Source organism: Ipomoea nil, unplaced genomic scaffold (assembly GCF_001879475.1).
Source record: "Ipomoea nil cultivar Tokyo-kokei standard unplaced genomic scaffold, Asagao_1.1 scaffold3321, whole genome shotgun sequence".
NCBI classification, from domain to species: Eukaryota; Viridiplantae; Streptophyta; class Magnoliopsida; order Solanales; family Convolvulaceae; genus Ipomoea; species Ipomoea nil.
Window position 1 is genome coordinate 3,629,108 of NW_017619749.1, and position 64,895 is coordinate 3,694,002.

Sequence of the window (64,895 nt, forward strand, 5' to 3'; positions counted from 1 at the left end):
CTCATTTATGAATTTGTTTAAAAAAAAAACCCGTGTAATATTAGCATAATATTATGTCCATAATTAATTAGTCTATATTTTGGCATATTCTTCTGCAATATGTATTAGCAAAATTAATGATTCCATAGACTAAATATTTTTAAACCAATTGACTCATTAAGAATTATCCGGTACTACATACTTATAATTAGAATTTCATTACCATATTTTAATTTTTTTTATTCAATTGACTAATTAATAAATTGGTTCCAAAAATTTCATTTAATATTACCATAATAATATGTCCATAATTAAATAGTATATATTGTGCCTGATTCAATTCTTCTACATTTTGTATTACCATAATTAATTTTTTCCAGAGTGTAATTATTTTTTATTCAATTGACTCATTTAAAATTATTCGGTACTACATATACTTATAATTAGAATAGTTATTGCCATATTTAAAATATTTTTTTATTGAATTCACTCATTTATGAATTGGATGGAAACATTATGTGTAATATTAGCGTATATCAATTTCCAAAATTAATTAGTCTATATTATACCATATTCTTCTACAATGTCTATTAGCATAATTAAATATTGAATAATCTTAATATTTTTTGTATTCAATTGAGTAATTTTAAATTATCCGAAACTACATACTTATAATTAGAATATATATTACCTAATTTAAAATATTTTTTATTTAATTGACTCATTTATGAATTGGGTCAAAGCATTTGGTGTAATATTACTAAAACTAATTAATATTTCCAAAATTAATTACTGTATATTCTGGTACATTCTTTTATAATTTGTATTAGCATAATTAATTATTCCATAATCTAAATATTTTTAAATCAATTGACTCATTTAAAATTTTCTGGTACTACATACCTATAATTAGAATATATGTTACCTAATTTAAAATATATTTTATGCAAATTTATGATTTGGGTCAAAGCATTCCGTGTAATATTACTAAACTAATTAATATTTCCATAATTAATTACTATATACTCTGACATATTATTCTACATTTTGTATTACCATGATTAATTATTCCCTAGTCTAAATATTTTTTATTCAATTGACTCATTTAAAATTATCCGAAACTACATACTTATAATTAGAATATATATTACCTAATTTAAAATATGTAAAAAAAGTTGACGTATTTATGAAATGTGTAAAAAATTGCGTGCAATATTACTAAAGTAATAAATAGTTCCATAATTAATTAGTCTATATTTTGGCATATTCTTCTACAATTTGTATTTGCATAATTAATTATTCCATAATTAAAACATTTGTAAATCAATTTACTCATTTAAAATTATTTGGTACTACATACTTATAATTAGAATATTCATTATCATATTTAAAATATTTTTGTATTGACTTGACTCATTTATGAATTGGTTAAAAAATTCTGTGTAAATTATTTTAATATAAGCAGTGGAAAATTAGTGAATTAGTTATAAGGTATATAAAATTAGTGAAATAAATTAGTCAATTAGTTATAAGGTACATAAATTAAAATTGGTAAAATCGAAACTATATTCCTAAAATTGTATTCTTAAATTATTAAATAAACTATATAAATATAAATTAAATTTGATTAAATTGTTAAATCGTAAGAGGATGATCTTAATTCGCAAAATAAAAACATAGTGTGCAATAGGAGTAAATTAAGAATTAAGAATATATTAAAATAAGAAAATAAATTAAAATAAGAATAAATTAAGGATATATGAAGTATAGATTAAAAAGTGACAAATAACAATAACGAATAACATAACAAAAGCAAGATTTTAATAGGTTAAATTGTTGACATATTCCGCATTATTCATCTCTAAACAGACTCGTCATTATTTGATTCTTCTTCTTTGGTAAGGAAAACAATGTAAGTAAGCAATAGACCACCTCTTCACAGAAAGTCCCCTGAAATTGAAAAAAAATAAAATAAAATCATATGCATCAACTAAAATTTTAAAAATACAAAATATTAAGATTAAAATTATAGTAAAAAAAAATATCTCTATATCATGTACTACACACTCTATAGAGTTTATGATTTCAGAACTACCTCTTGTCTCTGGAAGACGAACGACACGGAGCACTCTAAACCTCTGATGGAATTCCAGTGGAGTCAAGGATGAAGTTGTGTACTAACAATCTCGGTGTAAAGTTCAGCCGCCATTGAGAATTGGGAATCGTTGTAAATAAGAGAGTACAAAGGCAGAAACACTGCACGTTGGAAGCTTACAACTTTGGGATTTGGGTTTAGCACAATGAAGGGTTTAAATAGCAAATTGTTATGTTATTACCATAATTAATTATTAGGTTTGATTGTAAGTTATTATTCTTACATGAGTATTCATACATTTAAGAATATTAAAATACTAATGCAAAATATTATTACCATAATTAATTTGTTTTGCATTGGTTTAAAATATCATTCTTACACGTGAGTATCCATCCAAACAATTCTTGTATATAATGCAAAATATTACTACCATAATTAATTTGTTTTGCATTGGTTTAAAATAGTATTCTTACGTGAGTATTCATCCCAAACAATTATTGTATATAATTTCTTTAATCAATTAAACTTAGATATTACACAAATATCCTTAAGTTTTGGGGGAAAATTTTGGAAGGATGATTTTACTTTTATATATATATATATATATATATATATATATATATATATATATATATATATATATATAGATTATTATTATTATTATTATTATTATTATTATTGTTGTTGTTGTTGTTGTTGTTGTTGTTGTTATTGTTATTATTTTAATTTTATTTTATACTTGAACAATAATATTTTTATTGAACAATAATATTATCAATTATATTATATTATAGAATATAATACCATATATAATATTACCAATTAATAGATTTTATTTAATTTCCATTTGACAATTACTTACCAAATAAGTTTTACTACAAAAGTTTTGGGGGGAAAATTTGTTAGGAGGATTTTACTTTTATATATATATAGATTATTATTTATATATATATTAAAAACTTCGGTTAACCGACCTTTCGAACCGAATTAACCGTTAACCGAAGTTTTAAAATTCCTTTAACCATTAACCGAATTGAAAAAGTTCGGTTCGAAAACGGTTAAGCGAACTTTGTCGGTTCGATCGGTTAACCGAAATTTGCACACCCCTAGATGCAACATGCATGTTAGACAACTTTAGTTGCCTACGGCCAAAGGTTATGCGTACCTAGTTGACAAACTATCTTTACTGCATGCTTAGATAAGTTAGTCAATTGACATTTTAACATGCTTGAATTGAGTTGCGCCTGCAGAAAGCTAATTTTAGATTTGAGTTATTGAACTTACTGTTTTAGTTATTAGGACGGTCAATATACTCTATAACTTCGTCAATATTAAAGAAAGTATAAGTGTACTAATCTCATGCTTTAGTTTATTACTCTTAAAAAAAAAAAAAAAAAAAAAAAAAAAAAGACTTGACCCTACTTTTCTCAAGTCAATTATCAATATATCAAAATATACCGCATCAAGATATATAAATAAAATTTAAAAAAAAATGAGTATAATCTTTAAGTCTATATTAAATCAATTTATACAACCAATTAACCCCAAAATTAACTTCAAATTTTAAACCTATTTTTCTTTTTCACTTTTAAATTTGATTTAGCCTTACCTTTTACTTTAGTGGTAGTTGAATATTGAGTTAGGTTAAACTTTTTTTTTAAAAAAAAAATCCAAAGAAACCAAAGCTAACAAGCAAGGAGGTTGACGGTGGACCTGCTCTCACCATAGACCATAGTGGTGATGGCCAATGCAAATTGCCACGTAATATTGTTGAAAAATTCATGTACGTCCAAGTTACAAGTGTCGATATTGTTGAAAATTTCATGTACCCATTTAATTTGGTAGGTCCAAAAAATAGATATTACTATAGCTTTTATTAGCAAGGCTAAGTTAAAATAAATTGTATGGTAGAAAAAAATTGAGCAATGGACAGAATTGACATAACATAAATGCCAAATTAACGTTTATGCCATTATTTCATTTCTACAAGTAATATTTTCGCATTCTATAATTTTTGTTTTTTCTTGTAATATACTTTTCCACTCTCTATTTTCAACGTTTGCCCAACATTTCTTTACTCTTCATTCAACAAATGAAAGCGAGAGTACTTTTGATGCCACATTAAAGAACTCCATAGTCAAATTGAAGCAAAAGCTTCATTCTTCCATCTCCAAGGTCCTTCAATGGAGATAAAGCACAGAAAGCTATTGCCGGATAACCAAACTTTAACTTGTCTCAGTGATGGATGCTACCCGCCCTACGGGGACGGGGACGGGGACTATTTACCCCCTCTGCCGCCGCCGCCGCCGCCGCCGGCACAGGTGAAATCAAGCGGAAACGGTAGCGGCAACTCCAGGGAAATCACCATCGCCGCCGCATTAGTGGGCGGCTTCGTCCTCCTCATCCTCGGCTACTACCTAGTTATTGTGAAGAACTGTTTCGGGTGGATCCGGCGAAGAAGGCCCGAAGAGGGGCGGCGGCCGGAAGGGGAAAACCAAGAGTTTCTCGACGAGAACCGCGGCCCGGTCATCGACCACCCCATCTGGTATATCCGTACAATCGGCCTTCAACCCTCCGTCATCAATACGATCACGATTTTCCAGTATAAACCGGGCGACGACCGGTTGATCGAAGGAACCGAGTGCTCTGTTTGCTTGAATGAGTTCCAAGAAGACGAGACTCTCCGGCTGTTACCCAAATGTAACCACGCTTTCCACATTCGCTGTATCGATACGTGGCTGAGATCTCACACCAATTGCCCGCTGTGTCGCGCCCCCATTGTCTCCAACGCCGCCGCCGCCGCCGCTCCGGTCCGGAATCCCAATCCCGCCGCACCGGTCCAAGCTGAGAATAGAGCCGAAAGCGACGGCGATCGGGACGATGGTGAAGCTGGGAATCGCGAAAACAGAGAGGGAGTTGACGAAGAAGAAGCCCAGGTTCAAGAACCCGACGGCGACGAGACTCAGAAAACGGAAAGAACAGGCAACGGGAATGACGGTGTTGTTTATTGGACCAGTACGAGGAGGTCGTTGTCGGTTGGTTCCTCAATCGCCGCCAACATCGTTGATTTGGTCGAGCACGAAGCGTCCCAAAGTAACACCGGAAGGAATTCAAGAACTCAGAGAACAATCGGCGGCGGTTCAATTACAGAGTGTCTGCACAAGAAGCCTGTTTTGATGAAGAGATCATTTTCATACGCAGGGAGGCCATTTTTCTCAAGAAATCAACCAAACACACCGCCGAACTAGCCGCAAATCTGGGCAGGATGAATATAATTACCCAGAAAACTCAATTGGTTACGTTCCTGGTATATCGTGGACAAAGATGAATGTAATTGTACAGTGAATTCATGGCATCCATGCCGCCATTGCATTTATGATTCATGGTAATTAACGATCAAGAGACGAGGCATACATAAATGTCCTGTTTTGATTAAGCCTGCATTGACATGAGGCAAAAGTTTTGTCATGTGTGATATAGTGCGAGTGATTGGTGACGAGACACTCGAAATATGATACATAGAATTTGGTCTTGTGTTCATTAAACGGATAAGGTGGTGCCCGTGATGTCTGCACTGTATATGTAATTATGTATGTTTGTTGAGCAGATGTCCTTCATCGTACTTCTTATCCAATGTCAATGTCTCCAATTTCTTGGATGATTTCTATTTTTCTCATGATCCACTGCAATATGTAAAAACTCAATTACTTCAATTCTCTAAGCAAATTATTTTGGACATAAAATCCGCTCACGCTTGGTTCAATCGTTATGCTGTGGAACCTTGTCCACCTTGAAATTATTCTAACTCATAAAGTACATTATCTTATTCCATAAGTTTCATTTTTCTAACATATAAAGTACATCATTCTAACTCATAATATAAATTATTCTCTTATAAAATTCAACATGGGCGTTTTGAATCGTGTTCCATACAATAATGTACTGGAATCAAAATTTAGGCCCAATCAAAATAGTTCCAAATGCTCATTATAGCCCAGGAGTTCGTTACATTCTTTTTAATTGGAAGAAACATTATGACCCCTAAAACGAAGCCCTATTCCACTAATTTAATTACCCAAAAACATCTTCAATCCAACGGTCCAATTAAGACAACTAACATGGCCCTATTCGATTATCCCATCAGAGTTCCACGTTTGTGTGATTATGTTCACATATATTCGCAATTGTCCGTTTTATGACCTTAACTAGTAAAAGACCATATGAAGATAAACTAATTTAGACTTGTTATAAATATATATACTTAGTGGACATTATTATGTAACGGACATATTTATGTCCTCATTATGTTTACCGTTACGATTATCTTATATATATTCCCATGTACAATGTAAGTGATGATGATGAATGAAATCATTCCCCCTTTTCACTTTTGTCTATCTCTTTCTTCCTGCAAAGTTCATCGTTTAGAGCTAATGGCCAACAGGCATCTCACTTTACAACACATTATCAGCAGCTCAAACTCCGGTGAACGGTAATTTTATGTGTTTTCTATGCACATAATATTTGTTGATATATTTCTCAGATTATATGTTCTAGGTCATCGTCTAGTATGATTATATGATAATTTTTTTATCCCAATCTGCATAGTTATAATCATACAAATCATACAGTAATATTCAAGATATTGTGTGTGTATATGTTTTTTATTTATACTGCTTTCGGAATATCAGATCAAAACTGAAATATTCAAGATATTTTTTATTTTGCATATCAATCAGATTGATTTCATAAATTCGTAGGTTTCGCTCATAAATTTTTTTTTGATTGCATATTGTGTATATGTCTTATACTACCTGCTATCAAAAAAATATCTGCAATCTCAAACCAAAATCAATCAAAACCAAACCTATATTTGTGATCTGCGGAAACCTACCATGATTTGCGATCCGTCGGACGGCGACGGCGATTCTGGACGAGCGGCAACGGTGACACCAGTTCAAACGCCGGCAAGAGTGGCCTTTGGCATTTGAGAGCTTTGTCTTCTAAAATGGAAGTGCGACCGGAGTCCTAGCTATGGCGACTCCGATTTGCCGGCTAGCTATGGCGACTCCGATTTGCCGGATTGGACGAGGCCTGTGCGTCCGGCGGCAATGGCGTCGGTAACTTGTGCGCCGGGCAGCGATGGAAACGGCGGCTTGTGCGTCGGATATCGATGGAGGTTGTGTTGAATGCTGCCGCTTTGTGCGTGACCATTCTTTCACTCCAACGGCGGATCGATCAGAGCCGATTGAGGTCGCCGGTTTCATCGGTCCAAACTGTTCTCGCTGCGCCATGGTTTTTGGATGCCGCAGTAGTTTTCTTAATCTCTTTGGGCCAAAAGTACTAGGCAGAAGGGTTTTCTTTCTTTATGTTGCTTCCATGCGTTATAATCTCTTTGGGCCAACACAAATATGGGCAACATCAATTAAACCATCTCTATTTAAGCCCATTTTGATAAATAACCCTTCTCAATATTTATTCACATCCGGCTTTCAATGTTGATAAATCCTCTGGTACAGAGGCCCAGAAGGCCAAATCTCTCATAAAAAGATAATTGTTGTTTTCTGACCAAATACTCATGAATTTTATTATCTATGGTCATATATGCATGAATTCTTGCAAATGAAATCAGGCAATGAAATAAAACTGTCTGAGGCATTGTCATTATATTAGCATAATATATAGTTTTATTATTATGCGAATGGCAAATTTTTAAGAGGTGGATCCTCGGTTTTAGTCAGCCTTAATAAGTATATATAGATTTTTTTAAAAAAATCTCGATTTTGGCTGATATCACCAAGTGTGAATTTGCTGAGCTTGGTTTCAACGGGAGCAATTACTCATAAGTCCACGAGTAATGAGGCCTTGAAAGCTAAAAGCCCTAATTTTTTTTCCCTCTTTCTCGTCATTCCTGAAAATGACTCCTATGCCTTAGAGAAATCCCCGAAGGATGAGTTTAACTAGCAAATATTCCTAGCCCTTCCTTAGACACAATTTGATTGACTTAACTTGAGATTTCAAGATTTTAAAGTCAGTGACTGATTATAATTTGGCTTTACACAAAATTGTGTCCCAATTTAACTTTGCACCAGTGCCCGAAGCACATAATGTTGCTCAGTCATGCAACGCCAAGAGGGGCCGAGGAAGAGGTAAGGCCAAGGTGACAACAACAATAACTCTCGAAACCAAAATAATCAGTGAAGTGATCCATCTCGACAACCACATTCATATGATCATCATTCTGGCCCAGCAGCAAATATGCTTCAATTGTTGGTGAAAAAAGCACTGATTACGTGCGTGCCACACCCCGAAGCATTTTGTTGAAACCTAAATGAACATCACAATGTTGAATCCAACCAAGTTGCCTTGCCTGAAGCAAACGCTCTTGTTGGTCATATTGATGACCTACTTTTTCATTCAACATCTTTTCAGTGAGCAATTATTGATAAGGTTTCCTTTGTGGGTTCCAGTAGAGCTTCACTTTTACTCCATCAATTTTTTTATAAATTGAAATGCCTTCATCCGATCAAATATCCTACTTTGATCAAATATCCTTCATCTGATGAGTAGACATATGTTACTCGTTCTTTATGATCTAAAAAGATGGATATGATCTTGTAACTTATGGATAATGCCTATTTTATGGATTATCCTATGAACTTCGTCCATTTTTCGACGATTATTATGACATTAAGCATTAAGGCGGAGTACCAAGTACCTTATGCTCATACCCAAATGGTTTAGCTAATTAATAAAGTTATGGGCTATTACTAAACCATTATTTTTCAACATTTCAATGTGCCGGATACTTGGTGGGGAAATGCTATATTTATGCTAAAATTTTCGGCACACTGCATATCCTTATTCCCCCTTACATCTAATACATGGTTTTCAAACAAACATTTTCCAAATCTGCGTTTCTATTCTTATGAATGCAGTCCAATCTATTACATAACCACCATAGCGTATCCATCTAAACCTCCATCTATTGTCTCCAATATTTAAAGCCCCTGAGAGAGACGTGATTGATACGCTGACTGCATGAAGATCGGTTCACGGCATTAGGGGGAGATATGATCAAAATTGAAATGGAATGCCGAGAAATTTCATGAAATGATCTTCAAAAATTAAATCCACGTACCAATTAGACTGAACTGGAAGTTCAGAAAGAAATCAAACATATCTGCCAAATAATCTTTTTCATAAAAAGAGTGACTAGGTCCCATACATATTCCCCAAAATTGGACCATATATATCTATCAATACTCCTTGACGCCAGAAGCGCGGGAGATTCATTGGGATAGAAAAATAAAGAATCGACTAGATCTAGTAAAGAATTTATGTCACTCTTGAAAATCTTAGAGCTCTTGAAATATTAAAAAGTTATATCTTTAAGACGATCGTCCAGACGACGAGAAAAAGCCCAGTAAAATTATTCGTGCACCAAATATTCATAATACTGGGTTGCGGAACAACCAGATATAAATATCCTTGGGAAATGGCTATAATCTGGTTAACTTCGAAAACTACTTTTATATATATGGGAGAGATTCTTAAAAATATTGTAAGTTGTCGACAACACAGTTGCCTTCAAATTGCTCATATTATATGACAATCTGGATCCAGAACTAGGTGCCAGAAGCGCCTAGGTTGATTAATATATAAAGAGAGCAATTAAAGGCATATACAGCTCAACTCGCTAATATATTCCTTTTGTACACCATTGAAGTATTAACCCTGCAGGTTACAAATGGTGTTTGTATGAAGGAAAACAAGAATGATAAGGTGGTGAGATATAAAGCGAGTCTGTAGCCTAAGGGTTCACGCAGAAACCCAGAATCAAGTATACTCTCCCATGATAAATATTATTAAAAGTTCCGCTACATGATTGGCAGAATAATTCTAGATATGCAGCTTATTAAAGTCATGACCTAGAAACTATGGGTCATTAGACACCAATGTTTATCTGAAAATCCTTGATGGATTTATAATTCTCAAAAATGAAAGAGAGTAAATATCACAACACGTTTGTTGTTGAAGTACAATTGCTTTACTCAAACTTAAAATAGTGAAGCAATTGATTGAGTAATTTCCTCCTGAAATAAGGAAATTATAGAAATGAATATGTACCATTAGGTACTTATTAAGGGGCTTATTGTAAAATAAAGGAGATGGAAAATCAAGTATTATCTCGACCTGTAGATCGAGCATTTCCTTAAAAGGAATTTCACATACTATTTAGTCTATGTCCAAATAATCTCCCGCAGTAGATAAGGACCATTTTAACCTAAAAGGATGATTCAGGACCAGAAGTCCGATACTTCAAAACGTCATTTTGAATACCTTTTCTTTGAGACATAAAATTCCCAAATTCACATCTTATTTTTGTAATTTGTAAAGAGTGATTTGGTGATTCTCCTATAAAGAAAAGGAAATGATGTTAAATAATATCCTTAAGGTATAAAATACATCTTTCGAGAAGTCATTTGAATATTGGCATTATGTTAAACGCCATGACTTGGATTGATATATTATAAATCAATCTAAGCTTTAAGCATCTTAAAGCCTAAGGGATAATACTTGTTCTTAACTTCTTATAGATGTATTTTGTATATTATCATCTCGTTATTACTTTCTCGCTTTGTCATAGCGACTGTTAAGTTATGAGATGAAATAAGGAATAGCAAATCAAGGTACAAATATTCATATTGATGCTTTTGACATGAAGTCATCATACTTCGGACAAATAAAAACGTATATAGTTTTTTATGATATAAAATACCTTGATCCACATGAACTCCAGAAGAGTGATAAAATATTTGTCCAGAAGATTTGCTCCAATGACAAGTTAGCAAATCTATACCTACAAAATATCTATGAGAAATTCCTGATGGATTTATATTTTCCGAATGAGGATTTATTTAGTATTATTAAGTGCCATTATTTACTCTTTAAAGAGTTGCGAATGGGGTTATTATCCTCATGTAGAAGGAATAATATGTACCATTATGTGCTCAATAAAGAGTTGATAATGGACTTATTTATTATCTCAGTCAATATTGATGGTGTAAACATCAATGAAATATATAAAGAGCTTGATGATGTCAGTTCATGTTTAAAGACTGAGATCGATTTTTGAAATAAAAAACTTGTGAAAGCTATAAGTATTATCTCGACTTGAAGATCGAGTTTTTCCGTGAAAAATTTTTATACACCAGTCAGCCTACATCTAAAAATGTTTTTCACATGTCTATATGCATAAGTGTCATGTTTTTATCAAACTAAAGGTTGCCTAATAATCTCTTGAAGCAGATAAGGAACCATTTGGACTCAAAGTCCCTTACTTCATTATCGTTGGAGCACCATTTTAGAACCAGAAGTTCCATAATCGCAACATGCATGATATTTGCGATGAAGTTGCTAGCAAAATCTAGTGCTCCTCCTACAATGAAGTACTTGAATAATGATTAACATATCCTCCGGTATCTTCGAGATACAAAGACATGACATTTATGTAAGAAACCATGATACGGTTTTAATAGGCTACTTGGATACTGGCTGTTTTGTTTGATCCCCGCAATGCCAAGTCCAAACTGGTTATACAATGAATTTCCCTAAATGTTCAAAATGAGGACAATAACACTTGTGTTGCACAAATGTTATATGAGCTCTAGAAGAGCCATAAGATTATTGTACACTACTCTAGAGACAATCCAGAAGATTTGTCCAATCCATCTCTTCAAATTTTGAAATATATGTAGAACTTGAAGATTGTTATCTTCAGGGGGAGACGGGAAGTACATTTACTCGAATCAATTCGGAAGATTGGACGTAAAATCCTGAAGATTAAGTCATAAAAGACTAACAGTTGCGCACTATTTGCAACACAACGGGAAGTACATTTACTTGAATCAATCCAGAAGATTGAACGTAAAATCCTGAAGATTAAGTCATAAAAGACTAACAATTGCGCACTATTTGCAACGCATAAATACATAAATATCATGTACTCTTTTCCTCACTAGTTTTCTCCCATTGGGTTTTCTAGTGTGGTTTTTAACGAGGCATGAGTATGATATAGTAATGACAATGAGGAAAAGTTGCAAAATAATTGCTTAAATGGACAAACCCCAAAATCCTGAAGATTATGCGGTTTGCGCCCTGAAGGCTTATGGTTGTACGTACTCTTTTTCCCTTAACTAAGTTTTTCCCACAGGGTTTTCTTAAGTTAAGGTTTTTAATGAGGCGACCAAATAAAATATATGTTTTTACATATATCTTGTACTCTTTTCTTCAACTAGGTTTTTCCCACGTGGTTTTCCTAGTGAAGTTTTTAATGAGGCATGAATATATTTTCTATTGTACTCTTTTCTTGTCTAGGTTTTTCCCACCGGGTTTTCCTAACAAGTTTTTAACGAGGCAAGGTCATGGCCAAATAATGTCCAAGGGGGAGTGTTATAAATATATATACTTAGTGGACATTATTATGTAACGGACATATTTATGTCCTCATTATGTTTACCGTTACGATTATCTTATATATATTCCCATGTACAATGTAAGTGATGATGATGAATGAAATCATTCCCCTTTTTCACTTTTGTCTATCTCTTTCTTCCTGCAAAGTTCATCGTTTAGAGCTAATGGCCAACGGGCATCTCACTTTACAACAAGACTGTCTATATATTACTAACTTAAGTCAAGAAAGTCAATAACCAACTCCTATAGAATGTTGAATTTAGAAATTCATGGAGTCGTGGTTAACAAGCCAACTACCCAACTACTCGAGGATTACCTAAAAAATATTGCCCATGGATTATTAGAAATCTATTATTATTAAATTTGTACGGAAGTGAATGTTTTAAGGATTTTCCACACCCTTTTGGAAGGCAATAAATGTTTACATCAAGAGTTTGTTTCTTTTTAATTTTTTAACTACAAAACTCATTTTCGTTCATATATTCTAGGAGAAAAAGTCATCATAGACAATTTAGTCTTGAAAATGTTGAAAATAATCCAATCATTTATAAGACGTGTAACTCTAAATTCCACAACAAAGCTAGTTTAGCAGTATAATGATGATTTGGTAGCATTCCACCCACAAAACCCACCATAAATAAACAGCAAGTTGTACAGAAGAAGAGAGAGTCATTGATGGTGGCCTTTAAACTACCTCATCGTATCAGCCAGGAAATCGTAACAAATAATAATAATTAGTAACCTAACATATTAGTTTATAGACTTAATCATATGATCCAACCTTGTCAAGTAGCCATTAAACGACGCACTAATTTAACATGGAATCTCTTTGGTCGGTCGAGTCATGCATGTTTTACTATTGTTTTATGCTCCTTTTAATCACTTAATTAGTACACACAACTTTATTCCATGTCACCAGCCATGATGCTTTGGGTCTTCTGTTTGCTCCTACATAGTCTCCATCAACCAAATCTTTGTTAATTAGTTGTTTGGATCACATTATGATTCTGGTTTTGGCCACTTGGTTGGTCTGATTGCAACTTGTTCACTGAACTTTGACTGTGTAGAATGAAGGACTAATTATAATTTGCCGTCCTTGGATACATATGTCACCCTTTCACAAGCATTTGGTCATTTCTTAATGAACCCCAACCACTCTTAGCTTCATCCATGCGTTACACTAATTAAACTAGTGCTCATCAATATTATATGATACAAGAGATAAACACTATTGACACACTCTAATTTTTACATATTTTTATGTTATAAGAAATATATACCCATTTTTAGAAAAAAAAAAAAGTAAAAATTAAGGTGCAGATTGGCGAAACGTTATGCTGCGAACACGTGCCCACCTTGCACGGTGGGCACGGTTTTATATCCATAATTTTTATACTATAGCTTCATAATTTTTATACTGTAGATCCATAATTACAGATTTCTATACTGTAGATTCATAAAATTTATACTTTAGATTCATAATTTCTAAATCATAAATTCATAATTTAAATACAGTATATTCATAATTTCTATACAGTAAATTCATAATTTCTATACTGCAGATTCATAATATCTGTACTGTAGATTCATAATTTGAGCTTGCCCCGTAGACAACGAGAAAGACAAGTTAGACTCTAATAAAACTGTCAACAATATTTAACCTGTTAAACCATTGTGGTTGTATTAGGTATAAGTGTATAACACAACACTAATTCTAAAATAATTTATATTTTTTATATCTACAATTTTAATAAGAACCAATAATGTTAGGTCCTTAACTGGAACAAAAAAATGCCAGTCCTATTGTTTCTTAAAATGAATGGTTCATATTATACTATTGTTTCTTAAAATGAATGGTTCATATTATTTTTATTTTAATATTTTTTATTGATTTTTCTTATTTACCCTCTATTATATTATTTTCTTTCCTTAAATAACTTAAATTCCGTTAGCATAAACTTTAGTAACGGAATATTCCGTTAACTATTTATTATTTTAACTTACACATTAATTTCTATAAGAAAAGTCTTAGTTTCGAACCACATCCCAATTAGAGTTGACATAATTGTTAAACATATACTACGAATATGTTAAAATATATTTAAAATATATATAATATAAAATTTAACATAAACTTTGTTCAAATAATTAGTCTGACTAAATACATAACATTCAAAGTTAAGCATCAAAGATTATAAATCAAGAATTTTAAAAATCATTTGATTTTTATGCATTTAAAAGAAAAACATATTTAGGTTAAGTTTTTTTTTTATTATTATTTAATTAATCTTCTTTTGATTATTTAGATCAGAAAAAAACTTAATATTTCAATTATACTTTTGCATTATTGGTATGATTTAGGTCGTTATGGTATTCATATTTTTTTTTTTATGTATTTTTATAATGGTACAATTATTGTACATTACTTTACAAATATTACACTATTATTTTTTTATCGGACAAAATTGTTCTTACATCATTGTTAGGCCTGCGCGACGTAACTACAAAATTGTTGATCATAAATACAATTACACCTGTATTCTAAAACGGTAGGATCATTTTCTAACGAATGACAATGCTGACATCCCGCTGGCTCTAATTGAACAGGTTTAGACATCAAAATTTTATCAAAGCATGAAAACTTCTAAAGAAATTTGTAAGTTAATTTTTACTATATTATTATAACAATATCAATTGTAACTATATATTTTAAATTATTTATTATATCCTATATTGACAGGAATTGTAACAATTGTCATTGACACACCCTCAAAACAATTTGTCTCAACAACGAATGTAAATTAAAAAAAAAAAAACAAAACAAAACAAAAAAGCAATGATTGCGTTATTGTTGATGAAAAATATGTATGTCACTTTATTACTCTTATTAAACTAAATAAAGTAGTAGCTACAACAAAAAATAATACATATGCATTTAATTAATTTAGAATTAGATGTCTATAATGCCTTTATTTTCTAAAAAAATATTCATTATAAAAAAAATAAAAATAGATATAATTTCATTAGTTATATTATCTTGATTTTCTACAATTCAAAGATTCATTACCTTCAAATTTATTAATTTATTATATTCACTGCATTGTCCATTATTGTCTTCTTTTTACATTATCTTGTAATTAAATATCAAAGTTATAATACAAAATACATTATATATATTTATTTACCAAATATTTTATACAAATATAATAAATATTAATATTTTGTTCAATACTTTCACATGATAACCTACGACACACATTTCACAATGCATGAAACATGTAGGGGAAAACTACCACTACCAAATATCGATTAGAAAATTCAATAAATATTATCTTGCATTTATATATTTTGAATTACGGATTTAAATAAACAAATTCAATATTGATTTACATATTCATGAACATCTCCGATATAATATTGCGTTGATATACTTATTTAAAAATAATAATTGGGCATTATCCCATTCGCGCAAAGCGCGTAAAAAAAACTAGTATAGTTATAAGTGTTGTAATAGTAAACCTTATGTGCTTAGTTTCACATGAAACCCATGATAAAGACGTTACGCTATATTGGAAGTCATCATTATTTATAGAGGGAAAAATGAAAAGGAAGTGTTGTTTGGCACCGGGTAGGATTGCAAATAAGGGAAGCACAAAAAATGCAACTTTTTAAAGGTTAGTTATTATAATTTTTTTCATTGACAAAACCAATCAGTGCATAAAAGTTAAACTGGGAATTGAGAGGGAATATTTATAATGATATGTCTCCACCCAAAACTAAATAAAACTCTCCGGCCGACATAATTTTCCTCAAAAGGACATACATTGGAGTGGCGGAGATCTACGAAGTCAGTATTTAAATGGCATCCTGTATATATACTTATATAATACGGCACAACATTTTTTTAATGTATATATTAATAAATATGGGATATTTTATTCAAATTAATTAATTGAAATTACTTGTTTCTTGGACTAAAATCGTACCGTGAGGATGACTTTTTGGACATAGAAACCCTCAATTCAAGGGAATGTGCGAGTTTATTAGGATGTAATAAGTCCGGCTCACCGTTGGATTGTACTAAACATTAAAGAATTACTTTTAGTATTTGTTTGACGGATCACATTAGATAGGTGTGTATACCTGACAATTTATGTCACAATGCTACAATTGTTACCACTATATAAAATTAAATACAAAAATAACAGGTTAATATTCACACCTAATCGTATCGTGTGTCATTAATATATTGACTTGTTAAAAACTCATTATAATCTGTCTTACCGGGTCAACTTCCTTAACCTTGTAATACAAGCGTTATTTGTGATTTTTAAATATTATTTTATCAATACTAGTATTTGCACCCGTGCGATGCACGGAATGAATATGTTGTAATATATTAAGAATATATGAATCGATAAATAATTATTTAAATTAGAACATCAAATATTATATAGTGCACTTAAAAATATGATTTGAATCGTTTATATATTTTGATGTTATCATTGCTTGAATGTGTGCAAATAATTGCTCAAATTAATAGCTAATGTCTAGATGTACGGATGCGGTCCTATAATTTTTAAGATTTTATTTATCATTGTTTAGTATTTTCATACATTAGGTAAATGTGCTTGTTCTCTAACAACTCAGTTATAGAAATGAATTGCTATCCATATTCATTTGTATGGAAGATATATATATATATATATATAGAGTTAATACCCAAAATCGTCCCCGACTATAGTGGTTTTTCTCAATTTCGTCCTAAACGACTTTGGTGACCTAATATCGTCCCAGACTTTTGTGTTTCGCTCAATTTAGTCCTCCATTGGTTATTTCGTCAAATTGGTGTTAAATAAAGGGACAATTCAATAATGTCAATATTGATCTCTCTTTACTTTCAACTTGTGAAGTGCGAAATTCCTCTTTCTTGTACGAATTACACCCAGAATTACTCCCGGACCTGCAAATCAAATTTTATATTCGCAGTTTTAGGAGTAATTCTGGGAGTAATTCGTAAAAAAAAAAAAGGAATTTCGCAGTTCACATGTCTATGAGTAAAGAGATGTCAATATTAAAATTACTGAATTGTCTATTTATTTAACACCAAATGGACAGAATAACAAATGAGGGACTAAATTGAGCAAAAACACAAAAGTCTTGGACTAAATTGAGCGAAACACAAAAGTCTGGGACGATATTAGGTCACCAAAGTCGTTTAGGACGAAATTGAGAAAAACCACTATAGTCGAGGACGATTTTGGGTATTAACTCTATATATATATATATATATATATATATATATATATATATATATATATATTGTCTAGATATATAGCAATTTTTTCATTTAAAAAAAAATTAATATCATCGATTATATTTACACATTATTGAAACCTCTTTGTAGACGACATTGGTAGTGACAACACAATCTTGTTCATCTTCGTCTAGAGCTAACATCTTCTCCATCAGGACGGGTTACTTGGGTGAAAATATATAATGGTAGAATATCACTCAATTAGTTATCCTATCGTAATATCATATTCATTTTCAGCCAATTATTCTTTTTTATTTTCAATCAATTAGAATATCAAATGCAGTGATATTTTTACCTAACTTCCGTTCCATTTTTAATTTACCTTTACTATTGTTTAAAATATGCATTTACTATTGATAATGTAGAATATTATTATTGGAATATTTTCCTCGAATTTTTAATTTTTATTCCATTTTTAATTAAAATGCAATGATCTTACCATTTTTTAGTCAATTATAGATCATTTTTTATTTGCAGTCAATTATTAATATTCATTTCCTTTTATATTTTCAGTCAATTAGTAATATTAGATTCATTTTCAGTTAATTATTCTTTTTTATTTCCAATCAATCAGTCAATTATAATATAGATGCAGTGATATTTTTACCTAATTTTCGTTCCATTTTAATTCGATGATGTAAAATATTATTAATGAAATATTTTCGTTTCATTTTTAATTTATCATTACTATTTTTTAAAATATGTCTTTACTATTTGATGATGTAAAATATTATTATTAAAATATTTCCTTTCCATTTTTAATTTTCCTTTAGTTCTAACCAAAAAAAAAAAAAAAAAAAAAAAAAAAAAAAAAAAAAAAAAAAAGACTTTGGACTTCTCAATACTTGCACACATTGATTTTTTTTTTTTTGGGTAAACTCAGGGTTTCCACCGTTGAACACAATGATTAATCCCCTCGCTAAATTGTAAGCACCTCTTTTGGGTGGGACAGCTGGCTTAGAGGTTTAAGGCTGCTCCATTCCCAAATCCAAGGATCGAACCCTTGACCTTTGGTTAAGGATGGATGAATCCTTTACACTCAATCACACCCTTCAGGTTACTTGCATGGGCAAGCAATTATGTTTGTAAGAGGAACATTGCTCCTCTTTCCAAACATTTTCAATGTGATATCAAAATGATCCCACATCATTTACAAAGGGAGCCCGTGACTTCCTTTTGTCTTCTTCTTATTTTTTTTAAAATTTTAATTTTATTTTGTATATCGTTTTGTTTGGATTATTATTATTATTATTATTATTATTATTATTATTATTATTATTATTATTATTATTATTATTATTGACAAATTCGTCATTTTAACAATTTATCTTTAATCAAAACACCAAAATTATTATTTAATAACTAAGTAATTTGCTCCAAACTGCTAAAATCTAAAACAATACATATATTTTGAGTTAATCTTTCCTAACCCCCAATAATAAATAATAAATAATAAATAAATAAAACTAAAATAAGAAGACAAAGCTAATGTTTCTTAAATAAAAACCTTTTGACTTCTCAATACTCGCCACATCGATGGGCAAACGATTATGTTTGTACCTCTTATATAGAAGAGCTCAGGAGCTCATCTTTTCAAACATTCTCAATTTGGGATGAAAATGAACACACATCATTTACAAAGGGAGCATGTGGCTCCCCTTTGCCTTTTTTTTTTTTTTTTTTTTTTTTTTAATGTTACTTTTAATTTTATTTTGTATATAGTTTTGTTTGGATTATTATTATTATTATTATTATTATTATTATTATTATTATTATTATTATTATTATTATTATTATTATTATTGTTATTATTATTATTGTTGTTGTTGTTGTTGTTTTGTTGTAATTTGATTATTTGACAAATTCACCAAAATTTTAAGAAATTCGTCTGTTTAATATTTTATATTTAATCAAAAAATCAAAATATTATTTAATAACTTAGCAATTTGCTCCAAACTGCTAAAAACTAAAACAACACATACATTTTGGGTTAATCTATCCAAACCCCCACTAATAATAAATAAATAAATTAATAAAAACTAAAATAAGAAGACAACGCTAAAGCTTCTTAAATAAAAACATTTTGACTTCTCAATACTTGCCCACATTGATGTGCAAGTAATTATGTTTGCAAGAGGAGTTTTGCTCCTCTTATATACATAAGCTCTCTCGTTTCAAACATTTTCAATGTGTGATCAAAATGATCTCATATCATTTACAAAATGAGTCGGTGACTCCTCTTTGTTTTTTCTTTTTTTTTTTTTAATTTTAATTTTATTTTGTATATAGTTTTGTTTGGATTATTATTATTATTATTATTATTATTATTATTATTATTATTATTATTATTATTGTTATTGTTATTGTTATTGTTATTGTTATTGTTATTGTTATTGTTATTGTTATTGTTAGTGTAATTTGATAATTTGGAGAATTCTCCAAAATTTTAAAAAATTCGCTTGTTTAACATTTTATATTTAATCAAAACATCAAAAATATTATTTAATAACTTAACAATTTGCTCCAAACTGCTAAAAACAACACATATACATTTTGGATTAATCTTAGTCAAACCCCCTAATAAATTAAAAAAAAAAAAAAAAAAAAAAACTAAAATAAGAAACCATTAAAATAAGGTTTCTTAAATAAGATCCTTTTGAAACGTTGGGCTTCAATAGGTTGAGTAAGTCTATATGAACAGATACTACATGTAACACGGTGAATCGAATAGTTATGCTGTGGAACCATGTCCACTTTGCAAGGTGGACACAGTTCTATGTTCATAATTACTGAACTATATGTTCATAATTATAAAGCTAAATATTCAGAATCTTTGAACTTCATATTCATAATTATTGAACTCTATATTCACAATTACAAAACTCTATGTTCATAATTACTAAAATATATGTTAATAATTATAAAGCTATATATTCATAATTTTTAAACTTCATATTCACAATTATTGAGTCTCTATATTCATAATTACATAACTATATGTTCACAACACTATATTCATAATTTTAGAACTATATATTCATAATTTTTGAACTATATATATAATTATGAGCAATTTTAGAACCGTGTCTACCTTGCTAGGTGGACACGATCTCCACAACATAATTTGACGTGTCAATAGTACTGAAAAAATAAAATATTTGCCTTTGGACTTCTCAATACTTGTCCACATTGATGGACAAACAATTATATTTGTAAGAAGAGCATTGCTCCTCTTATATAGAGGAGCTCAAGAGCTCATTTTCCAAACATTTTCAATGTGGGATCAAAATGATCCAACATCATTTACAAAGGGGAGCATGTGGCTCCTTTTTGTCTTTTTTTTTTTTTTAATTTTAATTTTATTTTGTATATCGTTTTGTTTGGATGATGATGATGATTATTATTATTATTATTATTATTATTATTGTTGTTGTTGTTGTTGTTGTTGTTATTATTATTATTATTATTATTATTATTATTATTATTATTATAATAAATGTTTGTATATCGTTTTGTTTAGATATATATATTCCTAATTTTTGAATTTCATATTCACAATTATTAAATCTCTATATTCATAATTACATAACTATATGTTTATAATAATGTTCACAACACTATGTTTATAATTATAGAATTATATATTCAAATTATAGAACTATATATTCATAATTATGAACAATTTTTAAACTGTGTCTACTTTGCAAGGTGGACACGGTGCCACAGCATAATTTGTCGAGTCAATAATACTAAAAAAAAAAAAAAAAGTCTTTGGACTTCTCAATACTTGCCCACATTGATGGGCAAGCAATTATATGTTTGTAAGAAGAGCAATGATCCTCTTATATAGAGGAGCTCAAGAGCTCCTCTTTCTAAACATTTTCAATGTGGGATCAAAATGATCCCACATCATTTAAAAAGGGGAGCCACCTTTGTCTTCTTTTTTTTTCTTTTTCTTTTTTTTTAAAATTTTAATTTGTATATAGTTTTGTTTGGATTATTATTATTATTATTATTATTATTATTATTATTATTATTATTATTATTATTATTATTATTATTATTATTATTATTATTATTAGGGAAAATGACACTTTTTCCCCCTATGTTATATGCTTATAGCACTTTTTCCCCCTGAGTTATTCATGCATCCACATTTGCCTCCTCAATTATTATAAAAGTGGCGGTTTTTCCCCCTGATAATATTAAATAGACATTTTTACCCTTAAAATACATATTTTATTTATTTCTCTTGTTCAACAAATTATTGTTTATACGTAGGGATGGCCACGGTTCGGTTCGAACTGAACCGAACACTATAGCAATCAAATAAAAAAAAATTCGGTTATGATTCATAACATAACCCAATATTTGGGTTTCCGTTTATTAAAATTGTGAAGTGGAAAAAAATAGATTCTGAACCGTGAACCAGAGGTTCAAATCGGAACAACTACTAGCAATAGCTTAAAATTAGAATTATAATATTTGCAAATAGTGTATGTTTTTTTCGCATTTATATTGACTCTCACATATAAGTATATATAATCGCGATTTGGTTTTTATTTTGAATCATTGTTTCACAATTTCGGATCCAATTTGAACTGTTGGTTCAAACATTATTTTTAAAATTTTTTTTTTTAAAAGTATTCTAAATTCAACAATTAATGTATTTTATTTTTTCAAATTGTGGTTATAATTTGTTGGAGAAGTAAAATAAATGAAATATTTATTTTAAGGGTAAATATGTCCATTTAATATATCAGGGGGGAAAATTGCCACTTAAATAATATAGGGGGAAAAAGTGCTATAAGTATATAACACAGGGGGAAAAAGTGCCATTTTCCCTTATTATTATTATTGTTATTATTATTTATGAATTAATAGATTTTATTTAATTTCCATTTGAGATTTACTTACCAAATAAGCTTTACTACAAAAGTTTGGGGGGGGGGGGGGGGAATGGATTAGGATGATTTTGTTTTTAATTATATATAGATAAATTGATTCTATTTCATTTTTTAAACAAAATATTCCTTAAAGATTAATAGTAAATGAAGCTAACTTATTAATAACCGATTCTATTACATTTTTTTACGCAGATTTTTTCTTAAAGATTAATATAGTAAAATAAGGCTCAATTTTTATGCAAAATCTTTCCTAAAATATTAATAGTATCTTAATGATTTTTTTTCTTATACTGCTTATTGATTCTTTTTCATTGTTCAGAGTGTAGAAAAAATTCACATGGCTAACATTTTCTTCCATTCATTTCTATTTTTCCATATTATTATTAATTTCCTTCCCAATATTATTCTATATTGTTTTGGCATACGGCTTCCTTCCATTCATTTCTATTTTTTCATATTATTATTAATTATTTAGGTGGGAACTTGTAAATGAGGATATTGTTTTTATTAATTAATATAGAATATAGATTACCAATTAAAATTAAAATTTTTATTATAATTGAACAATAATATTACCAATTATTATTTGAAGATTTTGTAAAACAGTAAGTAAAATTGTATTACGGATAGGAAAATATATGTACTTTAATTTAAATTTAAATTATTAATAATTAATTCTATTTTATTTTTTAACAAAATCTTCCTTAAAGATTAATAGTAAAATAAAGCTAAATTATTAATAACCGATTCTATTACATTTTTTACACAGAATTTTTCTTAAAGATTAATGTAGTAAAATTAAGCTAAATTATTAATAACCGATTTTATTACATTTTTTTACGCAGAATTTTTCGTAAAGATTAATAGTAAAATAAGACTAAATTAGTAATAACCAATTCGTTTTCTATTTTTTGCGCAAAATCTTCCGTAAAAGATTAATAGTAAAATATCTTAATGAATATTTTCCTTATACTGCTTATTGATTCTTTTTTATTTTTCAGAGTGTAGAAAACATTCACATGAATAATATTTCATTCCATTATTTTCCATATTTACATATTATTATTAATTCTCTTTCCAATATTATTATTAATTGTTTGGGGGTATGACTTCCTTCCATTCTTTTTCATTTTTTTCATATTATTATTAATTGTTTAGGCGGGAGCTTGTAAAGGATGATTTTTTTTTATTAATTAATATAGAATATTAATATAGATTAATATAGAATATACATTACTAATTAAAATAAGTTTTTTTTTAAAAAAAAAATATTATATTGAACAATAATATTACCAATTATTATTATTATTATTATTATTATTATTATTATTATTATCATTATTATTATTATTATTATTATTATTATTATTGGTTCACATAGTTGAATTATTTATTTTTTATTTAATTATTATAAACATAAATGATATTTTACTAATTAATTTATGATATTTATCGAATTGTATTTTTTAAATATAGTGTTTTATCCATGCATTGCACGGAATTTTATTTTTGTTATTATGAATTTAAAATAAAAATAGAAAAAATAAAAAGATGTTAAAATGTACAATATAATAATATAGTTGGACTTTTATATATTTAGTCAAGTATTTATTTCATAACATACAAAATTAAAATTTAAATTTTGTATGGTTAATATATTCTCTAATCATGTACATATTTAGATAAATTTATAGAAAAAATTCATATAATTAAGTTGATTTATTCCAAATTGTATTTCATATGTATATATGAAATTTAAAAATATGAATAATAAAAACTAAGAGAATTGTACTTAGAAATCAATAAAAAAAATGTAAATTTTAAATTTTGTATGAATAAATAAATATTCTAATCGGACGCATATCCTTATATGATTGTATAATACTTTGTATATACACATAATATTTATTAATATGTATATAGGAAAGTCCTATAATATAATTTCATTAATTATAATTTATATTGATAGATTTATACTTAAAAAATTATATTTAGAAATTTAAAAAGTATATGTATGTATATTTTAAAAAAAAATTATAAATATTCATGTTTTGTTAATTTTATAATTTTATTTCTTTAATTATATTTCATATTTTATTAATTATAATTTAATGAAAGTGTCACAAATATGTCTACGGAAGAAATCATATATTTCTCAATTTCATTAATTATATTAATTATTATTACCAAATATTGTGGCAATTACCACAATAATTTCATTAATTATAACATTTGTTTTCTTCCAATATTTAAATACATTATCATAAAATTACCATAATAATAACACAAAAGAAGGAAAGAAAAATTATGAGAATAATCTATATCTATATATATTTAAAAGTAAAATCCTCCTAACCAAGTTTATCCCCAAAACTTAGGGGCATATATATATAAATTACATATTTACCATATATGCATATTTTGTGTCTATATAGTATAATTTTTGGTATCAAACATTTGAATGGTAATAAACGGGGGGAAATGTCAACATACAAATGATAATTCTTTCATTTCTATACTAATTTTAATGGTAATTCATTAATTACTACATTTCACGATGAGTGAGCCTGTTCATGCCCATCATTTTTCAAGAAACATAGAAATGAAATAGTCAATAATTAAAATTGTTTATGATTTCATTTTTAATTTTTGTAAAGTTAAAGATATATATTATCGGTGATTATAACATTTTTTGTATTAACTGAAAATTTGAAAGTTTTACCTTTTTTGAGATCTCTTACCATTTTATAATTTCAATATTATGCGATTTTGAACTCATCCATGGTGTACAAATACACTCTTTATGACCATACAAAATCCATTGAGGAGACATTTGTACTGAAGAGTAAACTTCTCCTTAAACTAAATTCGGGTGTCAAGAAAATCTCCGTTTTCATTCATAATGATATTCCTATTTCTGAGTCTCTCATCACTGTTCGGTACATCAATGATGTCTAGATTTCTGGGTCTTCCATTGTTCCCTTTGATCCTTATGATTGTGCCATTGCCAGTATTTTTTTATTTGGGTTCAGTACAACGTGGATTTTTTTGGGAGGTTTCTCTAATTAAATTTTTGGTTAAAAATTTATATTTCCTTTGTATTTTATTTTATTACTTTTTTATTTATTTATACTAATATGTGAATGGAGTAACACAAAATCTGAAATTGTATTTGTTATTTATTTCTTCTTTTTAAATAATCATTATTTTTGTGTTTTACAAAAATTTAGAAAAAAATCAAATATAGCGAGATTTTTAATAAGTTAAACAAACACTCTATTCAAATGATATATATAAAAATGCTGTGAAATGCTGTAAAATGAACTCTATTTGGTAAAAAAAAAAAAAAAAAAAAAAAAAACAAAAAAACAAAAAAAAAAAAAAACATAGAAACTTGAATGGCATGTACAAATCTTGAAGTCAACATACTAACTCTAAGTTTCAGAAAATCTTACAAAATTATCAAAATTACCGTCGTTATCATCCTCGATCGATCGCATATCTACAATCTTCCATAAAAACTAAACCAATAGGGTTCTGTTACAAATGCTCTTCCTCCTCAATTTCCTTTTGTTGAAACAGACCCTCCTTAAGTATCTTCAAACTCATACCAGATGATATAAACTGCAAAACATATTGAAATATGTGAGAATATAGTTAGAAAAATGTAGAAAATTCATACAAAAAGAAAGCAGAGAGATGAGTCTGAGATTCTTTGATTGAAGAAGCCATTGTATTTATAGGTAGAAAATACTAATTCAAAAGGAAAGTATAATAATTTATTTATTTAAGGGAAAGTATAATAATTTATTTATTTAAGGTAATAACATTATTATTATTTATTTATTTATTTATTTTCCATTTGACATTTACTTACCAAATAAGTTTTACTACAAAAGTTTTGGGGGAAAAATTTGTTAGGAGGATTTTACTTTTATTTATATTTATATATTTATATATTTATATATTTATATATATATATATATATATATATATATATATATAGATAATATAGATATAGATTATGGTTAAATATCTTTATTATTTTATTAATTAATTTTTTTGAAGGAACTATTTGATTGTTATAATTAAAATAAAAGTTGTTTCTAAAAATAAAATTATATTAACCTATATATGTAACAAGTTTTAAAGGGTTATTATGTTATATAGTGTCTTGTAGATTTGAAATTTACTAAATGCTAACTAATAAAAGTATATGTCGTGTAGATTTTGTTTTTAACATATTTAAAACTTATGTACGTGTCTAGAATTTTAACCCGTTAGAGTTCATTTTTATCATGTTCTCATTATTATCGTGTCAACTTCTTAACAAATTCAACTATACAATTTGTCCAATCTGGTGGTGTGTGAGAATTTTATAATTTTTTTAAAAATAAAAATGACACCTAACAACCAAAAATAACACATATGACCCAAGAGAAAACAGCATGTGAAGGCGCTACTAATATTCTTCATAGTTATTCATAGAGGCTAGGTAAATAGTTGCTTTTTTTTTTAATAGTAATGAATAGAGAAAAAATGAGTTTATAAAGTTACCAATAAAATTAGTTAATTTATTGGATTTAATATGATTTAATTTAATTTATGTGATTTTCTTTTTATAACTCAAAATTTCTACGGTTGAATATGTGATTAATTGTCTCGCTGAATTGTAAACAACTCTAAAGATAAGACAACTAATATAAAAATTTAATATGTTTTATATCCAAAGTCAAAAATAAAATTCTCGAAGTTTGTGAAATACTCGGTATAATAAAACAGTTAATTTGGACCTCATCTTAAATAATTTTAATATTTGCAAATAAATTTTAAAAATAGTAATAAAGGTGGGAAGGAAAACATTATGTAGTTGGAGTATGTATATTCTTTTGAGGGTGAAAAATAAAAACTTTAGGTCATATCGAAATGGAGAGGAGGGGTCATTAGGAGCCCAAAAAGCAAAAATGCTTTAATGGCGATGATAACATAAAACACAGAAGTGATATGATGTTTTTGGAAGCTGCCAGCCAGCCTCTCATGGGGCCATCATTAGTCCCTTTTATACTTTTATTCTAAACTCCAATCATCTTCTTTTCTTTTCTTTATGCTTAAAACTGCACATCATCATGCTGAATTATATTGCTGATCATGAAGCTTCATATTATACTTAGCTTCTTGGACCGAATATTACTGTTATATCTTAATATATACATACTAATTAAGGATATAATGAATCATATTCACTATTGTCATCTGTAAGTCCACACGTACACCTCTGATCTACTCCCCCTCACGTGCAAATCTTCTGTTCCATCTCTCCACTTTTTCAAATTTCAACTTCTTCATTCTTTTCTCATCTACTGCTTCTGTCTGTGCTCCTTCCCCTCACAGTACTGATTAAGTAACCTTTTTAAACCCAGAAAAGTTAATCATCAAGTCATAATTAAGCGATAATAACCCAGAAAAGTTACCCGCATGGGCAGCTCAACTGGTCATAGAGGTGAAAAGTTAGAAGAATGACTAGGAATCGAGTCTTACCAGCGACAGTATGGGAGCTACCTCTCAAAGTGAGGGGACTCCTTGTGTGCAATAAGCAAAGGTCTAGCTTCTGTGATTCATGTTCAGTTGAGTTACCATGATTTATATCCTCTCAAATGCTCTGTCGGGTCGAAGTGTGATGAGCCCTTAGGGTTGGGGTTTAGCCTTTTGGAAGAATAACCCAAAAAACCTGCCGTCACTACTTGCGGGCACCGGTGAGCGCTACCTTTGTGACCCTATACAACAAAAGATCACACGGAGGTAAATAAGGCTAAATTGTTCATAGCGGACCAGCTCAAACCAAAAATGACAATATAAGTCTCTAACAAAATGTAAATTTAGTATATATAATTATTGTATTAAAAAAAATCTATAAAATGCATACGGTGTTTGATATGATGATCTTGAGACCTTAAGTAAAATGTCTAAATGCAGTTAATTCAATAAAATAGAGTGTGTAGTAGTCAGAAAAATCCAGATGCCACCCTGGTGTGTCACTGTCAATTTAATTGCTTCCAATTCCTCTTCTTGCGGCCATCCCACCCCCATACAAAATCAATACTCCGCGTAATATGATTAGGGAGGAAGAATTAAGCAAGAATATCATTACCCATATAATAAGTTTTAATAATATTTTATTTTAATCAGGCAACGAGTTTTGAGCTATAAATATTAAATAGTGAATTTTGTAATAGGGAGCAAATTAAAAGTTGGTTCATTATGTTATATTATATATATGTTGTAAAAGGCGAGTGTGGCAGTCGAAGATGGACCCGTGCATGGATCCGTAGTCTGCCACTTTTTACCACCTAAAGCCGTGACAATATCGAGTGGTACCAAATTCGAATTTAGTAAAGCTTCAATTATTTTTTGCCATATCATTATCGAGGGGGCTTGCCTAGAACTCAGAGATTATCGCACGTACGGCCTAATTAGTTTTTTTTTTTTTTTTTTTTTTTTAGATGAGACTAATAATTTTATGTGTTAATTTAATTTTGGGTGGCTTCGTTTCGTTATTATTTAACGTTAATTGGGGGAATTAAGGATTATATCTTTTATTGTCTTGAGAATTTAGTGAGTTATTAGCACAAGCTAGCTAGCTGCTTGTTCCCACATGTTTGGGTTAACGTTGAGTAAAAGTTATAATTGAGTAGGCTGTGGAAAGCATTTCAAGAATCTTGAACAGTAATTCCAAACAGTTAACGACGGCTAAATTAAACACACTAATCATATCTTCCCTGACTAGATAAATTATTATTTAAATTACAATTTTTTCATCCCTAAATTATAAAGTAATTATAGAATTTGTCTCTAAGTATTGGTCATGCTCACTTTTCACTCTTAATCTATCATAGCATTGCGTGCACTTTTCGTTCCTAATGTTTTATTCGTAAAGGGACGAAAAATGTTGGCCGATGATAGCTTAGGGACGAAAAGTGAGCATGATTAACAATTAGGGATGAAATCTACAATTATCATATGCATATAACATATAGATGAAAAATGCAATTTTCCCTTCTTGTCGTTGTTTATACTAGTTTCTATTTTATAATACAGCGAAGTGTGTGTGTGTATTTAATTCAAATTAAAATAGAGGAAATGTTATTGTTCTTTAATAGTGACATATTGCACCTTCCAGGAAGGAGACTGTGGTTTTTTAAGATAGAGACATCCTGATCTGAATCCAAATTTGTTTCTTCTTCCCAATTGTTAAAATTCCTATCTGCGTTTTTTTTTTTTTTTAATAAATGAAATGTCACACTTGTGTCTCACGAATTATTATATATCCGTGACACTGGTCGGGACATATTGCTTTAATATGGAATGTAATACTTATACTGAAAATTGTAGTATTAATTAATAAGAAATAATCTGTTTGTTATTTATAAAGAAAAGTGTAATACTTTTGAAAAAAATATATAATACTTTTAGATTAAGGTATTACATTTTCATCAAAATATTACAACTTCACTTATAAATAATGTTGACAAGTATTTGTTACTTATATAAAAGAAAATGTAATACTGTTAAATCAAAAATAAAAGTATTACATTTTTGTTTTCAAAAGAATTATAATCTCCCATCTAAGTAATAAACACTTTATTTCTAATTAGTAATACATTTTTCAGTAAAAATATTAAATTTTCATATTGACGCGACCCGCTACATGATCAGGATTCGTGAGACTGTCTCACACAAGTTTTTGCTTCTTTTTTAAAAGATCATAGTTCCGACCTAATTTTAAAAGGGTGACCAAGTGAATAGATCATGATTCTTATACCAAAATGTTACGAATTGAATTTGATTCTTGCCAATTTTTGTAGGTCCAGTCAGTCACAAAATTTTTCTAGTATAATTTATCTTTCTTGTGTGATTTACAAGTTATTACATAGAAATACAATTTATCCTAGGCACCTTCAAGTAACGGTTGGTTTTCTTTTCTCATTTAAAAAACAAAGTTCTACCTAATTGTTTTTCATGATTGTAAACCATTGAACATTGTGCCATCCAAGCATCTTTGGGTTACTATTTGTACCCTACTTTTCCTTTTACTTTGTTTTCCACACATCAACAATGAATGTTGTCACGTGTAAACGTAATTCAACTTTTATCACACAAATTATTGGCATCTATTTTGCAAATCCCGTGATGTACTGTTTGTTCCACACATGAAAAGTAAAATAAACACCGCAGGAGTAACAAACATAAACCACAACCTCGTCAACTTCATGTCCGCCCACAGATATGAAAAGCCAAGATAACACTCTTCCTTTCCTGAATTTTTTATTAATAAAGCAATATTACTAAGTATATATCCTAATAATTATTCTTGAACCACATAGTATATAGTATATACTGCACATATATGTAATTTTTTTAAAAAGAAAAGAATCTTGAAAGTTATTGAGTGTCAGGCTCGGATCACAAGGGTTCGTCATGGGTTCGTACACAGTCAATTTGCAAAAGGCACTGGAATGTTACAAGTCCTCAAAACCTAAAACTAAAAAGAAAATGGGGGGAGAGAAAATTGAGTAAAAAAAAAAAGAAAAAAGAAATTTAGAGTTAATAAAGGGTGGTTTTTTTTTTTTTTTTTTTTTTTTTTTCAGTTTTGACTGGTGCAAGCAGCTTCTTCTTGGATTCTGGCAAGCAGTTGGTGAACGGCGTCAGCTATTTCGTCTACTGTTGTAAGCTGGCAACCATCCTCAAGCTGTTTCATGATGATCATGCAAACCAACACTTAATTAATGAAAGAATCATTAGTTACCTAGCTAATTAAGGTTTAGACGAAGTTAATGATGAACAAACCTTAACGCTAAGCGAGTAGAGCACCATTTGATCGACGGTGGTGACGTTGAGGTGAAGAACAGTGAGCCATAGATACTGAAGATTAGCGACGATCTTGAGGAGCTGCCTCGGCCTTTTCTTCGACAGTATCTTCACATTGGCGTGGCTCTCCACCATCGTCACTTCGATGTCCGCCAACGCCGACCGGTTCTCCGCCGGCGATGTCGCCGCCTCAGGTGCGCCGGCCGATGATGACCCAACACCGTTAGTTGCTCCCTGGGTCTTTGAGTACTGCGGGAACGTGAAGAAATCGGCGAACAGTGGCGGCGACGACACGCCGCCGTTGTCGGGTTGATTATTATTGTTGCTGACACGGTTATGTGCTTCGAGGGTTTGAAGATGTTGCTCAAGCTCCTTCACGAAATTAATGGCGCCTCCAATTATTGACGCTTGATCACCCTGTAATTAAAAAATAAATAAAATCTCAAATTTTATACTAAACTGCTCCGTATAAATTACGACTAATTCTTTATTATATATTGATTTGACCACCATTAAAACAAATAAAACAGCTAAGATCTTAATTATACTACAATTTAGTGTAAAAAGTGGCTCGACAAACTGTTTCATGTCTTTATCGTGTTGCATTCATTAACCAGCTCAATTTTATATCGAATTTAGTTCAATGATTCAGTATGCAAAGAGAAGAGATCAATGTTCGAATCTTCACAAATTCCTTGTTATCTCGTAGTGTGGAGACCTTCGAGATTGAGGATTCAACCTTTTAGGAGCTTAATTGAACCATGTTTATAGAAAAATAAAATTATTATTCTTAATTTTCCTCAATATGGTTTTTTGTTAAATGTAAATTTAATTAACGTACGAAAATTAAAAGAAACATCAACTGACCCTTTGAACGTAGGAAGCTGGCATCATAGATCGAATAACGGCGAGGTATTCATTCATCTGTTTGCGGCGGTTGCGCTCCACGGCAATGTGAGTCATTCTCTGATTCTCCAACTCCTCCTTGTTCTTGCACGTCCTAGTCCGCCGCCGCTTGCGCCTGCCGGCGGCGGCGGAAAGCGTCGCCGGCGGTTGATCCATGGCGGCGGCAGCTGGCAAGGACCCATCGACGACGAGGAGCGAGGGATGGTGATCGCCGCCGTTACACGCTTCCGGCGAGGAGTTGGGATCCCAATACCCGTGCAAGCTCTGATTGTCCATACTGGTAGTCGTATTATCCTCTAGCATCCCAAGAAACGCCTTGTCAACATCTCCCTGAGAGCTAAAATCATAGCCCCCCACCCCCCACCTCCATAAAACTCTTTACACCCATAAACTAACGAATCTTGAGGGTAGATCACAGTTTCTAAAGCCATTTTCACAGCAAAAGTCCAAAAGACTATTCCAAACCACTGTAATTTTGAATTTTCTCTAGATCTTGTATAAGAACAAGCTAGATTTGGGGTTGCACATTGAGCAGTGGCCTTTGTTTGCTTTGTTTCAAATATGGACAAGTAGAGGAGCAAATAAAAGGGACCAGAAAAGTGGTTCGGAAAGGCCAAGGGGAAAAGGATGGAGAAGAAGTTGTTAGAAGGTGAGAAACTGAGGAGAAATTGGACGGTCTTAAGCATATGCCCAAGCGCTACAAATTAAACCCAAACAGCCACCAAACAAAGTAGGGTTAAGGGAAATGGTTTGATACAACTTTTATAGACGAACATGCACACTACTAATATTATATGTCATCACCAATACTGCAATTTATATGACTTTTACACATGTCCTTACACTGCTCCTGTGATGATTAATCATGTATATATAGTTTACCTGGTAGGTATAATATTTGATCTCTACGCTACTCTACACAAATTCATGTTCAATTCAAGTTGTGCCATAAACACTAATAACTAGTCCTTTGATTAACTAACCTTGTGGTTGCATTCGCGTACTAATTGTCCAAAAGAGACTATTCATGCATAGTTGTACCTGCTACAAAAGTATATAATAGTTCGATCGTTAGTGTGATCTAATCTAAGTTCGGTAAGTACAATAGGATGTAAATCGCGAGTCATTCAGTCAATCTCTAGGTTCCCACCCATACTGGTAAACTATACGCACAAGGAGTCTTCATATTCTCTAACTGGTTAAGGTCTCTCAACAACCCCCTAGGTTGTGAACTAATCTTAGCTTAGTTTAACCTGAGTTGTGTAGGTCTGTAGAGTTTGACGCTTACTTAGAAATACATGTAATACACAACCAATCATCTATTTTTGCAGTTGCATTAATGGCTCGTATAGTCGTATATATACTATTTGTCTCAAATTATTGGGTTAATTCAATATCAAATATTTTTTATGAACACTTAAATACTGCACTCAAATGAGATAATTGATTATTACTGTGAAATCTAGGAAAGAAAATGATGTTAATATTGTACAATAGGCTATATGATCCATGGTACGTGACACAACATATGTACAAATAGATGAATAAGGCACTGTTAACTTTCTCTTTCGATGACATGGTGGTTCTGCAAGGACGGAAAAGTCCTCCGTCAGCTTTGGTGCAGTGGGGGCGAGACCGTCCTTTCACCAACTTACGCACAAGTAGGTGCATTGTGTCACACACAAAAGGGGGGTGCCTATGAGGCCCGTAGCCATTGTTTAGTTTAGGAAATTCATAATATGCATGGTCGGACGCTGCGCACAAGAAGCGAAGAGAGAGGGAATTGCTGACGAAAAGCTTGATAAAAGCTTTCTCACACATTCCAGCAAAATCTAAAAAGAGACTACGGTCCACGTGTTGTTAGAACTTGTAAAATTCAATTATCAAACTTATGCTTTTAGTATCTTAAAATTGTCACAAAATTAACTTAAAAGTAGAGATTTAATTTCAAGTGAAGTAGTTAATGTGAGATGATGAGAGTAATTGTGTAATGATAAATTATAAAGAAACAAGTTGTATATGTGTGTGAATATTTGTGAGACAGAACATTGAGGTTTGCATAGGATATCTATTATGTCGATAGCAGAGGAATCCATGTGACTTCACGAAACAAGAATAGGGAGCTCTGTTATCTTCTACGATGATGACTCTGTTTCACCACTTCCTTTCCCAAGACTACTGTCCACTGTCACAGTTCCCCAGTTTTACCACAGGATTTTACCATTAACTGCTAGTACGGAGTATATTCACGGTTAATTATCCCCCCCTCCCTCCCACATTCTCTTTAGTCTTTAGTCTTTACCCCCCTCTGTCCTCTCATCATTTCACAGTGTTACTGGAAAAACATATGGTGATATCACGGGTCTCAAACTGTGAATAGTAAAAATCCAGAGGGTTAATATAGTAAAATTTCAAATGCCACACGCTTCAACGTGCTCTTGCATGCCAATTCAAAACGACATTTAAAATTAAAGGTAGTCCTGTCAAAACGACATTCTTTTGGGTTTCCAACGGAATATTACTTAAAACTGTGCCTTTCAGTATTATACTTTATAATTTATATTTCCCTTTTCATTCCTCTGAAAGCTACACGCATCAAGATTGAACTACTTGGAAATACTATAATGTTGTTTTATGGTGTCACGTGATGCGAAGTACAAAATTTTACAATATGAAAAATAAACCGTACCCTATAAAACAAACATTTTATTTACAAAAGTGTTACCGTGTTCGCTTCTATAGTTAAAATGTTATACCTTGTAATATGGTGTAGAATCTTTTGGGTTTGTTATCATGCGAGAGCTGATGAAAAATAGGGGATAAAATCCAAAAACAACTGGCAGTACATAGACCTTGATTAGTGCATCATTAGCATGCTAAGCTAGATTAAGCGATTCGATGAGGGATTAGGTGGGGGATATTAGGATAATAATGCAATTAAAATAAGTTGAGAGTGATCAATTAGTGAATAATTTAATGGGGGGAGATGATTAGTTTAACAAGAAGGTAATATTCTTTGAGAATTTCGAAGCGGGTGGAGGGGGATTGAAGACGCAAACCCTAGAGGAAAGAAAGTCGTGGATTCTTTTGGAAAAAGGCTATTGTCTTTTGAGCTGATGGGAGTAGTACAATAGCCATGAAGCTACCAAATTTCATGGCTTGGATAATGGGTTGGGAGTTGTGTGTGTTTGTGTGTGTATGGGCAGATTCATGTCCTCTTTTCATAACATTATTGAGGAGGAATCTGTCCTTGCATGCTATCTTCTGCCCTGCTACTTCCTTCCTAACGTTTTATATATTGTAGGTACATGTACTTGCCACTACGTCATAAGTTATATATAGTTCGTAGCAAAAATGAAATTTTATTTTCTCAACTTATATCGCCACACATTTTTAAGAGGCAAGGTATTGGACTTGACTTTTCAGATCTTCGTTCAACAATCCCACTAATTAATTGTTGAGCATAATATATATATATATATAACATAAATGTGCAATTCAATTATTAGCTTAGACTTTTAGTTGAGATGGAACACATGCTTCAATTTTGTATCAAAGTCATGCCAAAGGTCAATTTTAATCACCTGGTGTTAGACTTGATCCTTCACCGGCCTACGCTCAAAAGTACCCTCATTCTACTTAGCTTACATGTGTTTGTGATGAGTAAGCTTGTGAAATTTGATGAGTCTAGAATTTTTTAATTTCACCGGAAATAATTTTGCTTGATGCTTTTAAATTTTGTATTTAAAGTAGGTATCTAGCTTTTGTGTAGTTGAAGTATAATGACGGATTATAATAAACAACGCAACTTGTTAATGAAGATATAGAGCACTAGATGAACTTTTCATATGTGTGTTGCTCTATATGTTGTCTTTTTGGTCAATTTTTGTACTATACTGTATCGCAAGTCAATAGTTGATTTGTCTAGTATAGGCAAAAATGAGTGTGTTTATATTTATTTATTTACTTATTTATTACGGAGTAACAATTCTTAACATGAAAACAAATTGATTGAAATACTTAAAATTATTGAAATCTGGACAAAATACTTTAATTTAGTTCATTAAGTAATAATAATTTTCTTTATTACAAATATTTTTTTTATATACTCCTCATCTAGATTTTTTTTTTAAAAAAATAACTAATACATTTTTTAACCATCCAGATATGGTATATTTTACTTAACGAATGATTACCCAAAAAAATATTTAAATAATTAAATAAATTAAGAGAAGACTAGGGGAATAGAAATATGAAATAGACTATATTATATATGAACATAGAATGATATAAAATTTTGGGTTTTGCCGAAGGTGGCGGGAACACTACTAAACCCTAGCATTTCCTGTCTTGAGCGTTGTCGTAATTCTCATGCATTAATAATAATGTGTACTCTACCCTAGCACTGCACGTCCTTGTAATTACAACTCATCATCTAACAAAACACCAAAAAGAACCAAATTTATTATTGTTTTTTTAATTCCTAATCGCATGTGTTTTTAGCGTAAACCGCGGTTGCGCAGAAACCTTATATTAATCAATTATTTCTTGCATGTGCCCCGCCACGGTCTACGTACATAAAGTACTGATAATACGTAGATTTATGTAAACACTTCATGTTTTTTACTCTTTAAAAAAAAATAAAAAATAAAACTTTTTGGTGAAAATTAAACGTTGGGTTTTTTTTTTTTTTTTGACTGGATCTCTTGTTGGTATGGTTCAATAATGTCTGCCTTGTTTGCTAAAAACAGGAAGTTTTGACTTGTTCAAGAAACTGTGGAGCCGATGGGGCCTCAAATTCTGGGAACCTGCTTCTTTGTATTTGTTGTTGGCGTTTGGCCAAGCCAGATTCTCTGCGACATCATTAGTGGCCTTTTGCTATACGTACGTATATGTTTTTCATGCTAATTAAATGATATTAACAACCTATAACGTTAGTTAATTAGTTGGTGCTTGAGCTTGCGAAGTAGTTACTACATAGTATTTATGCAAAAACAAACACGGACAATGTCAAAATAGAAAATGAAAATGAAGAAGATGTAGAGTTTATTCGGTGTGACACGTACATAGCATACATTTAGATGAGTGAAAGATATATTTTATTAATTAATTGGGTTGGTAAAACATCCACATTACAAGAATCATATTTTTATGTCAATTTATTAATTGTACATTTATAAATTTACTCATGTATCGTACCCCAACCGACTTCAGGCTCTAGCCACAGCTCACAGAGACAGTGTTGTCATTCCGTTGTGTAAGTTACATTGCACTCTACTTAATATCAACAGTAACATATGAGACATACACAGATGTTGTGGGCATGGAATTACTAAGGGCTCGTTTGGAAAGTAGGAAAATGACTTCTGGAAAATGTTTTCCGAGTTTTCAGTGTTTGGATGAACCATGAAAATCCAGTCGTTTTCTGTTGATTGGGGAAAATGGCATTTTGGCAGAAAATGACTTCCGCCTTCCACCAAAATGTTTAATTATACAATTCTACTAATTTTCAGAAAATAAACCAAATACATCAAATTTTTCAAAATGCAACCAAACACCGGAAAAGAAAATATTTTCTGAAAAAATAACTCATTTTCCAAAAGTTATTTTCCTACTTTCTAAACGAACCCTAAAATGCATATTTTAATGTGCATCTGGAAATAAAACTTCAGTTAAAATTTTACTTAGATTACGATATTTTTTGGAGAATTAATAGGACTTACGCAACATATATACAACATAAACTATATATGCCTTAAAAATATGGAGAGGATAAGCAATATATCTATGTTCTGGGTTTACATGATTACAGAGAAGACGAGGTAGCCATCATTATTGTAGGAGCAGACAAAAACGTTACGACACAAGACGTCATTGGCAATCCGACCAGCCATGGTGTCGTGGAGACATAGGAGCGATTCAAGCCCAAGTAGTGAATTAATAATCCTAGATTATTTCATATTATACGATGGATTATTATGACACGACTAATATGATTAATGAAATCCCATTTCGCTTGAGCATAAAGTCACAGAGGCCCCCACGGTGAGGATATTCAATTGGATTCATATCTACCAAATATTAATAAACAAGATTATAGAAATTCCTAGGGTTTGTCATGACGCAACAAGGGCGGGGCGGACGATGAAATCCCGTCCCTTAAATTCATTGAATTTGCAAAAAGGAAATGAATGATTGATGGTTGGACAGTGAAACGTTGGGGCTATGGAACAAGAATGAGAGAATTGGGAGTCAAAATTAGAACAAGGGGAATTGAAAAACGATCGACACGGTTTGTCGTACGTGATGCCTCGTGTGACAACGTAACATCGCGACCATATATTTATTCTCAGAAAGAGAGCTGCTGGGGATTGTAGTGTATGTATAGGACCCCCGTCACTGTTGAGAGTGCTGCTGCGTACGTGATCGAATTTAACAGCTCCGTTCCATTAAACACCAAAGAGAAACCAAAAAAAAAAAAAAAAAAAACACTCACTCACTTCAACAATCAAATTTTGCTTGGTGCAGAAGTATGCTGCCCTAGTTAGCCTAAAACCTAGTCTAAAATTTGGAGTAATGTTCTTGAAGAGTTTTTCTCGGTTGAGTATATAATATATAAATAATAAATATAGATTGGACCAGCTATTTGCTAGCTTAATATTTTAATTGAGACCGAAACATATCTTTCATTTCTGTATCAAATCCAAACCATGCAAAAATGCGAGACACTACAAGAAACTAGCTAAGAAAATAGTGAAATAGGGGTTCAGCCTTTTTTTGGAAGAAGAAAATAGTGAAATACCTGAAGTTTTTCTTGTGGTGTGAGTTATTTGAGGTTGGATTGGATCGAAACCATATTTTAGTCTATCTATAATCTTGAGTTAATCTATGTTTCAGTTTTTGCTTTAGGTAGGGGTAGTTACGTTGCTGAATGAAATTTATAATGCAATGCAAGATTGTATGCTTTCGGGTGGGAGTGAATCAAGTTTGTGGCCAAGTATAAACCATATTTTGTAGTTTTTGTTTAGGGTAATTAGTAAGTGGATTATTAGTACAATACAAAATTATTGGGTGATTCATGACTATGGTACGATTTTTGTGCGACATGTAAAAAAGTTACATTTTGGTGTTTAAAAAAAATTACTTATTTCCTTTCAAAATCATATATACCAAATATAATAATTGAACTTCCTTATAATTTTAATTCACCAATGAAACAATTAAATGTGAATTAGCACTTTATCCCTTTTCATGAAATTACAATTATTTTCCCCTAATTCCCCCTCTACCAACTAGCTATCAAACTACACGAAAACAATAGAACACCTATACGTTAATGAATTTGATTTTTGTTATAATGTGATTTATTTATTATCCTTTCAGGAGGGAGTTTATCGAGTTTGTAAGTTGTACCAAACCCATATTTTAGTCCGTTTAGAATATATAGTCAATGCATACAAGTTGCAAGATTATACACGCAAAAATTTTGAGCCACACCTTCCATTCTCTAAGTCAAATTTTGTGAAAACAAAAAATTATATTAATATTTTGCTATATAAAAATAATAATTGCAACGGCATCTTTTATCTCAGTAACCAAAAAAAAAAAAAAAAAAGGAGTATAAATGTAATGTAAGTGAGCGTAAGAAAATGAATGGTATAGAGAAAATGGAACTGAAGAATCTTTGGGCTATAAATGAAATAGTTCCCATAAGTAGGATGTACATGTTGAAATGACGTTGGAGGGTCTTTGTCCGATTCTTTTGGACGAGCATCAGCTTGTCGATTACCGGCCGTACACGTTTTGTCAGGCCGACAACAGCTGGGCCAAGTGGGCCGGCGGTACCAGCGGATACCGCGGCGGGGCGGAGCCAAGTACCTTACCGCCCACCCGTGCTTGCTTGTTTTTCATCCTCAAAAACCACGGATCCGCTTGGCGTTTTCTGTCGCCCCTCACTCTCCGTTGGGCGTCGCCTCTCTACATTAATTCAATAAATCTAATCCGAATTTATGATTATTAGTTAAGGGCGATTGAATTCGGATTAGTTCAACGTTTCTGAATGCCCTGCGCCGTACTGCACTGGATTGAACTTTGACAATTTGTCGTGTTTGGGCAGAGATTTTTTTAGCTTTGACCAGGGCTGTGTCGTGTCATTTTGGGAACTAAAAACTAAACACTAAAGAGGGCTTTGTTTTAAGTTTACCTTTTGGGTTTGGTCGGGACTTCCACTTCACTCGTGGGCTTTTGGTTTCCCAAGCCCTACATGAGTTCAACAACTTGGACGCTTCCCCAAGCCCACAATATTTGTGGGCCATTACAGCCATAACCGCTGGACTCCAATTATTATTCTTCCAAAAGCTGAACCCCAACCCTAAGGACCCCGGACTCTAATTATTATATTCATGAACTAGGATTCATCCTCATCTAAATATTACGTGTCTATAACTATTAGCTTATTAAATTTTCAATACATAATATGTTACGCCTTCAATTTATTTACATGCACATAAATCATTAGTTGTAAATACAAAATATGTAAACAAAAGACACATAAATGTTATTTTGGACTAAAGTCCAAATGCAAAGTAAGTCATGGGCCATGGTATAGTTTGCTACTGGATTCTCTTGCTCCCCTAAAGGGTGAGTGAGTGAAACATATTTGAAATCTTCATAAATGTCCTTCCAAGTTCCAATGATATTTATTTCTTCTTTTAATGTTCCTAATATTGTTGTTTACATGTACTGTGTGGTTTATCTAAATAATTTAAGTTTTTTTGTATAAGCATATGTAATGTTTATTACCAACAACATGCGGGTTCAAGTGAAATAATTAACTTGAACATGACAGAGACCATCGTCAGGCCTTAAAGTTTGGGTAGCTAGCCAACTGCATTCAATGATAATTAAAGGCTATTCTGGTACACTTTCCAGTCTATATAATGGAGCCTATGTATCTGTACGTTAGTTTCATGCCTCTCGTAGAAAACTAGGAGTATCTTTCGTTGTAAACACATTAAAGTTTTTTTTTTCTTTTCTAAACAGTGTCGTTTTACGGCTTTAAATTTGAGACGTCTATGTCCCAACTAACTCCGTCTTGCTGGTCAGACTATACATGGGCACATGGCAACCAACAATAAACGCATGCACACCTACTAGCTACTACCATTATATTATCTTCTTCAGCATTATCCAGCGGTAGTTAAGGCCCAGAAGAAAGAAGTGTGTTTTAACACCGCCCTAACAAATGAACAACGAGGCGATTTTCCGGGTCTTGGTTTGCTGGTTAGCGGCGGCCGCCGTGTTGACCGGGATCTACACTCACTCTTTCAAGAAAACGGCGTCCACTTACATATTTGGGATGTTTGCCATCTGCGGCGTGCTCTTGCCTGACTGGGAGTTCTTCGACCGTGGCTTCACCCACTGGCTCACTCCTGTACAAGTCGATCATGACCCCTGCCCGAAATCTCTGGGGAAATCATCTTCTCCGGCCAGGTAAATTTATCCACAAATTATCATATACTCCATATATATTATTGCATATGTTTTCTTTCATTGCCAGGAAGCACAGATCATGGAAATAACAATTAAGGCCCTGTTTGGTAAAATGGCTGTTAGCTGATAGCAGTTTACTGTTAGCTGATTGTATTAATTAGAGAGTTTAGCTAATTGTGTTAATTAGAGAGTATAAATAGTTGATAACATTAGCTGATTTTAAAAAAGTGTTTGGTAAATTAGCTGTTAGCTGATAGCTGTTTGGTATAATTTCTTTTCTCAAAAAGCTAATTGAAAAAGTTGCTTGGAGTAACTTTTTGAATTTTAGCCTTTTGAAGTTACAAAAAGCTAATTAACTAAACATTTATATTGATATTTTAACTAAATCACACAATTAATAGTGATGAAAAAGTCAAAATTGACCAAACACGGCCTAAATCTATAAATTAATGCAGGTTTAGATTGCAACCGATGAGATTGGCTGTTTACATCACCGTATACGGCTTTGCTTTTTACAAATGGTGGAACTTCATTATCTCAACCTAAATTAGCTTTTATACACCACCTCTCAGCCATGATGTATATGAATTGCCATGACACTTAGCTTTATGTTATGTTATTATTGTATCATTGTATGTAAAGTCAAATCATTATTTTATGAGTCTAACTAGATAAACTTACATTTTAATGCAATTTCATAGGTAAACACAATATTAAATTATAACCAAAACAAATTGAAATGGTATAAAGAAATTTCAATACAATCATATTATATACCCTGCATCAATAAATTAAAGTTCTCATTTTTCTTTTTGGTGATGATAATAACCTTCAATCATTATAGAAAGTGAAGGTGTGTATTAGTTAATTAACCTCTCTTGTGCGAGTATACAAATTTCAACCCCAGACTAGAAACCATAGCTCCTGGGCTAACACAGCAATGTCACCGAAATCATTGTTCCTCCGAGTCAACACAGATTTAACATGGTTCCTACTAAACTCCTTTTCACAATTCTCCTCGTCCAAAACCGCATCGCCCACTATCCGGGTAGCCGATTCCTCGCTCTCCGTCGAGGTCTCAATGGCATTCGGAATGTGCTCGCGTATGATGCGGTCGTAGAGACGGTGGCAAACGCCGAGGATCGTGCCGACAGCTTTGTCGGTGGTTTTATTCGCCGACGATGTAACGAACGACAGAGTTTCCTCGGCTTTGGCCAATGCGAACTCGACCATGATTTTGCCCAGTTCTGTGTAACCCTTGGCGCCGAAGCTACGAGGGTCTGATCTGAGGAGCGTCAGACATAGCTCGCGGTTCGTGGAGGCAGAGCACCCCCACAGCATCAAATTCGTGTCGTTTTCGGCGGCCATTGTTGCCGAGAAAGAATTCGCGAGAGCGAGGAATAGAATAGCAATGAAATTCCACTTCGCCATTATCGGATACGTTGTACAGTAGTTAATTGCTTCACTGGAAGTCTGGAACTGACAATTTATACGATCATAGAGCGTATGAAAATCCCATTGAAATTGAAATTGTGGAGTTATTATCATTAATGATAATTAAAATGCTGTGGTTACAGTTTACCAAGACAAAATAAAAACTCTTTGGAACGTGCGCCCAGCATTAATTCCGGTGGAGTCGTGGCTGGCGTGCCTTAAATTAATAACCTGTGTATGAATTTCATATACTGTAACGCTCGTCTTTTGAGTTATAACAATAATCTTCTCCTGTTACTATATAGGGAGTAATATTTTTGTTTTTTTTTCTTTGTTATAACAATAATCTTCTCCTCAAGAGCAACATTGGAGCATTCTTATCAGTTGGGGTTATTAGGGGGAGAATGTAAGAGTGAGTAGGAAAGAGAATAATGTGGGAGGGGAGGGAAAAAAAAATCAAAACTGATTTTATAAAAAAATATATATAAAAAATAAGCATGTCATTTCTCTATTGGTTCTTTATCCTTCATCATTAATTATTTTTCTTGGGTAAAGTAATATCCCAACATTTGCAGATGCTTCCCACCCCTTCTCTCTCTTGATTCTCTCTCTGCCACCATGGCATTTTGGCCTCAAAAGTAGTGAATTCTCCCCTATTTCTCCTCTGATGTAGATGCTCTTATCAGTTGGGGTTATTTGTGGGTCCCAACATCCACATCATCCCCATTATCTCACTCAATCACAAAAAACTCTTCTCCACATCAATTTTAAGTTTTTTATAAGTTATTTTTAGATCCACCATTTAACCCACTATATTTTAATTATTTCTTTATCTGTTTTATTTATATTATATTTACTTTTAATAAGAAATAGTGAAACATGCATACTGTATATGCGTAAAAATGAGAATTCAAAATGGAATGGTAAAACAAAATAAAATAATAAAATAATAAAAAGTTAATTAAATAATCATTTTAAATTTTAAAATTCACAAATATTTAAATTAATTTCCGTTATTGTTATTATTTTAATCATTTTAAAATTTTAAATTAATTAAATAATCATTCAAAATTTAATTAAAAAAATATTACATTTGGTATTTTATAAAACAAATTAAAACAATAAAAAAACAAATTAAATGTTAAAAACAAAAAATGAAGCTACATGAGAAATCGTGAATAAACAAACAGAAACGAAAAGATTTTCCAAAAAAAAAAATGGAAAGAAAAAGTAAATAGGTGATGAAGGACGTACGGTTGGTGGCCCTTGCCTGGCACAGCAAATCTGACATTATTCCTTACTTTGCAGGAGTAATCTTTTTGAATTAACCCATTCCCACATCAATTATGTTCCTTAGCTTGAGAGAATTCATCTGACAATAACTCCAAAATAACCACTATAGTGGATGCTCTAACTATATAGGGAGTAATATTTTTGTTTTTTTCTGTTATAACAATAATCTTCTCCTCTTACTATATACGGAGTAATATATTTGTTTTTTTTTTTTGTTTTAAATTATCAATTACGGCAATCTTATTATATATGTTAGAGTAGAGAGTCAAAATGTTACACATTATACATCTTGATGAATGATTAGGGATATTTGAGAAAAAGTTTAAGGTATAGCTAGAAATGTTAGTATATTTTTATTCCATATCAATCCTGTCGATTACATTCTATATAACTCTCTAATTAAATAAAAATACATAAATTTTGTTGGTAGAAACTTTATCGAATTGGTTGTATCATAAGCAAAATAGGTATATGATCGAGGATCTAATGTGAGATATAAGAGACAATATGTACTTATGAAGTTTGAGAAGAAACATTACTAATTGCCCAATTTAGACGGGTAGTGTTACACTCGTAAATTTCATGACTCAGACCAATGCATTGGTTTGGCTTGGGTTCATGGGTTTTTGCATGAGGAATGAATTTCGGGTTTAAATTATGAATGTGGCATGGCTTAGACGATGGATAACTTGATTGGTCAATTGGCTAAGTCATGGTTAGTTGGCATGAACAAGCGCGTTGGTACTGCGTGTTTCGAGGAGTCACGGGCTTAATTGGTTCGTGGTTGAGTGTGGTTGGTTGTTGATAGTTGGGCTAAGGGAGTACTGTTGATCTTATATGGTTTAGTGATCTTTGTTTAGAGACTTAATTAAGAGTATTGTGAAGATCCTATGTATACTTATATATAAAGTTGGGCAGTTTAGTCCATAAAAGCATATGTCCATTTTGTTTATCAATCGTTATGCCATGGAACCGTGTAAATGGTGAACACGGTTCCAACGGTGTTAGTATACCGTTATTTTTTATTTTTTTCTTAATTAATTGCGTGACTTTTCTTCTTCATTTTCACATTTTGCGGTTTCACTTTAATTTGAAGTGTGCACTGATTTCGGATATTCATAAATTATGAATTCATGCCTGCACATTCACTTTGGAACCATGCCTACACATTCACTTTGGAACCATGAGATTATGAATTTTTTGTTATGAGATTATGAATTTTCTGTTATGAGATTATGAATCTACATTACATTCATAATTTCATAACAGAAAATTCATAATCTCATAACAGAAAATTCATAATTTAATAAATATTTTACTTTTATGCAATTATGAATTTTCTGTTATGAGATTATGAATTTACATTAGATTCATAATCTCATAACAGAAAATTCATAATTTGATCAAACGCGCGCCGTTAACTCCATATTCGCGAATTTTTATTTTTATTTTTTGCGTAAAAACAATGTCGTTTGGATTTGTGTTTACTATTCACGGTGAACACGTTTCCAGGGCATAATTTGCGTTTGTTTATTGCCTAACTAAAAACAAAACACTTGGGTTAAGGTTTAAGTGGGCGAGGTACACAAAAACCAGGCCTTAACACCTAGTCATCCTAAGTGGAGAGGCCCAAAATATACGTGCATATTATATTGTTGTGAAGTTGCAATGAAAAAGATAGTTCACTGTACTGTAGTACATGCACTTTTATTTTATTACCTCCATTGGGCTTTAAACGTACCAATGAGCCATGATAGATGCTCATCAATCGTTATCCAAGTGTGCACAGTTGCAAAACGATGCCGTTCCATTAAAAAAAAAAAATCGTTCGAATTATCGTTAACGGCATTGGGCGGTTTCCTTTCGTATTCAAATTAAACAGTAAGATATATTCATAACTTCATAACTTCATAACTATATATCTTGAATTACATAACTATATATTCATAATTACATAATTATATATCCATAATTTGACAACAATATATTCAGAAATTAATAATTACACATTCATAATTGACCTTATCGATTCTGAATATAGTTCATTCATTCTGGATATAGTCAATTCATTCTGTATATATATAGTTCATTAATTCTGAATATATAATTCAAATTATGCACGGCATAACGCCGTTAATGGAAACAAAAAATATATTATTATTATTTTAAGTTGGACGCGTAATTTTTAATCAAAACGACACCGTTTTGCAACCGTGTGCACCATGTAGCACGGCATAATTTGCGGATGCTCATCTGCAAATTTTTCGATAGATCATGAATAAAAAATACATTTTTAATATATTAAAGGTACATTATTTATGTATTGAATGTATATTTTTTAATAGTATATAAAATAATATATATTCAATATACAAATGATATATTTTTATTATATTAAAATATAATTTTTTTTTATTTGTGATCCAAACAATTGTGCAGATCATTGCCTATGGAATAATGATTGATACTAATCACTCAAATAGTCAAAGAACTTGATTACTTGGAGACCCTTGTAGAGATCACAACAGATGTTATACTATGGATCATAGTCCACTTTGTAAGGTGAACTCTGATTTTAAATTGTATATGTTTAGTATTGAAATTGTGAAATTCTAAAATATAAACTGTGTTTCTAAGTATTGAATTTTTTTTTAATACAATACAAGGTCATTATAAATTGTGAATTTTTAAAAGGTAAATTCTTAACATTTAATAAGGAATAAGGTCCAAATTGGCCCCTGAACGAAACGTGAAAGTGCAATTAGGTCCCTGAACGTAAAAAAAAAAAATGCAATTACCCCTTTCAACACCTTAAATATGTGCAATTTGACCTGATAGCAGGTTAACATCCCATCTAGCAGATTGCATGTGTGAAGTGGATGATGACTTGACATTTTTTTTTTTTGGAAAGATGACTTGGCATTTTTTTTTTATTTCCTTCTTTTGTCTTCTTCTTTACAAAACAACTAACTCTAGCAGTTGTAATATTCCACCATCGATATCTTCTCTCAAATTTACAAGCAGGATAAATTTCATGAAAAAATATTCTATTTTACATAGTTATATTAACAACGAACAAGTTAATAGCTTTCACGGGCGTGATTTGGGAATTTCTGATGCAGGTACACGGTGAATGGAATTTCTGATGCAGGTACACGATGAATGGAATTTCTGATGCAGGTTTGGGAATTTTGATGCGTGGTTTGGGAATTTCTATTGAAGCTTTGCCTTAATACACGATGAATGGAAGAAAAGGAAATAAAAGGAAATTAAAAAAAAAATGCCAAGTCAGCATACACATCATCATATAACCGGTTGGATGGAATGTTAATCTGCTATCAGGTCAAATTGCACATATTTGAGATGTTGAGGGGGGTAATTGCACTTCTTTTACGTTCAGGGACCAAAATTGCACTTTCACATTTCGTCCAGGGGCCAATTTGGACCTTATTCCCATTTAATAATATGTAAATTGTGTATCTTTAAACTCAAATCTAACTTACAAGGTGGATCAAGGCGTCCACATAATAATTTGCCAGAGATCATAGAACCATATATAGGCTTTTGCGCTTACCAGTACACGTAAAAAACAGACTAAACACGACGGTTCATTTCCTCATTATTTTGGCCCACGAAACAACGTTGGTCTGATCTAACTGCAAATTCCGAAAGAAGAGATTGAAACAACGTTGGCAAAACCCATTTGTTTCATTGCTGCAGGTAGATTTGACTAGTACATTCGAGTAAGAAAACGTAGCCATCCAGTAGATTTATACAACGGCGTTTTGATAGCCTATTATTGTTTATTATTGACCACCAAAAGTACAACACATTTCTGGTTGGAACAATAACAATTTATTGATAGGATGGTGACTTCACGGGGGTTTTCAATAGTTGCACGCATTCGCACATGAAAATTTAATTTTTCAACGTTCTTTTTTAGGTACATTATTAATTCAAGATTTAAATACCTCTAAGTGTCTAACATACAAGTTGGAGTAGTTGATATACATCATAACATCAACCATAATAACCAGCTACAATTTTATCATTATTCGAGTGTGTATACGCTTATATGTAAATTTTGTACCCCTTCTTGGTAGTTGAAAATGTATCTTTCTAATAAAAAATATTAATTATTTAAAATATTGACTTACATAATGTAATTCATAAGATCACATTATTAATTACTTGTGTTTTGCAAAAAAAAAAAATCATACTTTTAAGTTAATAAAAATGGGAGTAGTTTCTCCAAAAAAAAAAAAAAAAAAATGGGAGTAGTTTAAAAAAAAAAAATGGAGTAGTTTATTGAGTTTCTTAGTGTGAGTTTGTCATCAATAACATCTTGGTTGGTTTATCTCGGGATGGTCCTTTACAGCTAAGGTAATAAGATGTAGTTTACCCCGTACACACGCTTTGATAGTGACTTTGAGTTTCCTTGTCAATCAAAAAGTTACTAAAAATTTTGAATCGTAACCACTGCTCGGTAAGAGTTCCACCCATCCACTATCGAGTGTCAAGTCGAGTATTGGGTTTGAAGTAAAGAAATTTTGCCTTTTATGAAAAACATTAAAAAGAATCAATTTCAAAAATTTAGAACGGTGAAAATGATGAAATAAAGTTGATATAATTGAGAATTGGCAAACCTCCATTGGATTATTGATTTTAGGGTACAATATAAATATCATTCATGGTCTTAAACCTTGGAGACTGGAGAGTCGTTACCGTACCCCACGTTTGCCTTCTTTCTTAAGGTAAATATATTTACACATATTGACATACACTTCATCTTCTGGGAACGCCCAATTAAGATGCCGTCTGTAAAGACGTTGTTGCGGCTGGGGAAACGTAAGCGGCTACGAACTCTTAATGATAATAATTTAACATAAGAGGCTTGGCCTTTGATTGGAAAGGTTTGGAGATTTCTGGTCTGGGAGGTTTACAAACTTGCAATTGGGACATGTCGGCGAAGACTTACAAACCATCACTAACATATGACACTTCTTGCACACCGCCGTCACCATCTCCGCCTGTTGATCGCCGTCGAACGTCAACCACGACGGCGATCGCGCTAGGCTTAGAAACCCCCCTCTTTTCTTCTTGCCCCCATCGCCAAGATCGTTATCCGGAAACCCTGGGATTCCGGGAGAAACGTCGGATTTTGTGAAATTGTCGCCGACGTTGTTGTGTTTCTCCGATGATCCGCATAATAGGTTGAGTTCCAGGTCCAAGCTCTTGGGAACCGGCTCCGGGCTTAGCCTTGGATCCCTTGATGTCTTCTCCTGCGTCCTTGTGTTGTAGAAATATACTTGCCCAGACTGCACACACACACACATATATATATAACAGTCGGTACAATTAACATATAAAAATGAAGTTTAGGTGTCACCCTAGCCAAGTTTGTCGAACTGTTCACTTGTTAACTATGTTCAATTCTTCTTGATTTAAGCTGATCAGATATTGATGGTTTACCCGGTGCAGACCCTCGGGTAGTGGTTAGAGAAGAAAAAGAAAAAGTTTACCTTAATGTCTAGGCATCTTTGCCACTCCAAAGGAAGGGGAGCCAAGAGAGGAACCTCATTTCCAAGCAGAGAATTGATGTCTTTGGCTCCCTGAGACCTATCTGCAGAACTGATAACGAACTGGTCATCTCCTCTCTTTCTCTTGTTGGATAAACCCTCAGAGAATTCATGCTTTTGCCACTGAGGTGAGTGAAAAGAAACCATGGCTGATGGATTTCTCGAAGAAAGATGAGAGTGGTGATGGGGAAAGTGAAAGAAGGAGAGGGTGAATATATAGGCGGAGTGGTAGAAGTGAGATGGAGGGTAGGAAGCCTGCAAAATAGAATCTAAATGGGCAAAAATCATTAATGGGGAAGTAGAAGGGGGTCCAGTTCTCAATGACGTGCTCGTCAAGTGAAGCGATGAATTTCTCTCTATTGTTGGGCTCTCGCAATTACTACTCTCCTCCAACCTGCTCTTTAAAGCAATGCTCTTAATACCTCTAACCGACTCTTCTTCTTGTTGGTCAATTTCCCCACTGTTCTCATCTATCTATCAACCTTCATGCATGCACTAACTTCATTTTTCTTCCTTCCTGTCAGTATCCGTACAGATTTGAATCTAACCAATTAATTAGTTAAATACATGTTACTGTATTAATAATCTCGATCATTTCTTCTTATGTAATTTTAATTTTCATTGTTAGGACTTTCTCAGTGATCCTTGTTGAATGTATTGCTGCTCCATGGGATATGGACCTCGGCTCGAAAGGCTGAATTGAAGTTGGCAGGTAGCTCAACGAAGAGGACATATGAGGGAATTGGGCGGACCGACACAGAAGAATAATGAGGCCAACCGTTGTGGAAAGCGGACCGACTACTCGATGCGGAGGAGGGTAGAAATCGGCATGAACTTTCATGATTAAGGCATTTAAAATATTTATAGCATTGATGATTTGATGAGTTTTTTTAATCATTTTTGTACATGTATAAAAAGCCTGAGAAAACTCTAAAAAAAAAAAAATTGAACAATTTTAATATACTCAAGTTGAAAGAAAAGGCAGTTTTCTATAAACTATTATTTTTTCAATAGTGTTGACCTACTGGTGGACTGTTTGGTAATTACAAAACCAACTGTGCCCATGCGATGAACCTTTGAGTGGTTGATCGGATGAGCTCGGTGGTGAAGTGAAGGGATTAAGGACCTGAATTGACGGTTGAAAGCCTCAATTACCACCAAAGATTTTAGGAAATTGTTTCCTTATTTTCATCACTTTCCTTTTGTAGATTTAGAATGTTATCTTGTAATTCAACAAAGCAATTTTCACCAAATCTGGGCCCCTTGGGTGATGGACCAGATTATTAGGCAATTTGTTTTCTTATTTAAGCCTAATCTCTATGTATAAATACCTCGTCGTGGAGCTGTAATGGATTCTGAATTTTCAAAGAGATTAAAGCATTTTATAGTTTTCCTTGTCTTTGAGTTCTTATTGTTACTTTGCTATCCTTTATATATTGGTTCGAACAATTGTGTTAGCTAGCAGACTACAAGTTCTACGTTATAACACCAATAATCCTAAAAAGGAAAATTGTAAATGATGATGGATACAACGTTAGGGGAGAAATTAGGGAAGGTAGTTAGATATAGGCGGTGAGATATTAGAGAGAGAGAAAGAGGGAGGTTAATAAATAGGGGGAGTGTATGCACAGTTGAAGGAGGGAGGCTTTGAATGCTTGGCTATGCATTATATTGCATGTCTTTAATGGATGGTCATAACTCCCACTTTCACAATTGGGTCACTCAGAATAACTACTACTACTACGACACTTTTAAAGCTCCTCAACACCCACTCCGCCATTAATTCTTAGTACAACATCTTTAGCTACTCATCATCCCATTCTCAAGGTTCAAATTGTCTATTGAACGTAACCTGAAAGTGTAATTAGACCATTGAACACTCCAAATGTATGCAATTTCACTTGATGCCTTGATGGCAAATTACCATCAATTTCAAGAGATTGTGGATGGTGAGTTAGCATTTTAAATTATTTTTAATATTGGAGACCAAGGCAGATCTCTTCGTCTCCGACCGGATACGAAGGAAGGGGGGAAGGGGGTGGCGTGAGACAAGTCCTTCGTCTCACGCCATCCCCTTCCCCTCCTCCGGAGACGGTGGGGAGAAGGGGGTGGTCGCTTTTTTTTTTTTTTTTCAAAAAAAAAAATTAATTTTATTTGAAAGTTTATTATTACAAGTTATTTAAAATGCCTATTCACATTCCACGTAAGCAGGCAATCTGGTGAAATTGATGGTAACTTGTTATTAGGTGGTGAAATTGCATATATTATTTGGAGTGTTCAGTGACTTAATTGTATTTTTTTTTTTGTTCAGTGACTTAGGCGATGAAATTATGCTGTACAATCGTGTGCATCATGCATGGTACACACGGAATTGGATCCATAATTTCTATACTATAGATTCATAATTTCTATACTATATATTCATAATTATTGAACTCTATATTCACAATTACAAAATTCTATGTTCATAATTTTCAATGTTCATATTCCCAATTGTTGAACTCTGTATTCACAAATCACTGAACTATATGTTCATAATTTGATAACTATATAATTTAGCTGATACTGCTAATTCTGTGTAAGCAATATAAAATAACACGAGACCAATTAAAGCAAGTAAAATCTTTATTGATCCCGGTAAAGGCCCTAAGTACAATCTACTTGGCTGCTCTGAGTACCGACTGACTGCGGTCGGAATTCTCTAACAACAACCTATCGATCGTCCAAAAGTCCCTTACACTGTAGCTACTGTGGGTATTTATAGCCGCTATGCCGGGGACAGGATTCCAGCCGTTCGGCATGTCCTCCACGTAGCCACCACGTGTCATCCTCCCGGGTGCCCTGCCTGTCGATGTAAAGAGCCGCCACGTGTCCTTCGTCAGCTCTTTCGCCAAAGGGCTACCGCTCGGTGGTCGACACCGTCGCTCGGGCAACTCCGGTCGGTCTACGACCGGGTTCTTCTCGTGGAGCCCGACCTGTTACCTGCAAAGACAAGGAGAAAGAGACAAAAGGCTCCTCGGTCGTGGTGAAGCTATGTCGGTCGGGATATTCCCTACCAAGAGCCCCCCAGCCCGGGCCTTTTTGATCAGTCGGGAAAAAACGGGACGGGATGAAGAAGCCCAACCGTCAGCCACCAAGCCGACCTGCCAGCTGTCATTCCCTCCTACGCCACGTGTCGGCCTCTGCCGGCCTCGGCGATCCCATCCGTCGCCTCGGATTCAGCGCGGGTCGTGTCAGGCAAGTTGGCCCATTTCCCGCCTAAATGCCCTCCTATAAATAGGCCCTTGAGGCCCTCATTTGAACTTTCCTCACTCTTTTGCTTCAGTCGGTATCCTCTAAGAATCCCGAGCAGAGCATCACAGCAAGGCGATCAAGCAAAGCAAAACTTCAGATCCTCTTCCAAGTTTCTTCACTCGGTAAGCTCCTAGCTCTTTTACTCTTTCTTTATCCTTCACTTAGCGTAGAAGTAGGATAGCGCTAACTTCGAGCTAACTCCCCGAACCCTGTACTAACTCCCGACCGACCTTTAGGTAGAATTATGTCGGACTCGGATAGTCAAAACGCCTCGATCGCGGACTATGACGAGGGGGTCGAGTACATCAGCGACGAGGAAGTGGACATTATGTCCTGCACTCCTGAAGCCAGCCCCCGAGCAACGCCAGCCCCTGAGCGAGCCGTCGAGCATAACAACGCATCAAGCTCCTCCGGGACGTCGAGCTCTAGCTCCAGCGGATCGGGGAGCTCCAGCGAAGAAGAGGAAGAGAGAACCATGTCAAGCGGGCGGGGTTCTCCGACCGAGGGCGTTAGGGAAACGCCTACCCGGGTGGTTGGGGACTACCCGGAAGCTGCTCCTCGAGGGGGGGATCGGGAAAATACCCCCGAGCAGACCGAAGAATACCCGGCCGGGCCGGCCACAGCAGCCGTCGAGCTCGAATTCTTGAACAGCGAGAGTGTCGAGCAAGAAATGAGCCTGCTGACCAAAGGCGAAGCGGCTCGGATTGCTGAAGTACTCCAGGGTCGAGTAGAATTCGACACGAGCCGGCGGCTGGGGAATGTAATTGATAGGCATCGGGGCAAGTGGATCGGGATGCATTACGACTCCCTAATGGCACCGATTGCCATTCCCTTCCCGGCCCTCTTGACGGCCTTTCTAGCGTACTATCGGGTCGTTCCGGCTCAGATCTGCCCGAACGCACATCGGATCCTCGCCTGCTTTCCGCAGATATGCACTCGGCACGAGGCCGAGTGCACGATGGAGTTGTTCAACTTCATCTACCAGATCAAGGTTCTCCCGGGCCGCTACGGGGGCGGATTCCTGATGCTGCAATCCCGAGCAGATATGTGCTCCATCAAAGGCCTGCCCGGGAACAACAAGGGGTGGAAAAACAGAATTTTCTCCATCAAATACGACCCCTGGATCCTCCCGGTCGATCGCACTTGGAGCAGTCACTTCAGAAAGCAAGTGGTGCCGGCCGCGACTCAGGCGCTCAAGGAGACGGTCACTCGGATCTCGAGTGAAATACACGAGTATTCCATCTTCCGGACGGCCGAGAGTCTCGCAGCCGCCAAGCTCCCGCCCCCCACGTATGAGCTAGGGGAGAAGTACCTGCCCGTACCGATGGGCGTAACGGTCGCGAAGCCGTCGAAACGAAAGAAGAAAGGTTCAGCTCGAGCCGTTCCTCCCGACCTAGCTTCATTTCTTAATCAAACTAACTTTGCTCTTTTATTGCAGCCATGGCAGAATTCGGCGATGAAGACACCGCCCTTCCCCCGCCCACGAAGATCTCCCTCGGCGGGAAGAAGAAGGCCAAGACCAAAGCAGCCGGGGAAAAGGAGATTCCCACTGCCCGACCCCTGAGTGCCTCGACCGTGTCGACGGGCGAGGGCTTCATCGTCGAGCAGCCTGACGTCTTGGTCACCCGGGTGGAGGTCGCCCGAGGCAAGGAGAAGGTCGCCGACCAGGGCGTGACCGAGGTGGGCAGCTTGAAGCGCCGCCGTGACCAACACAGCCCGAGCCCTTCGGTCGGGCGAGAGAGGGAGTCTACGTCCGTGCTGGCACGGATCGGCAACGCCGCGCCAGCCCGAGTGGATCTGGGGAAGATGACCCCGACCCAGGTGGCTGAACGGATCGGCCACGACCTGGCTGAGGTGAGCTTTTCTCAACTAACAACTTTCCTTTTGGGGTGATCGGGCTAACCCTGGATATCCTTTTGTACTGCAGATCTCCCGGGCGACCCAACTCCTTCAAGGTCAGGCTATGCTGGCCGAGGAAGCTGATCATCATAAGAAGACGGCCGCTCGTCGTCTGAAGGAGATCAAGGAGCTCCAGGCCGAGCTGGAGAAGGCGCAAAAGGCCCTGAAGAAGGGCGACGAGGAGCGGGTCCTCGCCGAGAAGGTCGCCAGTCGGGCGATTGGAGAGGCCAAGGAGCTGAAGGCTCAGCTCGAGAATCCGAGCGAGCTGGCGCGGGCAGCCTTCAAAGACAAGGATTCGGGCTCGACCTTCCTTACAGCAGCCCGGGGAACAGAGATCGGGGAAGAGCTGATCGTCTCGTTCGGTCGCTGGGGCTTTACGGCCGGGAAACGGAAGATGCTTGAACGAGTCCGTTGTCGGTTGGAGCAGGCCCTGGACGGGGAAGACCTTCAGCTGGTCCTCTCGGCATTGCCCCCGGACCTAGCCGATCCCGGTCCCTCTCCTTTCGCCCCAAAAGCCAAGGCGTCCGAGCCTGGAGCGTCGTCGGCGGCCCCTTCAAGCGGGAAGGAAGCGGCTGCTGGAGCCCGGGAGGCAAAGAAATAGGCTAGGCTGTCTCCTCTTTTTTGTAAGAAACACCGATCGGGAGCCCGGTCCCGAATTGTACCGGGCACCTTTTGTCAATTAATAAAATTTGTTTTTGCTCTAACTCGTGTTATTCGTTCTTTCTTTTCGCACTTTTATCTTTACTCGCGTAAGTGCTGATCCTTAATGCTCGACCTCGCGGCCTTGTGGCCCGACCTTGCACTGGTTCGACCCACTCGACGCCCGACCTTACGACCTTATGGCCTGGTCGTGCGTTTGATATTTCGACGTCAAATCTGGCCAACCGATCGGGTGTACCCGATCCCCGGGCCTTTGTCGAAAAAAATTTTTGAAAGCAGGCAAGCCTCTACGGTCGGGATGTAACCGAGCGACGGGCCTGCGAATACTTCCTTATCCCAGCCCCCACACTATTGTGCGCTCGAGGCACGAGTGGGTGCAATAGTGGACATAAGTTGGACGGATCGGGGGATAATGCTGAGAGCTCCTGGCTTCCCCGATCAGCGGCGTGACTTGAGTGTCCGCCAATGTGGAGCGCGTTTTGACCGGTCGATAGATTTCGCCCGGTTGATGAATGTTGAACTGATCTACATGTAACGAAGGTGAAAGAAAATAACCGATCGGGCCGCCGCATACAAACGGTCGAGCAATCATCGATCGTATATACATTAAACTTTCCCGCTCGCAGGCGGTTGAATTAATTTTACAACCATAAATTTACATAGAAATGACGACCGGGACTAACTCGCAGGTCAAGCCCCCACTTCGTCTAAAAATACAAAAAATAGGCTAATGCCTAAAAAGAACGAGGTGCTCGGAATTCCAAGTCCCCTCGATTATCCGACCAGTCGTTGTCTCTAGTCGGTATGTACCCGGCCGTATGATTGCACTGATGATATATGGCCCCTCCCAGTTCTGAGCTAACTTTCCGCCCTCTAGAGGTTGACTGGCCTCCCTTCGTCGTAGAACGTAGTCTCCGACTTGAAAATAACGAGGGTTGACCCGAACATCTTTAGAACTCTTGACGCGCTTCTGATACTCGGCCATGCGTCGAGCGGCTAGCTCTCTTTTTTCTTCGACCCCATCGAGATCCACCGCCATGGCATGTTCATTTTCCTCGGCGTTGTAGGTTCTCTCTCGGTCGGTCGGGATCCAAGCCTCGATCGGGAGTCGGGCTTCTGCTCCGTAAACCAGGGCGAAAGGGGTCTCCAAAGTAGCTTCCCTCGGGGTCGTCCGATAAGTCCACAAAACATATGGCAACTCATCGGCCCAACTACGACCGGCCGAGTGTAACTTCTTTTTCAGACCTTCCAATATCGTCCGGTTAGCATTCTCCACTTGTCCATTTCCCTGTGGGTAAGCGACCGACGACCGGACGTGAGTCGTCCCGATCGTGGCCAAGAAATTCTGGAAGTATTGGCTCACAAACTGGCGACCGTTGTCGCTAATGAGATGCACGGGCGCGCCAAAACGGGAAATGACATTGCGCCAAAGGAAGCGAGCACATTGCTGAGATGTGATCGTGGCTAAAGGCTCGGCTTCTATCCACTTGGAGAAATAATCGATAGCGACGATAACGAACTTTCTCCGACCGGAGAGCTGAGGGAAGGGGCCCAAGATGTCTACCCCCCACCTAGCGAAAGGAATTGCGGTCGTGACTGGCTGGTAGAACGTTGCCGGTCGTCCAGGCATCCGAGCATACAGTTGGCACGTCTCACATTCCCGAGCTAACTTTTCACAGTCCAGCTGGAGGGACGGCCAATAGTACCCGATCAGCATGATACGACGGGCCAGGGATCGACCTCCTTGATGTGAGGAGCAGATTCCCGAGTGCAGCTCCTTCATGACTAACTCGGCCTTGAACGCGGTCAAGCAACGCATAAGAGGGCCTCCATACGATCGCCGATAAAGACGACCATCGAAGACTTGGAACCTCGGGGCTCTCAGCTTGGCTTTTCGAGCACGCTGTGGGTCGTCTAGGAGTCGACCGTGCTCGAGGTATTCCTTCAGATCGGTGATCCAGCTGTCCTCCACCGGCTGAATTGGATTGACCGGCAGGCGATGGATACTGTGTCCGGGGATCACCAAGATCCGAGCTATCTTCGAAATGTGCTCCGGGGCGTCTTGGGCCAGTTTAGATAAGATATCCGCATCGGCGTTATCCAACCGGGGTATGTGCCGGACGGTATACCCCCGGAACTGAGCGAGCTTTTCCATGGCAAGGTCTCGATACAACTGCAAACGCTCACCATTGACTTCATAGTCGCCGAGAACTTGCCCGACCACGAGCGCAGAATCTGTTTGGGCTCGGATGTATTCAGCCCCCAAGTCCCGAGCGCACTGCAAGCCGTTAACGAACGCTTCGTACTCGGCCTCGTTGTTGGTCGGGTGGAACTGATACATAAGAGCAAAATAGACTTTGAATCCTTCTGGGCTCGTGACTACTACTCCTCCCCCTGCCCCTTTTTTTGCTACTTGACCCATCAGTAGCCAACGACCACCACTCAGCCTCGGGATCCGCTACCTCGGGGGGTCGAGTATCCCTGGCGGTGCACTCGACTAAGAAGTCAGCAAGGGCCTGACCTTTGATAGCAGGTCTTGGTCGGTATTCGATCGCGTACTGGGTCAGCATTAACGCCCATTTGACTAGGCGACCGGATGAAGAGGCGGTGCGGAGGACTGGTCCGATCGGCTGATCGGTCAACACGCGAATCGCTCGACCCTGGAAGTAGGGAGCCAACTTCTTCGCGGCAATGCAAAGGGCGTAGACGACCTTCTCGAGCCGGGAGTACCGGAGCTCGGGACCATGTAGCGCGTGGCTTACATAGTACACCGGTCACTGGACCCCTTCCGGATCGGTTCGGCACAGAACTGCGCTTACTGCACGATCGGAGACGGCGAGGTACACGTCTAGCTCTTCTCCGAGCTCGGGCTTTGAGAGCACAATTGGTGACATGAGATACTCCTTCAGCTCGTCAAAAGCCGCTCGGCATTCCTCGTCCCAGACGAATCCATTAACTTTTCGCAATACCTTGAAGAAAGGTAAAGCGCGCTCGGCTAGCTTGGAGAGGAACCGGCTGAGGGCCGCCAACCGACCGGTCAATTGCTGGACTTCCCGAACGGTGGAAGGTGGCTGCATGTCCAGAATCGCTTTTACTTTGGCCGGGTTAGGCTCGATTCCTCTCTTGGTCATCATATAGCCGAGGAACTTGCCGGTCTGAACCGCGAATGTACACTTGGTCGGGTTCAGCCGCAACTGGTACTTCCTCATGATCTGGAAGCACTCCCGAAGGTCCCGAGTGTGGTCAGATCGGTCCCGACTCTTGACCAACATATCGTCGATGTAAGCTTCCATCGTTCGGCCCAGCAGATCAGCAAAGAGCATGTTGACCATCCTTTGGTAGGTCGCTCCTGCGTTTCGGAGGCCGAACGGCATCACTCGGTAACAATACAGCCCATCCGGGGTCACGAAGGCTGTCTTGCTCTCGTCTTCATGGTGCATCATGATCTGATGGTATCCCTTAAAGGCATCCATGAAGCTCATTAACTCGGCCCCAGCCGTCTCGTCGACCATTTGATGAATGCTCGGTAGAGGATACGGGTCGAGCGGACAGGCTTTGTTGAGGTCCGTAAAGTCGATGCACATCCTCCATGCTGGGGGCTTAGGAACAAGAACAATATTTGCCACCCACTCGGGATAGACCACCGGACGGATGTGCTCGATCGCCGCCATCTTTTTGACCTCTTCTCTTACAAACTCGCGGCGGTCGGAGGAGAGGTGTCGTGTCTTTTGCACGACCGGCTTAGCTGCGGGATCGACGGCCAATTTGTGACAAATGACTGACCGATCGATCCCGGGCATATCTTCGGGCCCCCATGCAAAAATATCGGCATACTCCCGGAGCACGGCCAGAACTTCCGCTCGGAGCTCGGGAGTGAGGGCTCGGCCAATCTTAATCTTCCTGTCAGGGCGGCCCTCGGACAGGGGAACTTCTTCTATCTCTTCGGAAGGCTCAGGCTGCTCCTTCCGTTCCTTAGCCTCCTCCTTGGCTATGGTGTTCACCCGGGAAGATGGACCGGAATCACGTCGATTAACCGCTCGGGTGTAACACTTCCGGGCGGATTGGACATCGCCACGGACCACGCCGACCCCGTTGGGGGTGGGGAATTTCATGCATAGGTGAGGCATGGAAATTATCCCACCGATCTTCATAATGGCGAGTCGGCCCAAGATAATGTTGTGGACGCAATGGAGGTTGACCACAACAAATTCCAGCTCCGTTTGGATCGACTTTGGAGGCGTGCCGATCTCGACCGGGAGCGTTATTTTTCCCTCGGGGTAGATAAGAGCCCCGGTAAATCCCGACAGTGGTACACCGACCGGAGTCAGCTCCTTCCTGTCAAGGCCAAGCTTCTCAAACACGTCCAAGTATAGGACGTTCACGCTACTGCCCGTGTCAACCATAACCCTTTGGACATCCGTCCCCTTAACGTCAATCGTGACCACGAGCGCCTCCATGCCGTGATCACTGCTGGTAGGTTGGTCCTCGAGGGTGAAGGTTATGGGCTCCATCTTCTGCCTCTTCCCGGTCTCCCGGGAATCCACTACTGCGACCGGGCAATTTGTCCGCGGTCGGAAGCATCTTCCAGCCCACCAAAAATGACGTGGATGGTAGGTTTTCCGGACGGGCGGCTACCGGACGGAGGGTCAGGGTCCCGTCGGTCATCATGACGATCGTCCCTTCGATCGTCTCTTCGGTCCTGGCCCGACCGATCAGAGCGGTGATGAGATCGTCTGTGATCCCTCCGATCGGTATTTCTCTTGCTGTCTTCTCTCTTTCCCACACACTTGTCCAATTTTCCCAAATTGAGCAAATCTTCTAATAATTGGCGCAAGTGGGTACACTCCTCGGTGTCATGCCCGGCGCATCGATGGTAAGCACAATGCTTACTCTTGTCAAGGCCGTCTCGATCGGGATGGGGAAGTTTGATGAGATTGCAGGACTGGGCGTATTGCATGGCCTCCGCTGCGGATCGGTTCAAGGCCGTAAACTCGCCATGCCTGGTGCAGGGTCGGGGATTGTCATCTCCCGATCGATGTTCTGCCCGGCTGGCCGGTTTACGAGACGAAGAGCCGACCTCCTGCGAGCGCTTGACGGCATTCGCCTCACCTGCGTTGGCGTAATCAGTGACCCTTCGGAGGGCCTCCTCATATGTGGTCGGGGGGTGGAGGATAAAATCCTGGTATAGATACCCCGCCCGGAGGGAGATGTGAAGCATGTGGGTGGCGGTCGCATCATCCATGGGCTCGACCTCCCCGACCGCCGCCTTCCACTTGATGAGGAAGTCGGTCAAGCTTTCCCCTTCGAGCTGCTTGGCCTTTTCGAGGTACATATAGGACTTCCTCACCACTTTGGAAGTAATGAACTTCCGTACAAACTTGATCGCCAGGGTCTCAAATTTGTCGATTGACCCCGGCTGCAGGGTTCGGAACCATTCTGCCGCCCGACCGGTGAGCGTTGAGTAGAAGGCCCTGCACATCACGGCGTCTGAAACGCCCTTCAGCATCATATTGCTGAAGAAATCATTCACGTGAGCCTCCGGGTCTGTCCGACCGTCGTAACTCTTCTCTCCCGAGACCTTTAAGTCGAGCGGGTAAGGCTGAGCCATTACCGCTGCTGTGAAAGGCGTCTGGTGTAGGGTCGACCGGTCGGCCGGGGGTGCTGTAGGATACGCACTCCTGAGCTGCGCAACTTCAGCCTGGAGGTTGTAGAGCAATCCTCGGGTTTCGTTGAGCTCGGCGGCTTGAGCGGCTTGGGCTGTATCCCGAGCGCGTCGTCGTCGGTGAGATCTCGACCCGCTATACCCGGATGGAGCCTCGTGGCTAGCTTCCTGCATTTGTACGTCCTCTTGCCCGCGATTCGGGTCTTGGGGTCCCAGACGCTGGCGCATCTCCGGTCGAAGACGATCAAAAGCTACCGCTCGGGCAACTTCTTCAGGGTCCTCCGCTTGAACGGCCTGAGCTGGTGCCTCCATCGCATCAGCACCCCCCGACCCCAACCGCGAATGAGCCGAGCGTCGAGCCCGGGATGTGGACTGACGCTGCGGCTCTACTTGTGCGGTCGGTTGTACTGGAGGGGCGGCGGCTGGAGCTGTATAGGCAGGCGTATATGGTGGATAACCAACCGGGGAAGTGTAGCACATCGGTTGGCCTGGCCAATACCCGTATGGTGGAGGTGGGACCGGGTACGGATACTGGGCGGGATACATCATCGGCTGCTGCTGGTATGGCAGACCGGGTGGTGGGTATCCCGGTTGTATGTAATTCACCGGCTGCTGGGCGGCCGGGTATGTATTCGACGGATGCGGTGGTGAAAGGTTGAGGTTGAGGTCCATCGTCTGACCCTGCTGTTGGGTAGCATAGTGGTCGGAGGAGCTCGCCGCGTCCGCCTGGTCGTCGGCAAAGTTGTTGTGTGCCCACGGATACATGTTGGTATGGTGGTTGGGTGCTCGTCAAGACGTTGGTTTCTCGTACGGCTCCCCACAGACGGCGCCAAAATGATACTGCTAATTCTGTGTAAGCAATATAAAATAACACGAGACCAATTAAAGCAAGTAAAATCTTTATTGATCCCGGTAAAGGCCCTAAGTACAATCTACTTGGCTGCTCTGAGTACCGACTGACTGCGGTCGGGATTCTCTAACAACAACCTATCGATCGTCCAAAAGTCCCTTACACTGTAGCTACTGTGGGTATTTATAGCCGCTATGCCGGGGACAGGATTCCAGCCGTTCGGCATGTCCTCCACGTAGCCACCACGTGTCATCCTCCCGGGTGCCCTGCCTGTCGATGTAAAGAGCCGCCACGTGTCCTTCGTCAGCTCTTTCGCCAAAGGGCTACCGCTCGGTGGTCGACACCGTCGCTCGGGCAACTCCGGTCGGTCTACGACCGGGTTCTTCTCGTGGAGCCCGACCTGTTACCTGCAAAGACAAGGAGAAAGAGACAAAAGGCTCCTCGGTCGTGGTGAAGCTATGTCGGTCGGGATATTCCCTACCATTAGCAATTATGAATCTATAGTATAGCAATTATGAATCTATAGTATAGAAATTATGAATCTAAAGTTTATAAATTATGAATCTACAATATAAAAATTATGAATTTATAGTATAAAAATTATGGATCTATAGTATAAAAATTATGGATCCAATTCTGTGTGCACCTTGCATGGTGCACACGGTTGCACAACATAACGCTCCATGCTTCTTTCATACATCTTAATTATTTATTGAGGATGAGAATAGAAGACCGGATTCAAATTCTAAATTTATTGAAAAATGTGTAACTTATTATTAAGTTGCACGCTGAACCAACAAAACAGTATATGTTAGAAATTTATGATTATCAATAACATTGTATCAATTTTATAATTATAATTATAATTATAATTTTTAAAATGATAATAAATAAATAAATAGGATAGTAAAAGAGTGGGTTCACAAAAACTGAAAAAAAATTTCAAACTAATGTAGAGATAGATTTTTGTGATTGAGTGAAACAATAGATGATTGGTGAATGAAAAAACAATAACTATTAAAAATGCCCTAAGAACATCAAGAAAATAATCAATATTAATAAATTGACTTGTTCATGAACCCTATTAATTACTTCATGAATAAGCCATCAACACGATACATAAATTTTTACAAAGCTGCAAAATAGTACAAGATCATAACCCTCTAGCAGCCTTAGAGCACACCGATCATAAATTATTCCCCTTGTTAAAATTGTATTCCACTCTTGTCAAAAAAAAAATAAAAATAAGAATAATAATAAAATTTGCACTCCACCAGCAGTTACCCACCATTCGTCATTATTATCAAAAGCTTGTACACACAATCAATTAATAACCCGTCACAATTTTATATTTTTTTACACGAATTGTAAATTTCATTGTAAGCTTTCTTTGAGTTTGGTGGTATATCTAGAACAATCTCAACTAAATTGATCGAACAGTTGAGTTGATAATTGTAATATTTCAAATTTAACTCTTTAAAGGAGTATCTATTGTCATGTCAGATTTTGTGGTGTAGCATAAAACAATATGATTATAAAAATTCGGACCAATTCAAAAAGGAGTTAAGATTCAAATAAAAAAGATCAAAGATTTGAACCAAAAAAGAACAAGGATTTAAACACACAATCTCTTGTCTTGCTTAAAGAACAAGCTCTTCAGTATCATGCTACACATTAAACTTATTTCATGATAGTTAAATATAGAGTTAATACCCAAAATCGTCCTCGACTATAGTGATTTTTCTCAATTTCGTCCTAAACGACTTTGGTGACCTAATATCGTCCCAGACTTTTGTGTTTCGCTCAATTTAGTCCTCAATTTGTTATTCCGTCAAATTGGTGTTAAATAAATGGACAATTCAGTAATGTCAATATTGATCTCTCTTTACTTTCAACTTGTGAAGTGCGAAATTTCTCTTTCTTGTATGAATTACACCCAGAATTACTCCCGAACCTGCAAATCAAATTTTATATTCGCAGTTTTAGGAGTAATTCTGGGGGTAATTCGTAAAAAAAAAAAGATTTCGCAGTTCACATGTCTATGAGTAAAGAGATGTCAATATTAAAATTACTGAATTGTCTATTTATTTAACAACAAATGGACAGAATAACAAATGATGGACTAAATTGAGCAAAAACACGAAAGTCTGGAACTAAATTGAGCGAAACACAAAAGTCTGGGAC

General features: G+C 35.5%; 5 protein-coding genes across 5 annotated transcripts; 2 read left to right on the forward strand and 3 right to left on the reverse strand.

Moving 5' to 3' along the window:
- The first annotated feature begins 4,076 nt into the window (after positions 1–4,076).
- LOC109169701 (RING-H2 finger protein ATL54-like) lies at positions 4,077–5,743 on the forward strand. The gene has a single exon (XM_019318581.1). It carries the CDS (start codon positions 4,258–4,260, stop codon positions 5,320–5,322), a length of 1,065 nt encoding a protein of 354 aa, XP_019174126.1. The 5' UTR covers positions 4,077–4,257; the 3' UTR covers positions 5,323–5,743.
- A 25,441-nt stretch (positions 5,744–31,184) lies between these two features.
- On the reverse strand, positions 31,185–33,308 carry LOC109169660 (transcription factor bHLH96-like). The gene is made up of 3 exons (XM_019318522.1): positions 32,510–33,308; positions 31,622–32,059; positions 31,185–31,523 (listed from the first exon to the last, which is right to left on the reverse strand). Exons 1-3 carry the CDS (start codon positions 32,849–32,851, stop codon positions 31,419–31,421), a joined length of 885 nt encoding a protein of 294 aa, XP_019174067.1. The 5' UTR covers positions 32,852–33,308; the 3' UTR covers positions 31,185–31,418.
- An 8,225-nt stretch (positions 33,309–41,533) lies between these two features.
- On the forward strand, positions 41,534–42,728 carry LOC109169895 (signal peptidase complex-like protein DTM1). The gene is made up of 2 exons (XM_019318794.1): positions 41,534–42,040; positions 42,496–42,728. Exons 1-2 carry the CDS (start codon positions 41,793–41,795, stop codon positions 42,584–42,586), a joined length of 339 nt encoding a protein of 112 aa, XP_019174339.1. The 5' UTR covers positions 41,534–41,792; the 3' UTR covers positions 42,587–42,728.
- A 25-nt stretch (positions 42,729–42,753) lies between these two features.
- LOC109169894 lies at positions 42,754–43,675 on the reverse strand. The gene has a single exon (XM_019318793.1). The coding sequence runs from the start codon at positions 43,586–43,588 to the stop codon at positions 42,938–42,940; it is 651 nt and encodes a 216-aa protein (XP_019174338.1). The 5' UTR covers positions 43,589–43,675; the 3' UTR covers positions 42,754–42,937.
- A 5,700-nt stretch (positions 43,676–49,375) lies between these two features.
- LOC109169745 lies at positions 49,376–50,584 on the reverse strand. The gene is made up of 2 exons (XM_019318638.1): positions 50,290–50,584; positions 49,376–50,085 (listed from the first exon to the last, which is right to left on the reverse strand). Exons 1-2 carry the CDS (start codon positions 50,491–50,493, stop codon positions 49,648–49,650), a joined length of 642 nt encoding a protein of 213 aa, XP_019174183.1. The 5' UTR covers positions 50,494–50,584; the 3' UTR covers positions 49,376–49,647.
- Positions 50,585–64,895: the final 14,311 nt, after the last annotated feature.

Coding starts and splice junctions, on each gene's coding strand:
- LOC109169701 (XM_019318581.1), top strand. CDS start 4,258: ATGGAGATAAAGCACAGAAAGCTATTGCCGGATAACCAAACTTTAACT.
- LOC109169660 (XM_019318522.1), bottom strand. CDS start 32,851: ATGCTAGAGGATAATACGACTACCAGTATGGACAATCAGAGCTTGCAC. Junction 32,060..32,509: donor CAGCTTCCTACGTTCAAAGG/GTCAGTTGATGT, acceptor TTTTAATTACAG/GGTGATCAAGCGTCAATAAT. Junction 31,524..31,621: donor TCTACTCGCTTAGCGTTAAG/GTTTGTTCATCA, acceptor ATCATGAAACAG/CTTGAGGATGGTTGCCAGCT.
- LOC109169895 (XM_019318794.1), top strand. CDS start 41,793: ATGAACAACGAGGCGATTTTCCGGGTCTTGGTTTGCTGGTTAGCGGCG. Junction 42,041..42,495: donor AAATCATCTTCTCCGGCCAG/GTAAATTTATCC, acceptor AAATTAATGCAG/GTTTAGATTGCAACCGATGA.
- LOC109169894 (XM_019318793.1), bottom strand. CDS start 43,588: ATGATAATAACTCCACAATTTCAATTTCAATGGGATTTTCATACGCTC.
- LOC109169745 (XM_019318638.1), bottom strand. CDS start 50,493: ATGGTTTCTTTTCACTCACCTCAGTGGCAAAAGCATGAATTCTCTGAG. Junction 50,086..50,289: donor AAAGATGCCTAGACATTAAG/GTAAACTTTTTC, acceptor GTGTGTGTGCAG/TCTGGGCAAGTATATTTCTA.